The 72,089-nt window shown below is 34.1% G+C and overlaps 2 protein-coding genes, 1 long non-coding RNA gene and 1 pseudogene across 5 annotated transcripts in view; all 4 read left to right on the forward strand.

Annotated features, from left to right (window-relative positions):
• Positions 1 to 19,782: 19,782 nt before the first annotated feature.
• On the forward strand, positions 19,783 to 23,014 carry LOC107991294 (uncharacterized). The gene is made up of 5 exons (XR_007820061.1): positions 19,783 to 20,790; positions 21,630 to 21,705; positions 21,839 to 21,857; positions 22,003 to 22,492; positions 22,739 to 23,014. It is a non-coding gene; the product is annotated as an uncharacterized LOC107991294 (long non-coding RNA).
• Positions 23,015 to 25,586: 2,572 nt separating this feature from the next.
• LOC103495005 (uncharacterized) lies at positions 25,587 to 27,122 on the forward strand. Its single transcript, XM_008456431.3, has one exon. The coding sequence runs from the start codon at positions 25,792 to 25,794 to the stop codon at positions 26,881 to 26,883; it is 1,092 nt and encodes a 363-aa protein (XP_008454653.1). The 5' UTR covers positions 25,587 to 25,791; the 3' UTR covers positions 26,884 to 27,122.
• An 8,201-nt stretch (positions 27,123 to 35,323) lies between these two features.
• On the forward strand, positions 35,324 to 35,444 carry LOC127149151 (U6atac minor spliceosomal RNA; annotated as a pseudogene).
• Positions 35,445 to 68,906: 33,462 nt separating this feature from the next.
• LOC103495004 (lysine-specific histone demethylase 1 homolog 2) overlaps positions 68,907 to 72,089 on the forward strand; it is a 3,827-nt gene continuing 644 nt past the window's right edge. Inside the window, exons 1-3 of one of the 3 annotated variants that reach the window (XM_008456428.3) lie at positions 68,907 to 69,431; positions 69,525 to 71,075; positions 71,167 to 72,089. The exon at positions 71,167 to 72,089 is cut by the window's right edge and continues 644 nt beyond it. In XM_008456428.3, the coding sequence (XP_008454650.2) occupies positions 69,539 to 71,075; positions 71,167 to 72,089 (2,460 nt within the window). In that variant the 5' untranslated portion in view covers positions 68,907 to 69,431; positions 69,525 to 69,538. Of the gene's footprint in view, positions 71,076 to 71,166 lie in introns of all 3 variants that reach the window. The other 2 variants (XM_008456430.3, XM_008456427.3) reach the window with 2 other exon arrangements.

A 72,089-nucleotide genomic window follows, 5' to 3' on the forward strand; every position in this document is an offset into this window, starting at 1 on the left:
TTCGTTTCAATACGCTTTTATTTCAACTACCGATGTCTTTTAGATTTAGTTTCACTAAATCAACATGAGTCAGCTAGCCGTACACTTCATGAAGCCACCTAAATTTATTTTATGTTTCTAAGGTCCTCGAATTTTAAAGGGCTTAGGATTAAACTAAGCCTTTCACCTACGAACCCTTGGACTTGAAATCTAGATACTTAACTCCATAAGCACCAACTTAGTTCAAATTCAAGGAGTCTTTGATGTAGATACACTTTTATACCCAATATCAAACTAACAAGAAATAACTTAGGAACTTACCCAAACTCATTTAAAACTACCTTAACCATGTTGATCAATGCTTCCAATTTCTCTAAATCTTCAATTCCTCTTACAAAACAATATTGGTAAAGTCAATTCAATAGTAAAAATTTGGGTTTTAACGACGCAAAATTTGCGTCATAGAGACTTTCAACGACAAAATTTTTGCGTCATTGAATCCACTGTTAAGAAAGGTTATTTAACGATACTTTGGAAAACGTGTCATTAAATATGCTTAGATGATATCAAATTGTGTCATTAATACCTATACCTTGACGTAATAAATATGTCACAATTATCTATAACTCGACATTAATATATTGTCATCAATACCCTTATATTGACGCTTTACATGTGTCACTGTTACCTATACCTTGACACTAATATATTGTCATTGATACCCTTACATTGACAATTTAAATGTGTCACCGTTATCTATCACTTGACACAAATATATTATCATTAATACCCTTATATTGACGCTTTAAATGTGTCACCTTTATCTATAACTCGACATGTATCAATATATTGTCATGTTTAAATGTTTCGTTACGCATAATTCTTTCAAGAAATGTGATTTGACGACACTATTTTTGTTTAATAAAGACTTATATGTTGACACTTATTTGGCATCGTTATTTTTCAATTTAAAACACATACTTTTCTGTCATATACTTCTCCTCCAAATTTCAACATTACCTACATAAGTTTAGAAAGAATTTTATATTGATAATAAAAAATGTAAATTACATTGTCGGTAATGGTTTTTACAATAATCCAAAAGATAAATTAACTATAATATTACATGTATGTGTGATCTTATCTAATCAAACTGACGTATAAATGGACTTGATAAGCATAGGCATAAGCATAAGCATTAAGTACATGCTAAATAGATTTCACCTTCTTAATAAGCAGACAAACGGACCAAGGTTCTTAATAAAAGGCCTATAAGTGACGCAAAAATAAATAAAAACACCTACTAAATAAGCATAATATGTAAATGTTGCAAAATAGCTTTTCAATGACTACCATAACTGCGGGATAGTCAAAGCAACATGTCAACATGATTCTTGACCCATATTTTTAATAGTGATTTTCACTTGTTTTAAACCAATCCTATGAAATGCTTTTAAACTAGGAAGACATAATATGTCCAGTGTGCCAAGAAAGCTTGTACTCATGATTCAATGATTTCACTCAATAATAAAAATAGACAAGAGGATTTAAATGAGAACAATAATGACCAACAAATCTCCAAATTATATTTCCATAACAGTATGATATTGTCTACTTCGAACATAAACCTGCATAGCATTATTTTCAGTTTCACCCAAAAACTTTGTATCATTGGAAATTGTTGTTCTCTGAACTCTTATAAACTCATGATCAATTATTTAGTTAACTAATTTTTACTTCGATTGCATTTCCAATAACCACTCTAAAAAAAAAGATCACGTTTCCTAATCAGAAGATACTTATTCCACCTGTTAGAGATGAAAATGTACCTTTTACCTCTAAATCAAGGCTATAAGTTTGTAGGGGCCATAAGCTTTAGGCATTTTCCCAACCTAACAACCGAAAATAGACACAAGTACAACAAGTCAAGGCTTAGGCCTTCAAAGTTGGCAGAATTCAAAAGCAAGTCCAATTTCAACTCCGAAACGGCGTAGAGACAACTTAATATAATTACCAAAATAGAAGTGGAAATATCCAATTACTTGGTTGTTTGAGAGAATAGGATCCAAATGATAGAAGGGTATAGTAGTTACCTGCATAAAAGAAGCCAAGAAGATTTTTTTCTATTATTTCAATTGCCTTCACAACTGAATCATAGTTACGCCCATATAAGAGAAATGTTTTACTCTAATAGAAATGGCTGTCATTATACATATAATGAACCAGAAGAAAGTGTGAACACACATGAAAGTTTGTGACATTTATTTCTAATGAAAACCATTAGAAGTGATAAGATGAAAATTGATTGATAAATGAAAGTTCATGTACTTGACAAAAATGGGCTATCCTTCAACTCCCAACAGTTGTCTCAGATCCGTTGTAACAATTTGCTTCAACTCATCTCTGAAAAAACAAGTGAAGGAAAGGTTAGTTGTGATTTGTAAGAATATATAAAACAGTAATAATAAGAAGAAAAAAAAAACAAAAAAAATTCAATTTGTTGAATTAAATCATGGTAGCAAGAAATTTTTTGTTTGTATGTTTGTTTTTTGGATAATAGTGAAAACCAAAAAGAGCTCTCCTAACGTTGATGACTTTGCAAGCTCCTTGTTTCGAAACAAAAACAAACTTATTATTAATTAAACTTAAGTCTCAACAAATTAGATGCTCCCTCCAAAGAAACAATTAGAGACTTTTTATTATTTTTTTGTTACAAGAAATTTCTTACGCTAAAACTAAATGGATATTTAAGAACTATGAGAGAACCCACTAAATTTATCTAAAATCTCATTGAAACCTTGTTGAAATCGCCTTGACAACACATTAACAGCTTCCTAAGTTCTAATCTAGTACCTAAAATCATTGTGTGTTTCAAAACTTATATAAGTAACACCCAAGCAAACTCTAAAGTCAATGGAAAGTCCATTTTTAAACTTTAACATTCAACTCAATGACCAAAGTATCATAGGTAATTCACTTTTAACGCTTAAACTTAATGGGCATTCAAGAACTCTAGGACAAATAAATGAAAATACTCCAAAACTTCCTAAGAACCTAACCAAGTAATCTAAACTTCAATAGACAGCACCATAAGTACCTTCTAAATTCGAAATCAAGCATCCAACATCATGGGTTATTCAATATCATCATTAAAATTAGATGGGTACTCAAGACCCGCTCCATAAAGTGTAAAATCTTACCTAAGTTGTGTGAAAATGCCCAATTTCGAGCTTCCTAAAGGCTGGACAACAGCTAAAAATCTCCCAAAATTTAAAATCTGACAACGAAACATGATGGGTATTAGCGAATTTGGGTCAAAATCTTATGGGTGTTCAATATTTCTTTGAATTCCATAATTTCTCACAGAAAAACTTACCCACATAACTCCAAGGGTAAAGATCGAGCTTCACAGACAACAAATTTCAACACGAGAGATATCCGACCATAGGGTCTAACTTTCGGCAGTAAGGAACGCTGACCAATGGCGAAGGAACGAGTTTCGTGGCTCAACTACTGACAGACGTTAGGCGTGGCGTGTTGTCGTCGTCCATCGTCGGAGGAGTGGCTTGCGACTGGTTGGACACAAATGGCAGGGGCGACACGAGCTGGCCAATGACGACGCAAAGGCTACCAGCTTCAGATTTGTAAGGATATATAGCGAAGGCGAGGCTTGCTGGATGTCGTCGGGTGAATCGAGCGATGCCTCAATTATTGATGAATAGAGGTGCATTGCAAATGCCAGTCAACATAGAGGAGACGAGCAGCTTGGACGTGTTGTCGTTGGCAAGCCGCGTCATTTTCGACATTGAAGGGAAATTATAGATGGAGAGATGGTGAACGGAGAAGAAATAGAGAGAGAGATGGTCGACGGGAAATAGACGGGTAGTTGATATCTCTAAAAGCCTATGAGAGGAGAAGCAGAGAGAAAAAAATATCCCCCTAATCTTTTTATTTAAACTTAAATAATAAAAATATTTTAAGAAAAGACCATTATGCCCCTCTCTCCATATTAACTTATCTTTTGCCCTTAGTTTTCTTTTTTCAACATTCTAATTTCCAAGTCTTATCCCAAACTAAATTTGTTCCAATTTCCTTATTAAAACAAATTAACCTTAAATAATTAGCAATTAGATTTAAACTTGTTTTTCACAACTTAGGAAATATTAATATAAATAAAAGGAGAAAGTGATGGGAACTTACACCAATATCTTAAAGTATTTGAAGGCAACATTTTCTTTAGGAGAGCATGAGTCCTTGTTGGGACCGTGATAACTTTAAGCCCAAAAAATATTTTGCTTGTCCCAAATCTTTGAGTTTAAAACGTCCTTTGAGGTTGTCTTTAACTAGGTTGATGATTTGGGGAGATGGTCCAATTAGTAGTATGTCATCTACTTATACTAACAAAGCTACAAAGTTGCTTCCATTGCCTTCGGTAAATAGTTAATAGTCAGACTTTGATTGTTGAAAACCATGCAAGGATAATGTTGCTGCAAACTTTAGAAACCATTGTTTTGTGGCTTGCTTACAGCCATATATGAATTTGTTAAGTTTGCAAGCTAGCTTTTCTCCTTTTCTTGACACTTGTGAGGTTTGATAGCCCAATGGTAAGGACATGTCCACTTCTTCAAACAAATCTCTATTTGAGAAGGCATTGTTTATGTCCATTTGAGTAAGGGACAAATTGTAAGATGTAACAAGGGCTAGAAAAATCTTGATAGTGACGATTTTGGTAACTAGAGAGAAAATATCTGAGAAGTTTATCCTCTCTTGTTGGTTGTAGCCTTTTGCTACAAGTCTTGCCTAGTATCTGTCAATTGTGCTATCTGGGTTGCATTTCACTTTGTACACCCATTTGCTGCTAACAGTGTGATGATCTTTTGGGAGGGATACAATGGTTCATGTGTTGGTTCTTTCCATGGTTTCTATTTCTTATGCCATAGCTTGTCTCCAATTCTAGTGTTTTATAGCTTGGTGATAGTAGGATGTTTCATATATGGAGGCAACATTTAGTAAGGAGTTTTTATGTTTTTGGGTAGACATTATATGAGAGGTATTTGGCAAAGGGAAAGGGTGATTTGCTTTGGGAAATGAGGTTGCAATGGAAGTCTTTGAGGTAGAAAGGGTGGACAATGTTGCTGAGATGACCTTCTTGATGCTATAGGGATGGTTTCTTGAGTAGGGTTAATGGTTTCTTCTGAGGTTTCAGTGTGGGTATTTAGATCATCATCACCGTGGCTATTTTTGAAGCATTTTCTGATATGTGATTTCCAACAGTATAATTTGTGATGGTGGCTTTGCTTTCAAGGTAGTCAAATAAGTGACATGGTATGACAAATTGCTCAAGGAAGTTATGTGAGGTAGAATTGTCATCTTCTTTAATAGAATGAAATGGAAACAATTCTTCAAAGAATAGAACATCCTTGGAAACAAAGAATAGGACATCCTTCACTTTAAAAACAAGTTTGTGTTCTTGGATCAAACTTGGATCCGTTTGTTAGAGGTGTCAAGGCATAACCAAGGCAGCCAAATATTTTTATAATGTTGTAGTCTGCATCTTTGGTAAACAAAGTAGCAAAATGGGTGCTATTTGAAAGCAGGACCATGAGTGTCCTATTGATTAAGTAGGCAACAGTTAAAATATATTCTCTCTAGAAGGTAAGGGGAACTTTGGATTGGAACATCAAGGCTCTTGCTACATTGAGAAGGTGCTGATGTTTTCTTTCAACAACTGAATTTTGTTGCGAAGTATAAGCACATGAGAACTGGTGGGTGGTTCTAGTTTTGACAAAAAAATCTTTAAAGTTCAACTCAAGGGCATTGTCAGAACGAAATGCTTTGATCATCTTTGAGATTTGGGTTTCAATAAGTTTGAAAAATCGAGGAATGACTTGTAGAATGTCATTTTTATTTTTCAAAAGATAGATCCAGATGTATCTTGACTTATCATCAACAATAGTAGCATGAGGTTTCAATGTATCTTTAGTGGAATGACTCGTTAGTTAGCGAATATTGATTGGCTTGGTCTAAAAGGGTTTAGCCAGTTAATCTCGGATCGTTGGAGCCCATGATCTATAGGTCCATTAGGTTCCCCTGCTAGCTCATATAGTATAAACTTAGAACAACTTATTTGAATAATTCGCATTATTAGAATTAAGTAGAGAGAGAAAAATCGATGAATATATATAATATAGTCATCGGTTATAGAGCTTTATAGTTTAAATGTGATTTAAATATTAAAAATATAAATATGAATTCATATTTGGAAGCTTAGAATTGATGGAAAAAAGTCAAAGTTGTAAAAAATCAAAGTGTTAACTTTTGACTTTGAAAGTCAAACTTTGACCGGCTTTATATTCAAATCAAAAAAATAAATGCAGATTCATGCTCAGGAGGTTGAATGACCATTTTGCCCATTGACCAAAGTTTGTTGGATAATTCCACTAACTCTTAGTGGGCTATGTGGAAGCATATGGTGATGACACCAAGCCCACTAAGAGATAATGGAATGGTGATTAATTTCACTAATTATTAGTGGAATGCTAGTTGTTGAGTTTTAATAAACTAATTACATGCAATTTTGCATGTAATTAGTCTATTTAAGGGGCAGTTTTCAACTTGAAAAAAGATTTTTGCAATTTTTGTAATTTTGAATTACAAATAAACTTATGCTCTCAAATCTCAAATTTGCTTTATCCTTCACCTCCTATTTCCATCTCTTCTCTAATTCCTTCAATTAATGGGTCCCACAATCCGATTCTTAGTTCGAAGTATAACGGGTCAACTCTAGTGGTGGTTTCGGGTTCGGGAGGGTGAAAAATTTGGAGCATTAGGAGCTTTGAAGGTAAAGAATTTCTTTTAACCTTAATTAGTGTAATTAGGGTTGTCTTAAGCATATTAATCACTAAAGTGTTTAGTTGCATATAGAGTAATTTTTTTATCCTATTTCCGCTGCGATTGTATGTTGTCCTTCATTTAGCATATTAGTTAAAAAACAAAAGTATAATTTATTCGCATGTAACGATCCAACGTTAAAAAAGGTTGATAATGAATGTTGTCTTTTGAAGAAATTACTGAAAATTAGTTAACATAAACTAGGACGATTAGGTAAATTAAATATATATATAATTTGTGTATTGAGTTAGAATACGAATTTAAAAAAATTAATAATTTATTGGTACGAAAAGCTTGAGTAAAAAAAGTTAAAAATGAATATCGTATTTAAGAAAACTATTGGAACTTGTTTTACGAAAATGACAATTTGATAAATTAAATATATGAATATTTGTTTATTGAATTTAGAATACGAATTTTAAAAAACAATAATAATAAATAATTTTCATGATCCTTCCCACGTAATCCTTCTCCCAAACACATGTTATTATAACCCCTCGCACTACAAGAAAAGTGACTTTCCATGACATTTCTAAAGAAAAAAAATTGAGAGGTGAGGAGAAACAATTGTCATAATATATGAAAATGTGCTTTTTTGGCGGGAAAAGACGTTGTTTTCGGAAATTGTTTTCCGTTACAGTTATTTGGTGTCATAAAAAGATATAGACTTTTTTAATATAATTTATTGAAATAAAAAAAACCCAATTTTATTAAAAAAACACATCAAATCCCTAATTTTTCTTTTCATCTTCAATCCCATTGGCAACTCCTTCGATTCTTCTGCCCACGCGACCCTAGTCTTCCCATTCTTTCGCCAACGGCCGACCACTACTACTTTTTCGATTCTTCTGCAGACGCAAAGTCGGCGACGTGGAGACTGCACTTCCGATTCTTTCGCAGACGCAAAGTCGCCGATGCCGACCAGTAGAAATCCAATTCTTCCGCGGACGCCAAGCCGTCGACGGTCGATTCTTCCGCTGACGCGAAGCCGCCGACGCTCGATTCTTCCACGAACGTCAAGCCGCTGACGCCCGAGTGTTTCGATTGTTCCGCCGACACCAAGCCCAGTCTTCCGCCGATGGCCGACCAGCCTAGTGTTTCGCCGACGCCCAACCAACCCAACCTTCACTGCATACCCAGGTTCTAATCCTTTTCTTTTTATACTTATACATATTTCTCTCTATAATAGACATTTTTATTGTGTTACAACTCTATTTCATTGTTACAATGTTTTTCTATTGTATTTTCTTTTGGAAAATTTTTGCTTTGGCTAAACAAATAAATTTTATTAAAAGAATAACATATAAAATTTAAATTTTAAAAAGAAAAAAACAATAATTATCAGACAATACCTAAATAATTTGAATGAAAATGAAGATCGTATTCTTATACTAAATTGCTAAAACCATTCTAACTCTTCCTATAGAACATAGTATAATAATGTAAAATGTCAAACTAAATTGTTTCTATGTCTCTATAGTTTTTTCTTTTCTTTTCTTTCTTTCACAATCATTAGAAACTATATATATATATATATAAAGGACTATAAAATATAAGATCAATAGGAAAATAAGAATCAAATGTTTTTTTTTAATGTTTATAATTTGTTTAATTCGTAACAATGAAATATTAGTAGAATATCATAGCATATATTATAGAGATAGTTATAAATATAACAATTATAGTCAAAACATTGACATATAACAACAATTTAAGAAAAATATCAATATTTACAATCTTTACAATTTTTTTAAAAATGTTTTCATATACTTCGTCATTACTAAAATAATATTTGGAAAGATGACAAATAAGAGGAAGATGGGAATTATGCAAACTTTTTAAAAGCTACTACTCCATTTAATAACCATTAAATTTTTCATTTTACGCAAACTTCTATCTATAAATATTATTTTGTATAGTTATATACTTCTAACAAAATTTTCTAAATTTTACCAAGTTTTGAAAACTGAGAATTTGAAAATTTGTATAGTTATTTTTAAAAAGCTTGTTAGAATATGATTAGACAGACATTGTGATGTGAAATTTGTGAATCCTATGTATCACTAATATTGATTACGAATTAGTTAAGAGGCATAGGGCGAAAACAGAGAAGACACCGGAGAACATAAGTCCTAATGTTAGTTTCATGAGTGTGGAGTTTATCGATGTTTATAGTTTATGGTGTTGGGTTATTTGAATTTGGAGTCGATAGCGGGAAACGTTATTAGTGCCCTAAATTGACGATCTAGTAGTTTACTCAAAGAATGGATACATTAGTTTAAAGTTTGTTTTGACGATCACATGCTTTCTTGAATTGCAATTATAAAAGGAGTCGTATGTTTTCTTGATAAAAAGGAAGATTCCACCAAAGATATATTGGATCTTTATAGATATCAAATATTATAGTTAAGTGGCTTATTGGTTGACATGATCATCACCAGTTTTATTTGAGGTGTGCATTGTGTTTGGTGCATTATTGTTAAGAAATGTTGTTTAGGTTTATTATTTCATTATTTGTTTTAATATTTATGTATATTTACCTTTGTCATACATTAATGAATCTTTCACTTGGACATTCTTCTACAATTGTCATCCATCTCTTTTGTAACCCAGGTTTGTGTAAAGGGCAATTATAGAAGATTTGATGTTTGTAACATCTACAGAATGGACAAATCATGGATGATGAAAAATAGAATCTCTATAGAATATGATGTAGGAGTTGAAAGTTTTATTAAATTTGGGTTGTCTCATGCCAAAGGTTCTAATTCGATAAGATGTCCATGTCTAAAATTGGGAACCGTTTACTTAAGGATGTCTCAATAGTTCGGTATCATTTGTATGCCAATGGAATTGATAAAAGTTACAAGATATGGTTCTGACATGGTGAAGATTTGAACTCAAAGACCGTTAGCAGTAAAATGGAAAATACAGTCGATGAAAAATATGAACACGATGATTTATTTAATACAGTAAACATATTTCAATCTGCTCATGACGAATCTTGTAATACATCCAATACATTCGATACTATGTTTGATGATGCAAAGAAATCCTTATATCCAGGATGTAAGAAATTCGCGCAGTTGTCAGCTCTCGTGAGATTGTACAACTTAAAGGTTAGATATGGTTGGAGTAACACTAGCTTCTCTGAATTGTTGTCCATAATAAGTGATCTCCTACCTGACAACAACGAAATACCAACTTCTTTATACGAAGCGAAGAAAACACTAGGTGCCTTAGGACTGAGTTACCAAAAAATTGATGCATGTCCTAATGATTGTTGTTTGTATAGAAAAGTGTATGCAAACTCGAAAAAGTGTCCTAAGTGTGGTTTGTCAAGGTGGAAGATCAATAAAAACTCAACGAAGGAAAATAGTGGAGTGGCTACCAAGCAGATGTGGTATTTTCCAATAGTTCCAAGATTTATAAGAATGTTTAAGAACTTAGAGAATGTTAAGAACTTGCGTTAGCATACGATGGATAGAAAACTCTATGGTATTATGAGACATCCGGCTGACACTCCATCATAGAGATTAATAGATCACATGTGACCAACATTTGGGTCAGAACCAAGAAATCTTCGTTTACATTTGTCGACTGGTGGAACTAACCCATTTGGAGATTTATCGTTGAACTATAGTTGTTGGCCAGTTATTACTACAATATACAATCTTCCACCATGGTTGTGTATGAGAAGGAAACATTTGATGTTGACAATGTTAATATCAGATCCGAAGTAACCGGGATATAATATCAACACCTATTTAGCACCCTTAATTAATGATCTCAAAATTTTATGGGAAGAAGGGGTTTGGTGTTTTGATGCGTATAAAGAAGAATATTTCACTTTGCGAGTCGTCATATTGTGGACTATTAATGATTTCCCTACATACGGTAATTTATGTGGGTGTAATGTCAAAGGTTTTAAGGCTTGTCCAATATGTGGAGAAGAGACTACTTCAATCAAACTACAACATGGAAAAAAAATGTGTACATGGGACACAAGAAATATTTGCCAAGACATCATCCTTATAGATTATAGAAAAAGAATTTTGATGGTAAGCAAGAGCATAGAAATCCTCCACAGCCTTTATCAAGAGAGGCCATCTACTTTAAACTCAAAGAAATGATATTTTCTTGTAGGAAAAAGTGTGGCAAGAATAATAACAAAGGTGACAATGACTATTGGAAAAGAAGATCAGACTTCTTCGAACTACCATATTGGAAGAACTTGCATGTACGACATTGTCTGGACGTAATGCATATTGAGAAAAATGTATGCATGAATATAGTAGGAACATTGCTTGATATACCGGGCAAAAGTAAAGATGGGATGAATAGTAGACTTGATCTAGTGGAGATGAATATAAGACCAAAATTGGCACCAAATGGTTATAGGTAATAGAACTTACATACCTGTAGCATGTTATACATTGTCAAGAGAAGAGAAGTATCGGTTTTGTAAGACTTTGTCTGAAATTAAAGTTCCACAAGGATATTCATCAAATATTAGAAGTCGTCTTTTTGGATAACTTAAAACTTAATGGCCTTAAATCGCATCACTGTCACGTTTTAATGCAATAATTACTTCCAATTGCAATACGTTCAATCCTACCGAAGAATGTGAGATACACTATAAGTAGACTGTGTTTTTTCTTCAATGCGATTTGTGCTAAAAGTTTCTCCATATCAGAGCTTGATGTATTGCAAGAAGATATAGTTATGACTTTATGTAATCTTGAGAAGTATTTTCCACCCTCTTTTTTCACAATTATGGTTCATCTCGTTGTTCATCTTGTGAGAGAAGTCAAACTTTGTGGTCCTGTATATTTGCGGTGGATGTACCCATTTGAAAGATAAATGAAAGTGTTGAAAAGTTCTGTTCGTAATAGAAATCGACCTGAAGGATGCATTATAGAAGCACAAGTATGTGAAGAGGTTGTTCAATTCTGTTCGGATTTCCTTTCTGGATTAGATCCAATTGATCTTGGATCACTAAATTCAAGGGAAGACAAACAAACCGATAGGCTACTGTCAGCAGGAACCTATGTCCGCCCTGATATGTAACAATTGAAGCAAGCACATCTTCACATTTTACAAAACACTGAAGAAGTACATCAATATATAGAGTATGATTTCTTATCATCATATACTAACACCATTAAATTACCCTTCACAACATATAATTTATATTTGTTACCTATTTTGTAGAGAACATATGAACCATCTTAAAATTGAAAACCCAAGAAGAGGAAAAAATGAACAGTGGCTACAAGTTGAACATAATCGATCATTCGGTGCATGGATATGAGATAAGGTGAATGAATACTTCAAATCATCCATGTTGTTTTATTATTATTGCTTACCAGTCCCAATATGTAACTCTTTTGAATAGGTGATGTGTGAATTACATGAAGGAAAGATAGTCTCGAACACAATACGATGGCTTGCACATGGCCCCAATTGTGGTGTAATGACGTATGAAGGGTATATGGTTAACGGATGTTCTTGCCACACTAAGTCCCATGATGACCATCGAACTGTTCAAAATAGTGGGATTATGTTAGTGGCAACGACAACGCAGGTGTCTAGTGTGAAGGACAAAAATCCAGTGATTGGTGACATGTCTTTCTGTGGGATCATTGAAGATATTTAGGAAGTTAGTTACAATACGTTCAATATTGTTCTTTTCAAATGCAAATGGGTTGAAAATAAGACTAGTGTTCGAACAGACTATCTTCATTTCACGTTGGTTGACCTTAGCCGAATTGGACATTCTTCAGATTCCTTCATTATTGCCACACACGGAAAACAAGTCTCTTATGTCTCAGATCCTGTTGATCCAAGATGGTCGATTGTTGTAATGCCACCACAAAAAGACTTTCCGTACAAATGTGCTAATAATGACCTTGGATATAACAACCCAACTCCTTATATTGAGTCGAAGCCATTACTAAACACAAATAAGGTTATAAAGTTTGGCTAAAATGAACAAAACCTCAAATTTTTATTTATTTAAAAAAACCAAATCAAAGGTAATGTGCAAAACGTAACAAATATTAAAATCCTACTCGAGCCCTGTCTACTTTTGAAGAAACGAAATAATAAATAAAGAATAATAAAAATTTAAATACTGAAAGTTTAAACTGGGGTGTAAAGCGGAAGCAGAGATTTCTATGGCTCGCCACGGTCACTTCTGGTTGCCCGCCAACTTGCCCTTGCCATTACCCCTACCTCTACCTGAAAAATGTGACATGGAAAGAGTGAGTATAAAATACTCAGTAAGGGACCCACTACTAGTCCCACTAGGTGCCTGTTAACTTCCTATTAGAGTCCTGAAAATAGTACCCAATAACTGGCACGTTCCCGAACACGTGCAACATGCGCTCCCATAGGAACAAAATCTGGTCTTCGGTATCTCGAGGGAGCACCTAGGGCATACTGGTCTGTAGCGAACCCGGAGGAAACACTAAGACAATCGGGCTGCGAGGATCCCATCGAATCACTTGAATCATATATATATACATGCCAGACTGGCGGTCCCGTCGGACTATGCAGTCCTAAATAGGTGGTGATCCCGAAGGACACCCATGCAGGTACGACTCTAATAGGTTAAGCTAACAGGTACCCTAACCATAGCATACATATAATATAGCATCATCTCGTAATCATATTAGTCTAATCATCAAGTCACATCTCATCATAATATCCAAACATAAAGTCATAACAAGCCACGTCATCACATTATACCATACCATCATATCAAATCACATCATCAGTCACATCATGCCTTCATTAATTGACATATCGTTATACAGTCTAGTCCTCAACGTGCATAACCAGGAATGCATGCGGTCTCATGATTCTAGTTGTAGAGCTACTAGTAGAAATCTCTTACCTGGAGATTTGCTCGAGTCCTAACAGCAAGAAAATGCGCTTTCCAAGCAGCGAGGCCCTAAATGATTAATAACGCCAATTCTCATAATTAATTCACCAACGACCCAAGACCCAAAAATGTAGTTGAGATGACTTACCCTAGGTCGAGGTTGCAACGCTTGAGCCCTTACTGAAGAAATCCAACGCTTCAAAATCAACTGGCCCAAGATGCTCCTTAAGAGAAATAATTTAATTTAATCCAAATTAAATTACTTAGGTTAAAAAATTCAAGTCTTGGCTGGGTATGCTAAAAACCTATTTGACTTACCAAAATAGGTGCAAAGGACCGGAAAAAGATAGGTAGCTCAAAAGGGTTTGGCGGCTCATCTGGAAGGAAGGAGAGGCGGCGCGGCTCGGCTCCAACAGACGTGTAGCACGGCTCGACTTGGGTGCAGGCGTTGCGCGCGTACGGCTCGACGCAGATGGATGCGGCTCGGCTAGCAGTGCAGACGTGACGCGCGTGTGGGTCGCTCGGGTCGAAGCGAAGACGCGGTCGGGTCGAATTCACGCATGAACGAGGCATGGCGCACGGGTTTTCGGATTCGGGCGGCTGGCGGCGCTTTAGAGCTAGGTTTTTTTTTCTTTCCTTCTTGGTGAAGATGATGGTGGTGCATTAATTGCACTTCCCAATGCCCAATTTAAATAAAATAAATCATTTTATTTTATTTTATTACTTTATTCTCTTTCCCCAAAATCCTCACACTCTCTCTCTTTAATTAAAACACCAAAACTCCCTTATCTTCCAAGCAACAACTTTACCAAATTCATTTTCCAAATAAGGTAATTATTATCCTCAACTTAATTAGTTATGCAGACCAAAGATATCACTAGTGAAGTTTCCTCAAATAAATTCAAAATTCGATAACTACACTAAGATAAAAATTTAAATTCCAAAATTTTGAGGTGTTACATTGGAGATATGTTGTCACACTACCCCCTAGTCTCAAAATGGAATTCAACAAGTGACATTGATGAAAATGGGGATACATACACTAGAGTTGACTGTGAAAGCACATGGGTTACCACTTGACTTTTTATAGGTATGTAAAGTAATTAAAGTCTCTTTGGATGTCCTTTTTTGGTTATGTTTGCTGATAATGATCATCGTTGTTTATTTGCAGGACAAAACTAGTTGGACATACAAACCCTACTGTTATGAAGCGAACTTATTTCATGTTCAAGACTTTTTTTTACAACTTTAAACATTATTAAGTATTTTATTTGCCATATTTAAAGTACTATGTGTTCTATTATTGTTAGTATGAGTTAATCATGGTGTCAACATTTGAAAGAACAATTTTCTAAAGTACTATGTGTTCTATTTCGAATCTAATTATTTTTTGTACTATTCCATTAGTACTATAATTATGGTTATTACTAACTCTTTCTTCTTTTACTATTACATCAATATCGTAGATATGGTTGATTCACAGGATGTTGCTACACCGAAGGAAAAAGGAGAAAGTAGTACACAAAAAAGAAAACTTGGTCCAACTGAAATGAAGGAAATAACTCGTGCTAGAAGTGAGGGTCAAAAACTAGTGATTCAGTACAACGAGTTGGGTCAAGCAATTGATCAAAATGCAACGAAACTGAAGAGTTTCATAAGAACGACTGTGCAGTTCCATGTTCCCATTACATATACTCTGATTGGCCTACGGTGCCAAAGGAAATAAAGGACAAAATATTTGAATTAATAGAGGTAACAATTGCCATGAGTTTTTGAAGTTTGGTACACTATCCATTTATTTTGCTATGTAACATGTTATGTGAATATTATGTAGGTCGGATTTGTGGTAGACCATCGATCAAAGAAGACTATCATCCGAAACGCTGGCGTATGCTTTCGTTAATTCAAGTATAGATTGACGACAACATATGTGTTGCCATTTTTGGATGATGTTGAAAAACTAAAATTCTCGTCGAATGAGTACTCCTTCATAGATCAACAACATTGGACTGAGTTTGTTGCATCTCGGTTGAAGGAAGACTTCAAAGTAAGTATAACGCTTCCGATCCTTCTTTAAATTTGAATTGTAATTTTATAAGCTTCATATGCTAATTGATTAAATTTCTATAATGAAATGTAAAGAAAGAGTGAAAATGGGAAGGAGAAGCAGAAGAAACATAAGTAAAACCACAGAACCTCTAGGAAGGGGTATGCAAATCTTATGGAGGAGTTGGTAAGCTGATTTTCTTTAAGCTGTTGTAGGATTATATGTAATTCTAAATATCTTATGGTGTTATAGTTACTCTTTTGCCACATTCTTTAACATTCGCTTCGTGTTTTAACTATAAATAGAAAGCATCGTCATCGAATCAAATTGATCGATCCATAGTTTGTAAACAAGCTAGAATGGATCGTAAGGGACAAATTCTGGATGAAGAGACGAAGGAAGTGGTGAATCTTATAGCAAGTCCTTGCATTTTTTCTACTTTTTTTGTATAAGCAAGTACTAATTTCCATTCTTCGCACTTTTGTAGGATGAGCTTGTAGCCACCCAAAATACGACTAATGCTTTCAGTGAAGAGGATATTCTAACAAGGGCTTTGGGTGGTAAGGATCGTCCTGGAATACTCCGCGGTGTGGGAAGTATGTCACAAAGAAAAAGTACTTCCATACCGCAACACAACAAAAAACAAATGAAAAAGAGGATGAGAAGGCTACTTCTAAAGAACACGATCGAATGGCAAAAAAAATAAAAGAGTTGGAGGAGGAATTGTTGAAAATGAAAGAGAAGGATGATTGCATAGTCGACTTAAAAGAAGAGCCAGATATGGGTTCTAAAGAAAAATCATCCATGGAATGGGCTGAAAATGTGAACGATTTGGAAGATCTATCAAATGATTTAGAATTAAAAAAAGACGTAGAGGATGTTGTTGAATTGAATGAAGACATAAAGGTATGTTTTTCTAAAGACCTTTAATCCATAAGGTTACATGTTCTATGTGTATACTGTCCCAACAATTGACTTGGATTCATAAAGGTCAACATAGTAAAGGACGATGAGGAGGTGGAAGGTGTGAAATTAGATAAAATGAAGGTTAGTAAATCCAAAGTAATTGATTTAGTAATTAAACTTTTGTGAGGTATACATATTTGACAAAGTCTTCTAAATAGGTTGGAACCCTGTGCAAGTTGGCGTTTGAAACGAAAGATCATGTCGTTGTATAGGGGACCATAATTGATTCAGATGTAGAAGGTGACAATGTTAAAGTGGCAGTAGATGTCGTGGTGGATGGGGATTGTGCAATTCCCATTCCATCAGAGCAAGGGATGTACAAATATCCCAGGAAGTTGGTTCACACATATTGTGGCCACGTGATCTTGTCATTACTAACAATATAAAGGTAATGAAATTTTCATTGAAGGATATACATGTTGCATTTTGTATTAACCCTAATTGCAATATCCTTTGTAGATGGACTATGAGGAATTTACTAAGGACATAAGCACATCCGCAACGACACCAATTCAAAATGCTCCAGTTGCACTACGGTTCTTACTACGAATGGTTGAACATATGGGGTCAGCAATTCAAATCACCACACCATATGACATATTTGGGGTCCGAAGAAAATGTTGCATAATGATAGAGTCGTTGAAGGATTTCACATCTATGCGACCAATAGCTACCGCTTGCCTTGATGTGTACATAATGTAAGATATGTTATTACAGCGTTACTCTTTATAAGTTTGTTTGATATTTATCTTCTTTCAATATCTTTGTAATGAACTTGTAGGTATTTATACAAACGTATGGAATCATCAAGAACTTTGAATCTATACAAGTTCGTTGATGCTGGGTCGATTAGTTGTAGGAATTCTAAAGAAGAACGAGCCCAATTGTTGATTGCACGATTACTTGGAACAGATTACGATCAACTCTTACTGATTCCTTACAATTCCGGGTATGTCCATAACCTAAAGTTATTAATACGAATTGTGCTTACGGTAGTCTAAGATGTAGTATTATTGTTTGACACATATATTTAGGAATCATTGGACATTGGTTGTAATAAACCTTACAAAGGGTGTTGCCTTTTAGATAGACCCTTTGAAAAACTGTATTGACCCAGATGTAACCGAAGTAGTTGAAAGGTATGTCATACTTACTTTTACCTTTACTTCCTTTTTTCTTAATGAGACAATAGTTTAAGTAGTTCAAACCCCAATATTGTTCTGTAGGTCGTTCAACATAATGAACAAGAAAAAAAACCAAATTAGAGGGTCGTGAAGGTATGTGAATATCTATGTTGCTATGGGTTGTAAATTAATTCATATTTCTAACATAGGTCAAGTCATTTGTATGTGTATCTCCAGTGTCCTAAACAATCGGGAGTAGTAGAATGTGGTTATTACGTGATGCGGTTCATGCGTGACATCATAATGTCAACGAGTACTTCTATCATACAGATAGTAAGCATAACAGTTATAAAACTAGCGTGCATATATACATTTTTGTGAATGAAACTCATTTGGAACCACTTTATTGTCTACAGATGAAAGATTCACCCCGTGCTTACACACAGGATGACATTGATTGTATAAGGTCTAAGTGGGCTGAGTTTGTAGAGAAGCACGTACATTGTGCTTAGGATAAGATATTTTGTCACACATTTTGTCACATATTTTGTCATATACTTTGTCACATATTTTGTCACATATTTTTGTGTTCGAGCTTCCATGGAAAATACAGTACTGGAGGAATATACAGCTGCCATGTTCAGCCTTCTACTTCAAATCCCAACACTTCATAATCCATTTTCATTCAATAGGTTGGTTTTCTCTCCTTTTGTACTTTGTGCTAGTGCATCGTTCGATCAATTTTCTTACTTTTAGCCATTGATGTGTGTTATTGATGTTGAAGTGTGTATGTAATTTACTTATAGTATGTGCTCTATGTTGTTGAAGTGTGTTGTTGATGTGTGTTATTGATCATGAAGTGTTGTTGAAGTGTGTTGTTGAGAAAAAAGTGTTGTTGATGTTGAAGTGTGTATGTAATTTAGCTAAGTATGTAAATAATGACAGTTATAATATGTCATAAAATATATCATTCGTGACATTTATTATATGTCACGAAAATTGTATTTTGTGACAGTTTTTTACAACTGTCATAAAATACTTTCCATGACTCCCACATCAATGACTGTAAAAAATTGTCACGAAAACCTTTAATGACATCATTTAACTGTCATTGTAGGCCCTTTTTCTACTAATGTCGTAATTCTTCCTACATAATCATTCCCTAAAACACATGTTATCATAACCCAACCTTTTTCATAACCCAAGGATTATCAATCTTTTCCCTCATAATCCTTTCCTTCTCCCAAACGACCCCTTAGGACATGTTTGGAGGAAAAATTATAAAGGGGAGGGTTGAGTTATGTATCACAACCTTCGTTTGGGGGAAGGGTTATCATAACCCTATGTTTACCCCCTAACATCCCCCTCAATCCTTCCTCAACCCTTCTTCAACTCTTTCTTGATCCATTTTTTTTTTCCCATGTATAATTTCTATACTTATGAGTTTTGTTAATTTTAATATTTTTATTTTAAAAACACAGCTTGCTTTTAAGTTATGAATTTGGTACAATTATATTATTGAAATTTTAATTTCTTCCTTTACTATTGAATTAGGTAATTTATTGTGATTACATAATTGAATTTTCAATTTAATTAACTCCAATCAACTCTATGTTCGAATACATATCAATATACTTGTGAAATTAAAACTTTGATATCAATCTCAACCTCCATTACAACAAATATGACTTTCAATGACGTTTGTAGGGTTAAAAAAATGTCATAAATGCTAAAAAAGTGCATTTTTTTTTGCAGGAAAAGACGAAATTTTTCGGATTTGACGAATTTATGACAGTTTTTAAGCGTCATAAATCTATGACAATTTTTAAATATCATTAAATATAAATAATAAAATAAATTATTAATTATTTTTTTTATCACCCTTTTTTCTCTACATCAATCCTCTCCATCTCCACCTTCACCGACCGGCCACACTTCTCATCAACAACCAACCACGGAGCCCTGAAAGAAAACACATCCCGACCACACTACTCGGTTTCTCATTGACACCAACCCACGACATTTCGATCGGCCCCTACTTGGTTTCTCAATCTGACGGTGACCCATAGAGCTGACGGCCACACTACTCGATTTCTCATCGACGATGACCCACCTCCCCAGTTCTCAATATGAAATTCCTTACGATCCACCTAGTGACCCACCTACTAGAAGCCTCATCCGCTGGAAAGGAAATCCCTTACGCTGAAACTCCATCATTTTTGTTCAAGAAAATTGATTTTCATGCTATGTTCTCTTTCTTTTTTATTTCTATGTTTTTCTTTGGTTCTTTTTGGCATCTCTTAATGTGCACGTTTGATTTAGAAGAACTTTCTTTGTGTTTCTCCTTGTCAATGTTTTTAAAATCGTGAATGAATGCACTTGTATGATTTTTTATAGGCATTTCGATTTTCAATTTATTGCTTGAATAGAAGTTGAGAAAATGAGTTTTGGAGTCATCGGGCAACGAATTGCGTTTGGAAGATCTAATCTAGTAAGGTTTAGAAGACTCTATTCATTTGCTTTTGGCGAATATGATGTATATATGATGAAGACTCTAATCTAGTAAGGTTTATAGAATTAAAGTTGAATTCTCATAGTTTTAATTGTTTATATTTTAGGGAAATAAGGCTTGAAACTATTATAGTGGATTTTTCTTTATAAAAAAACTGAACTTCTTCAAAGGCATTGCATGTCGGTGTGCGTCTAGGCTAAATTAACTTCAAGAAATTGTTTCTCTTAGGCATCTGATAACATTCATTCTTATGTAGCTTATATATCTTATGTTATTGAATTTTTTTTGTTGATTATTACATTTGTTAGTTGATAAATCTTTTTCGCAGACAAGAGAAAAAGAATTGAAAAGGAAAAAGGCTCTAGAGAAAGCTTTGAAGCTGCAGGTAATGTTTATTTATGGTTAAATGCTTATCAAACATATTAAGATTTTCAGATACCATTCTTTGGTTTTTCACCCGTTGTGCAATTGGTACCGAAACATGTATACATTGCAGATACAATGAATATGTCATTTAGAACATGCACCTTGAAATTTGATGTCGTTTATGTGGGAAGTAGTTGCTCTCTTTTGGTTATAGACAGTGGAAACAAGGCAATTTGAGAGATTGAAACTCAACTACGACTACTGCAATACCAATATGCCGATAGTCTCAACTTGGGTAGAATGAAAAGCCTATCATCTCTGCCATTTTCATTTATCACTCTCAGTAAATAAACCATTCATTTATACTATTCATTCTTATTGGTGACATGAAATGTTTGGTCTCTCTCTGCAAGGGTAGTATTGTTGGTCTTTACGGTTACCTTCTTGCTTTGCTCCAACATAGGTTGCAAGTTATGTTTTCTTCACAGAAGGTCGCTCTTTCCCAAAATGTTCTTTTTCCAAAAAAATGATAATGTTGTCTCAAATATACCTACATTGTTATGAACATCTCGGTTCCACCAAGGAGATATGTGTAGGTTTTGATTGGACTCTGATTCCCATTATATTACAATTGCTGCCTTTTCATCTGCCTTTGCCATCTCTTGTATCCTAGGAGAATTGTGCATTTATATTTTTTGTATTAAAGAAAAGTCATTTGTGATGAAAATGAACTATCACATTGTGTTAACAAAATGAAGATCTTATTTGGGGATCTTCAGTTGGCTGAAAAAGAAATGGACCCTTAAAGCCTCATGTCATATTGAAAACTTAGTTTTCTTTTTCTTTTTTATGTGGTAGGATCAGGATGTAAGAAGTCAGCAAATGATGAAAGCTACACCAGGTGCCCTATACCAAAGACCTCTAAAGTCTGTTGGTAAGAAATTAATGTACTACTGTTGTAACTAGTGGCTTTTGTCCTTTCCCCTTAGAAAAGTAATGTTTAAAATCCTTTAATCTATTTTTTTTATATGACACCAAGAACTTAACATTTATGAATTTTTTTCCAGGCATCGGTTAAATCCAAAAGTATGTATCTTGCTTACCCTTCTCAAAATTTATTATGCTTTCAGGAACATTAATCTGTCTTTTAAATTGAGACTAGTATTTAGTTTTGCATTTTGGTGGCTACAAAGTTTCTTTTCAATCATGCTAGGTTTTGTTTTCTTACTAGGTTTTGCAAGAATCAATTGGAGCAATGAAGCCATATTGGAGCAACTGATCGATGATTGTACTATTTCTCGATCTTTTTGTCATTATTGTGCAAGGGTCATGCTAATCTTTCCGTTCCAATTTTATTGAATGTTTTGCGGATCATAGTAAATTGGGATAGAATCTTTGAAGTGTGAAAGGAAATTCTAAAAATGATTATACCTTTTCGTAATTTTGTTATCTGTGGCTGTTGTTTCTCTCCCAATTTTGGTCTTTTTGTTTTTGATAACTCTCTTGCATTGTTCCACGTGCATCCATAAACCATCATTCATTCAGTAATTGCATCTGAAAAATGTATCATTCATTCAGTAACTCCCTTCCACTAGTTTTGATTGAATTAACCAATTATCTTATGAAAAAAGTCTTGAGGTTGACATTGAGCCAACTGACACAATTGATAATATTAAGGAGCGGGTTAAGGATTAAGAGGGGATTCCCCCTGTACAGCAAAGGTTTGTGTTTGACTCCTTTAATTACTTAATCTACAATAGCTATATTTTCTATGGTCTTTTGTATTATTAGGCTTTTTAGAACTCTGAACTGGTCATGTATCCACCTAGAGCTGCATCTTTTCTCCATTAAGAGTTGGTTTATGTAACTAAAATGAACGTTTAATTCTCATTTGTAATTGATAGATGGAAAATTTTGTAATTTCGTAACATATTTGGTTTTGTGCAATAATCCTTTGTTTTACCCAGTTGTGCAGTTGCTTTTTTCGGTAGTCCATCTCGCCCCCAACTAGTTGCTTTTGTGGCCCAAGTAGATGAAACTATATTGGAGCAACAGATTGATTTATAGGCCTTTTTTTAGGGTTGGCAGCAAAATTTTGGTTGAAATGTACTTATTTAAATAACTTGTTGGTACCAAAACACATATGTTTATTCTATTATTGTAAACTCTTTACCAAGAATTGTATAAATATTACAAAGTGTATGTTAACGTATATATATTATAGCATTGACTGTTTGTTTCTATATGGGTGTGTTGTATAGTACTTTATAACTGTCGTAAATAAGTAAATAGTGATATAATGTGTCAAATGGTGACAGTTCATTATGTCATAAAACATAATAATGACATTTATACTTTGTCATAGAATATAAATAACGACATTTCTTTACTGTCGTAAAATATAAATAATGACATTTAAAAATTGTCATAAAATATAGATAATGACATTTATTTTATGTCATGAAATATAAATAATGACATTTGTTATCTGTCATGAAAACCCTTACTGTCAAACTGTCATAATACACTTTTAATGACTCCCGCATCTATGACTGAAAATAACTGTCAATAATTCTAAAGATGAAAGATTTTAATTGTCGTCGTATGTCATTTTTGTAGTAGTGCTCATTGTATTTTGTTAATTAGCTTAAATATCTAAGGAATGTCAATTCAATAAAATAAAATAAAAAAAGGTAAAATTTTAACAAACTGCCCTAAATTGATTACAACAATTAACAAACTATAACGACTATTTGATTAAATTTAAAACTAGTGGTGCTGTCATTTCAACAAACCTATTATTTAGAGGTGGTTTGTCTATATTTTTTCACTTTCATAATGTTATTTTGGTTATTAAATTAAGCTTGGTTGAATTAACATAACAAATATTTTGTTATAGAGATGGTAGGTTCATGAATTTTTTATCCAATAATTGTTATAGAATGACTGAAATAAATATTTTGAAAATATATAAGTCAACGTTAAAAAGAATAAAAATTAAAGTTAATATTTTAAAGGTAGACTAAAATAAACAAAAAAGAAACCTAAAACTAGATTTATTGTAATTTTCCACTAGAAAACAAAACTTGAGTTGGTAAAAGCCTTGATGGTTATTTTCTGTTTTCGGTATTTCATATTTTCAATTGTTATTTGCACTTATTTACATGTTTACAAGTTCCGTGTCACATTCATAAAAACCAATTTATTGAAACACAATGTATACTTGAAAATTGTTCAAAATGAAGGTCGTAGTTAAATAAATTAAGACAAAATTGTTTTTGAAAACTAAGACGGTTTGGTAAATTAAATATACAAAATTCGTGTATTTGATTTAGAATATGAATTTTCTTAAAAAAAATTATTCACACATGACGATTACTTAAAAATGGTTTAACGTAATATTTAAAGAAATTAAGGTAAATTACTTTATGAAAACAAGAACCATTTAGTAAATTAAATATATGAAATTTGTGTATTAAATTTATAATATAAATAAAAAAATATGTATAAAAAATAAATTCTATGACACTACATGACCCTTTCATTCCTTATCTTTAACACTTCAACTAATCCAACCATCCCTTCCTTCAAACTTGAGTTTTAAAGGTTGTTTGGCCCAAGGGTTATAAATGTGGGGTTGGGTTATTATAATCCCTCCTCCCTATCTCTCCTTCTTAATCCAATCTCTTCAATTCCTCTATAAAACTATTTTTTTTAAATCCTTCCCCAAACACATCTTATCATAAAACTACCTTTTAAAATCCTTCTCCCAAATACAAGTTATAATAAAATTAACATTAGTTTTATGATAACACTAACCCTCCACCCATGACTCAACCCTTTTCCCAAACTACCCTTAGGTTATGTTTGGAAGAAGGAAAGGAAAAGGAAGAGATTAGTCCTTTCCATGTTTAGGGCAAGGAATAAGGGGAGAAAAAAGAATACATTTAACCCCCCTTATTCCTTCTTAATCATTCTCCTTCTTCCTCTCAATTCTCTTATATTCCTTCTTATTCCTTCTCTTTCTTCTTTAAGAAGGTGTGATATTCTTATTCTTATTATTTTAAATTAAGAAATTCATTATTATTATTATTATTATTTTAATACTATATTTCAAAATAAAGTTGTATGATATAATTTATGTTCATCGTTTAACTGCATTCGAAAAAAGAAAACATTTGTTTTCCATATTTCATTTCCTTTCAATGCTATTATGTTGGTCGTCGTTCTTTTAAATTGATTGTTAACGATACGCAATTTTTCGATATTACACATTAATATAAAAAAAAAAATACATGTAATTTCTTTCGCAAGTAATGCATCAATTAATTTTTTGGCACGAAAAGCTTACATGCAAAACGTTCAAAATTAACATCTTATTTACAAAAGCTAATGAAACATGTTTTCCAATAAAAATTTCAAATTCCAATAAATGAAATATGAATATTTGTATATTTAATTTACGATACGAATTAAAAAAATAATAATAAATTTTTTTAAATTGATTGTTAAGCAATTGTTCGGTATTACACTTATAACATTAATTTAAAGAAAATACATGTAGTTTCTTTCACGTGTAATGCATTAATTAATTTTTTTTGCACGAAAAACTTGATTCAAAATTAACATCGTATTTGCAAAAACTAATGGGACATGTTTTCCGATAAAAATTTCAAATTTAGTAAATAAAATACAAATATTTGTGTATTAGATTTACCATATGAATCTTTAAAAAAAATACATAAATTTCAAATTTAGTAAATAAAATACAAATATTTAGGAAAATTCATAATTGTCCGACTTATTCCTCTTCTAAAAAAGAATAATCATTCCGCTTTATCCCTTCCCAATTATTACAATCCTTTCCATTTCATAATTCTAGTTTTCCCTATTCCTTTTTCACCTATTCCTATCCTTCCCCAAACACACCGTTGAGTTTGAGGGTGTTATGTGACTATTGCAATTGGACGAGGACATCAGAGTATGATTCCCCGTCGACGACGAAGCGCCACTGAGTTGGATGATTCATTTTCCATTTCGAATACGATTCGGGAACCCTAAAAGCCTGCTAAATCCCCTTCCAAATCGTCTTCAATCCAAGCTTTTTAATAACCTAGCAATGGCGGATGTTCTTCCCAGTTCCAGAAGACCCGTTTGTCCATCCTGCTCGAAACCGGCCCGTATCTGTCTCTGTTCGCGGTTCCGTAGCCCCAGTCTCGAGAACTCAGTCGGGATAATCATTCTTCAGCACAGTTCAGAGAAAAACCATCCGCTTAATTCTGCTAGAATCGCAAAATTAGGTCTCAAGAATGTCGATATCGCCACCGTTTCCGACGTTAATTTCGAGGCTCACTTTACTATTCGGTTGCCTGAACCTAATTCCGCTGCACAAAATCTTGATCCTGATGCAGAATGTAGTTTCAGAAATGGTCATAATGCGACTCAAAAGTCTCAAATTCAGGATGAGTCTATTGTGGATAAACTTAACAGCACAAAAGCTAACAAAGGAGCTGCAATTTCTGCTACGATTGGGAAATATGGCGTCGTTAACTCATTCGATCACATCTGGATGCAACAACCGGGTTTTCAGGAGCTTAAAATCAATGAGGTTTTGGCATCTCCAGAAATTAGGGCATCATTAGCAAAAGGGTTCATCGTGAAGAAACTGCAGAAGCGGAAGCTAGTTGAAAGCAAGGGGCTAGAAGAATATGCTGAGTTCGAGATTCAGGTTCCTCCCAAGTCAGTTCTACTTTTTCCCTCTGAAAATGCATTTACTGTAAGTGGTGGTGTTGATGGTAGTGATTTTTATATTAATCATTTGATAGTTTTAGACGGAACATGGGCAAAAGCAAAGAGAATGTACAATGAAAATCCTTGGTTGAGGCTTTTGCCACATATGAAGTTGGATTTAGAGATGATGAGCTTGTATAGTGAAGTGAGACATCAGCCTAAGATTGGGTTTTTGTCCACCATTGAAAGCATTGTCTATGCCTTGAAGCTAATAGGAGATCACCCTGAGGGGCTGGATGATTTGTTGGATGTTTTTGAGTCTATGATAGGAGATCAAAGGAAATGCAAAGATGAGAGGCTGAAAATTACTTGTCAACGTTAAGCTTTTCCACCCTAATGAAAATGTGAAATCATTAATTTTAGTTCTCCATGTATATCGACTGACTAGATGCAAGAAGGCAGAAAAATGAGCTTACTCACCAAATGTTTCTAATCTTGATGCAGTTATTTAAGGGTATTAGTTATTGATTAGTTAACTACAAAATGACCCATGTTAATACGCTACTTGTTATGGTTTATTGTTATTCAAGTGAAATGTATATAAATGCAAAGTTCTACTGATCTATTTCTCTTAATTGCTGTGGAGCAATCAGCAGGTAGCCATCAGCCTCCAGAAGGTTGGCCTGATGGCTGCTTTTGATTTGTTCCATTCAACAACTAGGAAGGAGGTGACTTTTGCTTCCATTTTCTTGTGATTCTGTTTGCTTCATTTTTGCTATGTCTTTATGCAAAGGACCAAGGAATGTTTCAGAGTTGAATCAAAAAGTCTCTACTCAAGCACTGGTTATAAATAGTTTTTAACATTTTAACTTCCCAAGTCCTAAATAGTTTTTTTTCCTTCTAAGTATGATATGGACGAAGAAATCTCAGTGTGAAGGCAGGATCGAATCCTGTAAGGATGCCCATTTGATGGTTAAGGTTACTCTCTTGGTGTTGCTTTTGAAACACCTTAAATCAAATATTACTTATGTATCTAACGAACTAACTACTTAAAGACAGGGAAGCACGGATGATTAGTTCCTTGATGCTTCTTTTAAGAGGCAAATGGGGGTGGGAGGGTTGGTATGCATTATAGGGTGGACATGCTAAGAAATAAAGTACAAGGAATTAAAAGATAGAAATGCACATAATATGAATGTTCTACCTTAATGGATTGGAAGTTGATTAGTGTTAGGATAGTGCCTAATTTGCACCATCTAGTTAGGCAATCGGTATGGTTTTACACTAGGTTGATAGAAACAACAAATATCATCGACTACGAAATCCCTATCCTAACTAACCTACCACTTCTTTAGGATTTTTGATTGGTTTTATGTCACATATTAATAGATCACCCTAAGCCTTCGACTACATTAACTTAAGGATGCGTTTGGGGGAATGGTTGGGTTATGGAAGGGTTAGTGTTAACCTAGTTTTGTCATAACCGAGGGAAGGGTTTAGAAATGTAATTTTATGATAAGAGGTGTTGAGGGAGGTTATGATAATGTTATGAATAAGATGTATTTGGAGGAAGAGTTATATGGGTAGGTTTATGTGGATTTTATGATAAAATGTGTTTGGGGGAAGGGTTAGGTGGGTAGATTTATCGGGATTTTATGATAAAATGTGTTTGGAGAAAGTGTTATGTGGGTTGGGTTATGAATATTTTTTTTTATGTAGTAATTTTTTTTAAATGACATTGTAAATATAAGAAAAAAATTATTATTGCATATTTTTTTACGAAAACATCGAACCTCTCTTATTGCAAATAATTTTTTCAATGTGTAATATTATTAAATTAGTAAAGACAATTGTCCAATTTCAAAATAATTTGTTAGCAAATTTTACTAATTTCATTCTAAGTCATTTTTTAGAAATACAAATTAATTTTTGACTATTTGTAATTAGCGATAGCGGCGTACATTTGTTTTTAACATATATAATTACGTGGTCTATGCATTGGTCCATATTTATAATTATTCATTAAATTTCTTATTATGTAGCGGTTGAACGTCATATTGCTTAAGTTGTTACTATTTTTCTTAATTTTAAAAAACATTTTCAATGAAATTGAAGGGATGTAAAATGGAGAAAAAGATAACATATGCATAAAAAGGTCAAGTACATATAAAAAGAAAAAAAAGTTGTGTACAATAGAAAAAAGAAATAACGGTCAATAACATAATGGAAGTGAATTAAAAAGAAAAAAGGTAAGCCAACGAAGTACAAGCATAAACTATCTGGAGATGTCTTGTAGGATGACTCTACAAAAGCCTTCCCTCTCATCCTCAAGCATCAGTATGAAACCCCATATGTCGTCCATACAAGACAAAAGTTGCCTTTGCAACAACGCCCTGTCCAAACTCGTTAGTTTCGTCATCTCATGCAATATGCGAAAGAATTCCTGTTGCATATGGTTATCATTGGCAAGGACGTGTGCAGGCCACTCCACAATCGTCCTAAGTTGGTCGTTCGTACACTCCAGCTCCATATGTATGACTTCAAGCTCGGCCTCTCGCTGGCTTCCCCACTTCCTCTTCAATCAACTCGATCCGGCCCTACCCTTAGCGCGCGAGAAGGTCGTGATGCGCGTACATCCTCTTAGGACATGTCAATCCCCTAGTTGTACACTGATGGAAACTTCTTATTCCCATCAGGTATGTCGAACCTCTCATACCTGGCAGGCTCGTTAGATCCCACGTCCGCGAACATCTCAGCGAAGCGACCCATCACCCTATCGCTACCGAACACATATGTAAGTTTGTCGTAATAGGGAAATGGTTTGTTAAGTAGCCCCTTCGTTGCAAGATGCGACTGTATAAAAAAGAGGACCACTTACAAGTACTCATACGACACAAGAGAAGTAAATGTACACTGGGCAAGTAGCGGGACATTTAATTTATGTTTCTTACCTTAACCCAGTTATCGAAGAGTTCATTCTCCGCAATTATGCATTTTACCTCATCGTTCTAGCCGAACCCACTGCACGTTGGCCCTCGCATTTCTGCGATGGCCTGGAATGTCTACTTTAAGGTCTTTATTCTGTAGTCAATTACAGTGGTAGTGCAGACCCGACATCCATGTAATTTTTTGGCCATCATGCGTACCGGTTGGGCTAGGTAACCTAGCTGGAACGTACCATTGTCCAATTTCCACCCCCCATGGACACCAATTCCACTAAACACTCTACAAAAGTGCCCCCCTCCTCCTTCGGCCATACAAGCTTCGGGGCACACGACGACGTTGCCATACTAAGAATGACAAACGACAAACAATTCGTGGAACCCGTTAGTAATTTTATGTTTCGACATTTACGAAACACAAATGAAGAGGAAACAATATTATGACATATAATATATGTAAATAATGCATTGTTACTGTACATATAAAATAACAACAAATTGGCATACAACCGATGGGTTCTAGTTTTAAATGCAATTTAGCTAAGCGTTACGCAAATGTCATTATGTGAACATTGCTTCAGCTAAATCGTTGCGCCAATTAGACACTCAGTTGTTGTGTCAATGAACTGAATGTCTTCTATAGCAGCGGTCGTGGTGTATGCGGAGTCCCCCTCGTCAACTTCGTCAATGTCGTCGCAACTTGTCATTTCTTTGTTTATCAAATTATGTAGCAAGCAACATGCAAGGATGGTGCAACACTGCACTTGGAGGGGATAGTACGACTTCCCACGAAGTATTGTCCAACGACCCTTAAGAATATCGAAAGCGTGCTCAATCATATTCCGTGTCGAAGAGTGCTTCATGTTGAAGTATTCCTTTGCAGTCGTTGGGGCATTTTCATCACCACGCCACTCTTGCAAGTGGTATCGTGGGGCGAGAAATCCTTCAGTATTTGGATAACCCGCATTGCATAGATAATAATATCCTGTACCAAAAAGCAATCCTCTATGGGCATTCCATATGTAACTTTAAAAAGGGCAACAGAAATGATAATTCTAAATACCTTTTGGCATTTGCAGTCCGTTTTGTCGGGCAAGGGCATCCCGGAGAATTTGCGAGTCTAGTGCGTATCCTTCCCAACCGGCTAGGACATATACGAAATTCCCTTTGGTGTCATAGACGTCGAGTACATTAGTTGCAACTTTTTCCTTCCGCGTTGCGGGCACGTTCACTTTTATGTTGCGAGCACGTTCACTTTTATGTACGTCCCGTCCAATGCCCCAAGGAAATTTGTGACGTACTGATACATGAAAAACTTACCACATATACTACGACCACCTCGAAACACTTCCAACGTTGATCAGTTCAGTTGTTTTTTATTGGGATAGGTTTCTTTATCAACTCGTCGTATAGTCGTATCACATCCAACAGGACGAGGTTAAAATATCGTGAGACTGTCTCTCCGGATCGTACAAATTCTCGTTGGATTACGCAATTCTTCACGTCATGCGCAAGAACCGCAAGAACGTTCAAGAACATCGCAACCATTTCTTCAACATCGACAATCTCTGTCGACGAAAGATCAGCTACAGTCCTAAGTAAATAGCATAGAATTGCAAATGTTCGTCTTTCCATGCGAGTGCTTTTGCGATACACAAGATCAAACTTGTGTATCATCCGAAAGTACGCAAGCTACCTAATTCTATGTCTTGTATCGTATGGTGTCTGTGAGAGACGCTTATTGTCGTTCATTAGTGCCTCTAACGTTAGGAGCGTCTGGCGTTGGGCCATTGTGAACGCAATTAGGAGTCCAAGAAGGATTTGTTGATCCATTTGAAAGTACGTAAAAAAATTTAAATTTTTTTTACTAAATCTATTAGTACATTATCGATATACATTGTGACAACATCCCGAACGACATTTCAATCCCTATTGCACATAAACATAAATTTTCGATTAATGCACTTAGTAATTTATTGAAAGCTTATAATGCACTTAGTAAAATAAAGCAGTTAGTATTTTTTAAAAAAACCCTATTTACTATGGGTTACATGTCATGTATCAAGTAATAAACAGAATTTGATTCAAATCTTATCTAATAAATTTCTAACTTTTATTGAAAGCTTATCGAAAACCAAAAATATAAAAACATGGGAAATTTGTTCCCTTTTACTTACTAATTTAGTGTAGCATAAGAAAAATAACCCCTCTGCAACTCTTTTTAAAACGCGTGTTACGGTTAAATTGTATAAAATTTTAACTACAATTCTATGTGTCATAGGAATTTTAACAATAATATGTGCGTTAAATTACTATTTCGTGAAAATAGTATTTTAAAAATAGTATGACGTACAATATGTCATAGTCAATGAGGTATTTTAATTAATGTTATGAAATATGTAGTAAATGAGCTCTTACATATACTTATCCACATATTTAAAATTCGTCCATTTATAACTTTATTAAGAAAATGGTGAAGTTCTCTTTGTATTACTTAGAAGGATGGAAATGGTAGTAGGAATTTTTCTTTTTTTTTTTTTTTTAAAAAATAGTTGTTCTAAAATTATTGATTACTTATACTAATGAAACCCTAGACATTGGGATGGTAATTTTCTAAAAAAAATATATTGCACATGAATGTAAAAAATTAACAGAAATGTGAAACATACAATGAAACAAAAAAAAATTACAAAACCCATTGTTTGATGTCTACTAGTAGGCTTAAAATACGTAAATTAAATTGTAATGAAATAAACAAATACAATAACATTGAATCTACACATGCCTAATCTGTAATACCTTTTACAAAGGGGTGATGACCGCGGATGTTTTGAAAAAAAAGAAAGTTAGGACACAAGAAACGCCGAAAACATGATTGACGAAAAATAAAGGATAAAAGGAATGGTTGCATACCTTGTACGTAGAAGCAATAACCCAGAAAAAAATTGCAACGTGTACGTTAAAAAAAGCAACATTGAAACGTAAAAATCATTTTTTAAAACGAATGTTAAGAAGCCTCAAAGTTTAGAAATCGGTTCATTAAGTTCAACCAAATTTCATAAGTGTAGAAACATCAATTAAGAAGGATGAAAAACAAAGAACAAAGCAGCAAAATGAAAGGGTACATAATGCAAAAGAAATACAATGACAATGGAAAAAACACAAAGGAGGACAGAAGCATACAACAAGAAGATGAATACATTAGACGAAAACATGCGAAGTACATACAAAAGACAGCAGATTAAAAGGAGAATGAGAAAAAAAATTACTACCTAAAGAAGAACAATATATGAACAGAGAGAAGAATGCAGCTGAACACAAGTGGAAGTGATAATGAAAAGAGGAAAGGTGGTGTATATATAGGGGGAATAAGGGGGAAGTCATGATGCCTTTAATGAACACAAACCAATCAAATGAGAGGGAAGTAATACACTGCAACATACATCAATAGAAGGAAGGAAACATGGAAAATACATTGAAAATATAGCAGAGAGAAAGGAGAGTGAAAAAAAAATTACCTACAGAATGAGATAATAAAAACAGTGAGAACAATGCAGCCAAGCACAAATGGAAGTGATAGATCAAAAGAGGGAAGTTCTATTTATAGGAAAAGATGGTGGAGTTATGATGCCTTCAATGACCACACAGGAAAAGAAAGACAGGGAATCTCTGTAATAACAGGCTAAAAGCAGAAAAAAGTCCAAGCAATCAATGTCTATGTACTGGAAGCTACACCAAAAATAAACAATCTAAACAGATGGAAGAGACAAAACAATGTGGAACTGACAGATTGTATGCAAAAGATCAGTGATGCAAGAAAAGTTGTAAATAATTTCAAAGAACATAATATGGAAACAATAAATCAGGCAATAGAATTGATACAAAATGAAATTGGAGGTCAATACAAGGAAACATACAATCGATTGGCGCCATAATTTATAAACAACAGTGTGTAAAGCATTAAAGAAGACAGAATCAATGGCAAAAAATAATGAACATAATTAAACAGGATAGAATCAAAGGCCAAAAGGGAGAAGAATAACATTAATCAGGACAGAATCAAAGGCTAAAACAATTGAACAGGAAACAAATTCAGAAGTTCTCAAATTCTACTCATCATCGGCTTTCATTTAAAAAAAAAGAGTTTACAAAACAGAAAATATACCTCCCTACCATGTCCCAAGCTTACCGAATGCCACGAAAAATGGGTGTGACGTGTAACATCCATCCAAAATTAGTGAAGGTGAAGAGATATCTACAATAGGAACACCCACCGGCAATTCGGCAAATGGAGTGGCAAGCCGAGTTCAAATTTTGTAAACCAACATGTGATTGACAATTTTGGAGGCAAAGAATACTCTCCATCGATCAACCAAAGCCAACAAACGAAAACCCAAACGAATTTAGAGGCGACACTTTTCGGCCAAGCCTTCAACAAATTCGTGAAGGGTTTCAGAGAGTGAGAGAGAAGGTGAACAGAGATGTAGATACGACAATCCCACGGGCAAATCGGCAAGCCCGGTTCAAGTTTTGTAAACCCAACATGCATGTGGACGAAGTATACCAAGCGAACATGTGGGTTGACAATTTCGGAGGTAAGGAATACTCTCTACCGATCAACGAAACTTTAAGCCGAAAACCAAAATGAATTTGGAAAGAGAGAAGGTGAACAGGGATGTAGATATGGTAAACGCGTCGTATAAAGGGAAAACCACAAATATGGAGAAGAAGAACAAGAATAACATCGAAAATCAAAGGCAATTTAAGTTTCCTGACACAATACACATCGATTTCAACTCGGAATCGAAGAGAAACATGGAGAAGAAGAAGATGAAAGAAGAAGCACGCAAGTAGGGTTCGACGATTGAAGAGAAATCGAAAAGGCAACATGGGTTGAAGGGATGGGTAAAGATGCGTTGAATGGGGAAGTAGAGAGGCAGACGTTTCGATAGACTGAAAAGAGAGACGGTGAAGATGCATTGAATGGGGAAATGGAGGAGCACTAAACCCGATTTATGGAAACCCTAAAACTAAGGTTTCCATAACCCTAGTACCAAACGCGGGTTAAGGTTAATAAAACCTAACCCCACAGTGTTAATCCGCTGCCCAAACGCCCCATAAGAGTTTGTCAAACAAAGCTAATGAAATTCCATAAACATTCATGGATGAAGATAAAATACGTAAACATTACATTGATCATAATGAAATAAATCTCACATTCTAAAATGTTCAAAAAGTCCATCAAACTAGAACCTAAGGTTCATTTTCTCATTACCACATACAAAATGGAACAATGATTGATCCTATCCTTTACATGGTAAAGGAATAATGATAAAAGAAATAACAAAGTGATAGAAAAGAGGTGAGGCAGACGGGGAGATGTCATGCCGAATCCGTCATAAACCTTTAAAGCTTAAGGACGTCGATGCTCTTTTTTTCTCACCATGGGTGCTATGACTCAAGTTGAAGAAACTATTATTTCAGCCACCAGGTGTCATAACATAATATCCCTCAAAACAAAGCTTCTTATTTATAAAAAATGTTGAGCACTGCAACGCCTCAGTCTATTGCCGCGATGCTTGGTCCATGTTGTCGAAGCATAGAGCGGCAGTTAGTTGAGCGTCATGGTGCAAAGATGCGTTGTGCATGTTTTGAAGATGATGGAGCGTCACAACGCTACATCTCTTATGATTCTACTAGATTCTACACATGACAAGTGTCAGGCATGCACCCCAACACCATTCCTCTTTTTCTTTGAGCGACTCCATTTAAGTTCACATGTTTGCTAACTTCTCTGTTTTAGCCCTAAATGCATTCAAGCTTGTTCGACGGTGTCAAAAGCTCGTTTACCTATCTAAACGCTACAATAAACTTTAAACACACTTCAATTAAAGGAGAGATGTTGGCATCTCCCCTGATAGGGTTGGGAACAGCCTTTGGGCTTCCCTGTTAACACATACAGCTAAGGCTACCTAGCTCTCGAAGGTGTATCTAACTTTAAACACACAAAAAAAAATGGAATGATTTAAGTTAAGGAAGATAACTATCTTGAGGAGCTATCATAATACTAGTATAAGTAGTTAGTTTGTGAGACATATAAATAATATTTAATTTAAGGTCTCTTTGGAGCGACACCAAGAACTTTAACCTTCAACAATCAAATATAAATTGTTATAATTGATAATCATTACCATATAAAAATTAGATAACAGTCAAATAGCAAATTATTATAACCTATCAATTAGATAACAACCAATATCAAATAGCTATAAAAATAAGTAATATTTAGTATAATTGACAATGAGTATATCATACATTAGCCAAACAACAATCATATAATAATCAATATCAAATGAAAATTAGGAAGCAATCACATAACAATCAAATAACAATCATCTTTCTAAAGGAAGTGAATGAATCATGAGGACATTTTTTTACTTTTCAGTTTCATTGCTTCATTTAAATTGGGTTAGATCGACTGATTTTGCTATTTTTGTAAAAGTTTATATTGTTGGGGTATAAGCCTATGTTTTATAATACTTTTAGAAAGTAATTTATTATACAAACAAGGACCCCACAACTCGGGACCAAGACACAAGAGCTTACAAGACTCAAAACAAACCGATAAGCTAAGGAAGCCAAACATAACAAATGCAAGCCGATCAAGACCTATGTTTTATAAATTATTGTGACATTTTTGCTAGTGCCAAACAAAAAAGAGTGATTTTCTTTCCAAAATAACACAAAGTTCAAAGTGTAAAAAATAACTAAAAGCTAACATTAAGTTATCAAATTTAAGTTGAATAAGCTAAATGCCAAAAAGTCAATAGAACGTGAACTTGTCGTGAGAAAATATCTTTAAGGTCAAAATGATCAAGATACTTACAATTATACCAAAGTGTCACTATCTATTAGTGATAGACCTCTACTAATATCATTTGTTATTGATATACACTAATAATTGCCTATTAATGTGTATCATACTGTCTATCGCTAGTAGACAGTGAAATTTTGTAAATATGTTTTACAAGTTTGTCATTTAAAATAAGGGAAATTGTATTGGGTAGCACTATGAGAATAGGTTAGCAATTATGGCACATACACTTTAAATTTTGCAAATATGGCAAATTTTAATCTCTAAAATATTTTGGAGATATTTTCTAATTTAAAATTTTTATTATTCTCAAACTGCCCTCATACATTCTTCCCTCTTTATTGATCATCTCTCTTTGATGCTTCGTCTTCCACTTTCTCTTCTTCTTTTTTGTAAACCTCTATATCATATTTGTATTCATAATAAAAAATTAATCTAATAATAAAAAATGTTTGTTTTTCTCAAACACTATTTTTCGGTTGGTTTCTGTAGGTTCTTTCAAAAATTAAAAAAAAAACAATATAAAAAATTGTCGTTTGTTCAATCTCCATTTTTCGCATCTTTATCTCCTTCTTTTATTTTTCACCATTTTTTATCCTGATTTTCAATAATAATTTTTTGTTAAATCTAAGTTCTTTCTTCAAACTTCTTTCAAATGATTTCTTTTAAACACGACAACATTCTCACTTTTTAAAATACATTCTATTTTATTATTCCCAAACTACCATTCAATAACTTATTTCTTCTCCCGTTTTTAATGTCCTAATCATCTTATATTTCTTCTCCCACATTTTAAGGCCCCAATCATTATTTTTCTCCCACTTTGTATCAGTTTTGTATATTAGTGTTGTGATGTACTTATATTATATGTATTAGTTGGTTGATATACTTACTACATGATTTCCATTTTTTTCAAATTTTATGCAATTCAATGTAGTATTATTAAATATATGAATGATGTAACTTAGTGTAGCAAACATATAATATGTATCAAAATGTACTAGTGAAGTATATTAAGTGTATCATCAGAATCTTAAGTGTGTCAAGTGTATTTTAATCAATCGAGCGTATCGGTAGATATAGAAAATGTATCAACAATATATCAAGAGTATCAAACATATGAACTGCATCAAGTGTATTAAATTTGTCGAGTGTATCAGTGAAAGTATAAAATGTTTATCGATAGTGTATTAAGTGTATCAAACTTATTAAGTGTATTAAACCTAATCAAGTGTATCGATAATGTAATGTATCATGCTTAGTGCATCAAGTGTCCTTAATTGATTAAGTATATTTCCAAAGTTTAACAAATGCATCAACAACATATCACGTGTATCAAACCAATGATGTGTATCAAGTATTATTTAATTCATCGAGTGTATCAACAAAGCATAACAAGTGTATCAACAAAGCATAACAAGTGTATCAACAAAGCATAACAAGTATATCAACACATCAAGTGTATCAACCACACATCGAGTGTATCAACAACACATCAAGTGATGCGTGAAAATGTTGATAATTCTAGTGGGTAGATTTGTAATTTTTCATTTTTCAAATGTGGGTTGGGCTTGAATTTTGCCATTTTTGCAAATTTAAAAATAGTATGCTATGGACCTAATTTATCAAACTAATTTTGCTAAATTTGCAAGAGCACCTTAAAACAATTGCTATTCTTTATTTAGTTTAGTTTATGTGAGAAGTTTTGTTTTGTGTGAAAAAAAAAAAAGAAAAATCGTGAAAATAGCAAATTTGAAGATAGAAAAAAGAAAAATAGCAAATTGTTATATTATTTTGATTTATGGCAAAACTAACTACCATAAATATTTTTTCATTTTTTTTTTTGCCCGAAATTACCCCTCCACGGATGACAATTGTCCATATACAAATACAATGTATTTGTTGAGATCAAAAAATCAAACAAAATATCAAAATATCACATATCACGAATACATTGTATTTGTAAACACACTCACTTATGATAATTATTAATTAAATAAAAAAATTCTTATATTGTTCCAAAAATCCCTAAATATATGTCATTAGTTTCAACATCCTCTAATTATGAGGATAAAAATCAAGAAATCAACGAAAAATAACTTCAAAGATGTAACGCCCCAAAAATTAAGATAATTTATTGGGCGTTATTTTGAATCCATTTAATGAGAATTATTTGATTTAGGTGGGAATTGAAATTAATTAAATATTTCTTGGATGAATATTTAATTAATTAGAGATTTTGGCATGTGTTGTTTGTTGAGATTTTGTTTAAATGATAAGTTAAGGGGATTAAGTAAAGTTGTGGATTTTTAGTGTTGTTGAAGTTGAATTTAATTAAATAATTATGGATGTTATTTAATTAAATTATCGGGTGAAAAGTTTGTTGGAGATTTAATAATTATATGTATATGTGGAAATATATATACAATTATTATGTTAATGGAAAAGATAATTATATTTGTTGAAATATAATTATTTAAGGATAAGATAATTATTTTGGAGAAAGAATATTTGGTAAGGGAGAAAAAGTAAAATAATTATATTTTGGGAAAATATAATTATTTGTAAAAGGATAATTAATTACTTTGGAGAAAGATAAACAATAATTAATTATTTGTAAAAGGATAATTACCTTGGAGAAAGATAAACAATAATTAATTATTGTGGAAGATAATTAATTATTTTGGAGGAAGATAAATAATAATTAATTATTGTGGAAGATAATTAATTATTTTGGAGAAAGATAAATAATAATTAATTATTGTAGAAAATAATTAATTATTTTGGAGAAAGATAAATAATAATTAATTATTTTGAGAAATAATTAATTATTCTGCATAAAGATAAATCTTGATTCTGGAGTGAAGTTGTTATGGTTGGGTTAAGATATTTCATGTTGGAAGTTATAAGTGATTTATTGGAAAAGATTTGATTGATTAAATTAATTGAGGACTTAAGTTAATTTGAGATTTTGGAGGGAAAAGTTAGTTTTTGTGGAAGTGTAATTAATTGAGTATATATATATGGATATATATATTTAATTAATAATGTGGAAAAGTAAAGTTAATTATATGATAGAATATAATTATATTTGTTTGGAAAAGAAGATAATCCATAAGGAGAGAGATGGTTGATTTGATTGCACAAAAAAGATATATATTTATTTATAAGAGAGAATAATGATTTAAATAAATATATATTTATTGTAGATTTTGGTGAGAGAAAAATAATAATAATAAAGAAGTATTATTATTATTACTAATAGTTATAAATGCCTACGATTAAGGCATTGATTTAGGAAAGATAATGGGAATAAAGATGTATGTATATTTTTTTGGTATTATATATATATATATCCTAAAAGGAAAAGGAAAAGGAAATAATAATAATAATTATTATTATTGTTATTATTTGGGTCTATAAATAGCATTAGAATTCTTAAGATGGAAATAAAGGAAAAAGAAAAAGGTTCTTTATCTTCTTCTCTAAGATAACCCTCCGTTGTCGCAGCCGCCTCATTAGTTGAAGTTAAGATTGGTCTCTTTGGAAGCTTGAAGATTTAAAGTGATGAATTTTTCATCAAGGATAAGAGGATTTTTCAACCTTCATCTGAGTAACCTTGGTAAGCCAATAAAATTAAATTAATATTTTATTAATTTAATTTTGGATCTATTTAGAGTTTTTGTAAAGGTTCAATAGGCTAAACTTTTTAAGATTTAAATCTTGGATTTTTCCGAATCAAGGTTGAATTGGTTTCAACCCCTTTTTTTAGAAAGTTAATTAATTTGGGAGAATTTTTGGATGTTAGCCAATTGCTAATTTCATTAATTGAGATACTAAGTGTTCCTTTTATGATTAGGATCAAGTTAATTGGAGAATTTTACTGTCAACTAGGGAGTACCTTTGTTTGGCTAAAATCTCCAGGTAAGAGATTCTCCTACTAGACCTTCGAACTGAATTCAAGAGACCGCATGTAATTATGATTATGCATTGATGGTAGCTAAAATGCATAATTTGATGATAATGATTATACCGAGATTATGATGATAGTTGATGTTGATGATGATGACTGAGATTATTATGTTGATGATTGATGATGGCTGATGTTATGTTAATGACCGGTAGTATGTTGTTGATGACTGTTGATGATTGTTAATGCATGATATATTAATCACATGATTAAGGACGTTAAGATTAATACTCATGCCATGTTATGATGTTATGTTATGCTACATGCTATGGATAGGGTGTTCTGTTAACTTTGTCTATTAGAGTCGTACCTGCATGGGTGTCCTTCGGGATCACCACCTATTTAGGACTGTGTGGTCCGACGGGACGCCAGTCTAGCATGGATATAGATATGATTCGAGTGATTCGACGGGGTCCTCGCATCCCGATTGTCTTAGTGTTACCCCCGGGTTCACTACAGACCAGCATGTCCTAGGTGCTCCCCCGGGACACCGAAGACCAGATTTTCGTTCCTACGGGAGCGCATGTTGCACGTGTTCGGGAACGTGCCAGAGATTGGGTACCATTTTCAGGACTCTAATGGGAAGTTAACAGACACCTAGTGGGACTAGTAGTAGGTCCCTTACTGAGTATATGTTTATACTCACTCTTTCTATGTTTAACATTTCAGGCGAAGGTAAAGGTAGAGGAAAGCTGGCGAGCGACAGAGAAGGATCCGTGGCATGCCATATGGGGACTCAGTTTTGCTTCCGCGTTTATGTTTCAGTGTTTTAATATTCCTTTTTTAATGAAAATTTAGTCTTCCCTCGTTTCAAAAAGTGTCTCTTGTCATCGTTCCGTTTTAGTAACGACCTCAGCTTAGTATAAAGAGTTGGGTCGTTACAAAAGATTCAATTTTTTATTTTTTGAATTATAAATTCAAAATTGAATCCCTCCCTAAAATCATGTCAAAGATAATGCAATATCCATTAATTTCATCATTTTTATTTTTTAAATTATTTACAAAAACAATATACACAAATTAAGTAATTTTAGATTCAAAATTGACCTTTTGTATTTTTTAAATTATTTACGGAAAAATATAAATAAATTAATTAATTTTAGATTCAAAATTGAATCCCTTCCTAAAATCATGTCAAATATAATGCATTATCCATTACTTTCATCATTTTTTATTTTTAAAATTATTTACGAAAAAAATATACATAAATTAAGTAAATTTAGATTCAAAATTGATCTTTTGTATTTTTTAAATTATTTACGAAAAAATATACATAAATTAATTAATTTTAGATTCAAATTTGAATCCCTTCCTAAAATCATGCCAAAGATAATGCAATATCCATTAATTTCACCTTTTTTTATTTTTAAAATTATTTACGAAAAAATATACATAAATTAATTAATTTTAGATTCAAATTTGAATCTCTTCCTAAAATCATCTCAAAGATAATGCAATATCCATTAATTTCACCATTTTCTATTTTTTAAACTATTACTAAAATAATGGATATCTTCTTAGTCCCCGACTACTACATCAAACTAAAACTCGAGAGCTACAGAAAACGCATAGCAGAGTAAAAGAAAAACAGATAACCATTATTGAATCTATGGAGTATACAACAACCATAAGTCACGGAAGATATGGTTCCCATCATAATTTTAGTCCATAAAAATTGTATGGAGTAATATAGAAATATAACATTTGAATTTGTAAAATACAAATCGTACACCTTAATTTAATTAAGATTATTGCTTTGAATCCCTAAAATTATGCCAACAATAGTATTTGTTATATATCACACCATAAAATTATAAATTGGTTTTAACTTAGTTTGAATCTCTAAAATTATGCCAAATATAATGTTTGAGTCCCTATATTTAGTTTGTATCCTATATGAAACAATAATTTAATATACATCTCTCATATGCCACAGATGACAATTGTCCATATACAAATATAGTGTATTTGTTGAGATAAAAATATCGAACAAAATATCACATATCACGAATACAGTGTATTTGTAAACAATAATTCTTAACTAAATTAAAAAAATATTATATTGTTCCAACAATTCCTAAACATATACCATTAGTTTCAACATCCCCTAATTATTAAGATACAAAATACATTGTATTAATTTTAAATTCTTAAATTTAATTCCTAAAATTATGCAAAAGATAATGGAAAATCCATTAATTTCACCATTTTTTATTTTTCAAATTATTTACGAAAAAATATACATAAATTAATTAATTTTATATTCAAAATTGAATTCCTAAAATCATACCAAAGATAATGGATAATCTATTAATTTCACCATTTTTATTTTTAAAATTATTTATGAAAAAAAACACATATAACACATCAAGTTTAGATTTTTAATTTGAATTCCTAATGTCAAAATTTGGAGGTGAAAATTTTCAACATTATTATCATAAGTTATTAAGATTTTATTTTGTTAGGTGTTAAAGTTATTTAAATTTGGAAAGGAAAAGATAAAAAAAGATATAAATTTTATAATAATATAATATAATATAATATAATATAATATGAATTATATTATTATTAGGTAAACTTACATAAACGTAACAAAACATCAAACTATTTACGGCCCGTATAACAAAGCCCATAAAGTTAGCCATTTTTTAAATATTTTCAGGTTTGCCCTTCCATCTTTCTATTGCGATTCGTCCTCATTCGGCTATTTCATTCATCATCTTCCTTCTGCGATTTCATCTTTCCTCTTTCCTATTTTTTTTCTGTAATTTTTTTCATCATCTTTTTTATTTTTCAATACTTTATTTACGTCGTCTAATCTTTCAATTATTTTTCTACTTTTCCTCTTCCTTTTTGTTTCACTTTTCTATCGTCTTTCTACTTTTCCTCTTCTTTTTTTCGCTACGAATTCTTTCCATCGTCTTCCTTCTTTTCCTTTTTTTTTACGTCGTGAGTATAAAAAATAACAAAATCTAAAGATCGTATATAAAGAATCTTGAAAAAAAGTCATTTAGATTGGAGTAACCAAATGTAAACTATCACGTAAAAAAGTAAACAATCGTGTAAAAAAAAAAAGATCGTGTATAAAGAATCTTGAAAAAAAAACATTTAGATTCAAGTAGCCAAATGTAAACGATCGTGTAAAAAAAAAGTAAACGATTGTGTAAAAAAATAAAAGATTGTGTATAAAGAATCTTGAAAAGAAATCATTTAGATTGGAGTAGTCAAATGTAAACGATCGTTTAAAAAAATTAAACAATCGTGTAAAAAAAATAAAAGATCGAGTATAAATAATCTTGAAAAAATCATTTGGATTAGAGTAGCCAAATGTAAACGATCGTGTAAAAAAATCTAAATGATTGTGTACCAAACGAATTAAAAAATCGTGTACTAAATTTTGAAAAAAAAATCATTTAGATTTGGATCCCCTAATCTAAACGATCGTGTAACCAAATTTAAACGTAACCAAATTAAACGATCGTGTAATAAAATTAAACAATTGAATTGAAAAGATAAATTGTAGGCATATCTAAACGATCGCATATCAAACAATAACAAAATCTAAACGATCGCAAATATATTACGCGCGTTATTAACGGCGTAGTTGACGGGACATTTTTTGTATTTTACACGGTGGGCCTCTAGGCTTTTTCCGTTTTAGGAATTATTTTATAGAGTGTAAATATTTTGCCGATTTTTTATATTTTTTAAAATACCCCTTATTATTATTTTATTATATTATATCTTTTTTTAAACTCTAAATTCATCATCATCTTCTTCATCTCAGCTCCACCCCCCTCCCTCTCATCTTTTTCTTCTTCAAAATCACATGGCCGCCGCCGCCCCTGCCTTTCTTCGAAATCACATCTTCTTCATCCTAGTCGCGATGTACAGATCTGAAGCGAACAAACTGTGTCTGCTCCAAGTGTGTTTGTCCGCGAAGCTCCAACTGTCGTCATCGCATCTCCACCATCCTTCTCCATAGCACATTATTGCACTAGGGCGTGCCCTCCTCGCCGTTGAAGAAGCCTTTATCCTCGAGTAGTCATGTCCCAAGCCGCGCGCTGTCCAAGCCGATCTCCTAGTTACCCGAGTCACTCACTACTGAGCCGTCCGAGTTGCTTTCTTTATTACTCGAGCCATGTAGGCTATTCTTGTAACGCTCCGAAAATTTAAGGTAAAATTTTTCTCGTTTTATGTAAAGTGCAAGTTGATATAATAATAATATAATATTAATTATATTATTATTATTAATATTTATTTTATTTGTTATAATATTAATATTGTAATTATTGTTATTAATCAATATTATAGAAATATTATTATTTTAAAACAATAAACATTATTATTACATAATATTAATTTATTATTTGTTTAATATTAATATTATTAATATATTATTAATATTACTTTATTATTATTATAATTTTTATTAATATATATATATATATAATAAAAATTATTATTATTTTTTTTTAAAAACCCTAATTCGCGCCGCCCCCCCCCCATCCAAATTTTCTTCTCCTCTTCCGTTTCCTCCTTCCTCACGCCGCGCCACCGCCCCGAGCCCCATCTATCTCCTCTTCTTCCTCCATCCCTTCCTTCCTCGTCTCTGCACCGCCACCATCACCATCATCTCCGTCTCCGTCCTCTGCCCTATCCCCATCTCCGTAGGTGTGCGTAGCCTCGCCGGACGTTCGCCGCGGCCTCCAACCATTTCCGTTTCGCTTCCATCAGCCGACGCTTCTCCACCTCTCTCTCTTCGTTTCTACCACCGCCGGCTTCCTCTCCGTCATCAGCTCGTGTTTCCGACGCCGACAGAGCACAGAGGGAAGCGCCGTCGTCGCCGGAAGGGAAAAAGGATACACGAGCCGTGAGGTGAAGCCGACCCGACCCGGTTCCAAGCTGACCCGACCCATAATCCGTTTCTAGTCCGAGCCGAGCGAGCCGCGTGAGCCGAGCCGAGCGAGCCGAGTGAGCCGAGCCGAGCGAGCCGAGCCGCGAGCCGAGCGAGCCGAGCCGCGAGCCGAGTGAGCCGAGCCGCGAGCCGAACCAAGCCGAGCCGAGCCGAGAACCAAGCCGAGTTAAGCCGAGCCGAGCCGAGCCGAGCCGAGCCGAGTCCAAGTCGAGCCGAGCCGAGCCACCTAAGCCTTCCTTCCTCCACTTCGGTTCACGGTGAGTTTTCGGTAAGGATTGTTTTGATGAATTCCCTAATGTTACCTCGTCCGATTCGAGTTTGAATGTTGGATTAAGATATGGCCCTACTTTTCTCCCTTGAAGGTAGTACAGAGTGGACGCTTAAGTTCTCGGGTTCCGCGGCAGGCCTGATTGGAGATAGCTTCCTTTCCTTGGGTAAGTCAACGGATGTCGCTTCCGACCTTCTTTAAACGACTTCTACTAAAGTCATCAACTAAAACTTTCGTGTTTCGTTAGGTGGATCTGTCGAGCGTGGATTTCGATCGAGGGGCATAACCGAGTATCAGGTAAGGGTTTTCCTACTACTGGACCCCGAGTCCAGGCTGAAAACGTAGTAATCCACAGGGGATTACACGTTAGTAACTGTACTGAATAGCTGTATGCGTGTTGACTGTTAAGTACTGATATTATATTTTGTCTGATGTAAATATACTGTGACTGCTAATTGTGGATTGAGATTTTATGTTGAGGGACCTTGAAGTTACGGTTCAGTATGTAGTAAAACACTGGTCTGGATGTGGTTCATGGAGTTTGGACGGGGAAGGACAGTGAGTCCGGTTTTTGGTTGGTTAGTCGAATGGATCTAGGGTTTTCCCTAATGGTGTGCGAATCGGTAATGCATATAGCAACTGAGGGTGTAGATGTTTAAACCTATACTATCTGACTGACGAAGCCTATGGCGGGACTGTGATATGAATGCCGTTGGGATGTGACTGATGTAGACAGTTTAGTTTGGACTGAGGGGTAACGGTTAGCTTCATCTATGGGGTAGTGTGCCTTACGGATATGTGCGCCCTTCGGGAGCACTAGACTGATATGTGCGTCCTTCGGGAGCACTAGACTGATATGTGCGTCCTTCGGGAGCACTAGACTGATATGTGCGTCCTTCGGGAGCACTAGACTGATATGTGCGTCCTTCGGGAGCACTAGACTGATATGTGCATCCTTCGGGAGCACTAGACTGATACGTGCATCCTTCGGGAGCACTAGACTGTTATGTAGGGTACCCCCGAATAGGAAGTTAACTGTTGTCCCCTAACGGGCCCAGTAGTGGGTCCCTTACTGGGTATGTTTATACTCACCCTTTCTCTTCTTTAACTTTTCAGGTAGGGGTACAGCGAGGGGCAGACCGACGAGAGGTAGGAAGGATGCGTGAAGGCCATATGGACGCGTCTGGTTTTCTTATCGCTTCCGCTATGTATTTTGTCAGAATATTTTGACTTGTGATTTTGAACTGGTGACTTGGTATTTTATTTTGTGACTTTTTGATTATTTAAAATAGGGCCCGAAACTGTCTTTTGTAAGATTTTTAATGTTTTAATGAATCGTAACTGGTCCGTTTTAAATTTTATGTTGAATGGTCGAGTTTTGGTGTTTGGTAGTGACCTCAGCTTAGTCCGGAAAGTTGGGTCGTTACAATTCTCTTCCAAAGTGAAGAAAGAGATGCTAGGGATTTCAATTGCTTCCAAACTCCAAATCCCAATGAATGGGATGTGAAATGGTGGGTGCATAGTTTGTATTAATTATAGGGTATTTGTGGATTCTGTTACAAATATATTTAGAAATCACATTTGTCAATTAGGTTTGGGCATTCAAGGCATTGTTCTTCCATTTATTATTTAAAAAGTTTCTGTTTATTATCCAAAGTAAACCTCTAATTTTGCTATTCTTCTTACCCCACTTTTCATTCTTTTTGCCCAATAACTATAAAATGTTTTTTTTTACTCTGTCCATTGGCTTAATTTTTTTCCCAACACTTTTCCATCATTAGTAAAAGAGAAAAAAAAATCATGTTGGTCTCTAAGTTTTGAGTTTAGTTTCTCTTTGATCCATATGTCTCAAAATCTAACACTTTTTGTTGTTGATATTACTCAGTTTAGTCCTTGAGATAACAAAATGGTTAGTTATGGAATATCGACTAGGATATGACTAAACTATTTTTAAACTAAAATATACTGATGATGTGAATTTTATTCATAGGAAAATTGTTCTCTTTAGAAAACCAAAAATAATAAAAGAAACAAAAACTAAATAGACAACTTTTTTGAATCCAATGTTGAAAAAATATATTTTTTAATATTTTCCACCTTTCTCTCTTCTTTCACTCCTATTTCTTTGTCTTCTATTGGTCCCCTCTCCTCTCTTAGAAAGAGAAGAGAAAGAAGAGAGAGGTGAGAAACATTAAAAAATTTATGATATATATATTCTCCTTAGATTTCCATTGTGTATATGAAATATGCTTCAAAAAAGAGTACATATGTCATATAATTTTTACAAAAATACAATCTACTCCCCCTCATGAAAACATCATTTGAGATATTTGAGTTGCCACATTTCAATGTTGTGCACCAACTTTTGAAAGGTTGTAGTAGGTAATGATTTTGTAAACAAGTCTACAAAGTTATTTTTCTAACAAATTTGTTATAGTAATGTCACCTTTTTTCTCCAAGATCATGAGTGTACAAAAGTTTTTGTGAAATATGTTTTGTTTTATCTTCTTTCGTACATCCTTCTTTAATTTGAGTTATACATGTCATGTTATATTCATAGAGTATCGTTGAAAATTTTTTACTAGAAGACAAGCCACATGATCCACAAACGTGCTGAATCATTGATATTAACTATACACATTCTTGACTTGCCTCATAAATGTGATCACAAGAATTTCAACATGATTTGAGGAAGTAGCAATTATGGTTTGTTTTAATTGATCGTCATGATATAACAGTTCCTTCACTTATGTAAACAAATAATATGTTTGAGACCTAGCTTTGTATGGATAAAAAAATATTCAAAATGTATAAAATTAACTAAATCAAAATTTGATTTATTATAAAAACAAGTTCATATCGATCATTCCTTAGAGATAATGAAGTATATGCTTAATTTCATTTCAATGTCTTTTTGTTAGAGAGAGACTATATCTAACTAATAAATTTTATTGAAAATGCAATATCTTGTCTAGTATCATTAGCAAGATACATAAATAAACCAATTGCACTAAGAGATGGTACTTCAGGACCAAGAAGTTCTTAATTATCATCTTGAGGTCGAAATGTATCTTTCTTCAGATCTAGTGGACGAACTTGCATTGGAATGTTTAATGGATGTGTTTTATCCATATAAAACCTTTTTAAAAAAATTCTTGTATAAGTTGACTAATGAATAAATATTTCATCTACTAAATGCTCAATTTGCAAGACAAAATTTTGTTTTTTCGAGATCTTTCTTCTCAAATTCTTTCTTAAGATGTTTTATTGCATTTGAAAGCTCTTAAAAAAGTTTCAATTTATATTTAAATCATCAACATATATAGTTATAATAGAAAATATTGACTGTGATTTATTGGATTTGTAACGCCTCAAAGTTAAGATAATTTTGAAGCTGATTATCTTAGTTTTGTTTAGTTAAATTTAATTTATTGGACATTATTTTTAATTCATTTAATCAAAATTATTCAGAATTAATTAAATATTTGTTGGATGAATATTTAATTAACTAGAGGTTTTGGCTTGTGGTGTTTGTTGAGATTTTGATTAAATTGTATGTTATGAGATTTGAGTAAAGTTGCAGATTTTTTGTGCTGTTGAAATTGAATTAAATTAAATAATTATGGATGTTATTTAATTAAATTATAGAGTCAAATTTTTTTTTGGAGATTTTGATAATTATATGTATATGTATAATTATTATAGGAAAGGAAAAGATAATTATATTTGTTAAATTACAATTATTTAAGGAAAAGATAATTGTATTTTGGAGAAAAGATATTTATTAAGTGAGAAAAAGAAAAATATTATATTTTGAAAAAATATAATTATTTGTAAAAAGATAATTATTTTGGAAAAAGAATAAAGATTAATTATTGTGGAAGATAATTAATTATTTTTTAAAAAAAGATAAATATTGATTCTCGAGAGAAATTATTATGATTGGGTAAATAAGGAAAGATAAGGAATTAAATTTATTTAAAAGAAAATTTGATAATTGTATATTGAAATATAATTATTGGGAAAGAGAATGTAACATCCTAAATCTTTAAGGAGTTTTTATTGATTATATTAAATTATTGGGGTGTTATATCAAGGATTGGAACTAAAATTTAATTGTTGAGTTAAGATAATTCATGTTGGAATTTATGAGTGATTTATTGGAAAATATTTGGTTGATTAAAATAATTGAGGATTTAATTTGCGACTTTGGAGGAAAAAGTTAGTTTTTTGTGGAATTGGATTTAATTGAGTATATATATATATATATTTAATTAATAATTTGGATTTTTAGTGGAATATGATATTAATTATTTGGTTTTGTACAAATAATTAATATAGAAAAGAAGTTAATTATATGATGAAATATAATTATAATTGCTTAGAAAAGAAGATAATTCATAAGTAGAAAAATGGTTCATTTGATTGGACGAGAAAATATGGTATATTTATTTAGAATAGAGAATAATGGTTTAAATTAATATATATGTTTATTATATAATTTGGTGAGAGAATAATAATAATAATAAATAAGTATTATTATTATTAATAATGGTTATAAATGCCTAAGATTTTATGTATTTAAGGAATTTATTGAGTAGAAATATAGGGAATAAAAAAATATGTATATATTGGTATGATATGTATGTCCTAAAAGAAAAAGAAAATAATAATAATAATAAATATTATTGTTATTATTTGGGTTTATAAATAGCATTGGAAAGGTAGGAAAAAAAAAATTCCGTCGTCTCATCAATTTTAGTTATGATTGGTTCCTTTGGCAAAGCTTGAAGATTTAAGTGATGAATTTTTCCATCAAGATTAAGAGAATTTTTTCAACCTCCATTTGGACAACTTTTGTAAGCTAAGGTAATTAAATTAATAATTTGTTAATTTAATTTTAGATCTAATTGAGGTTTCTTTAAAAGTTTAATTGGCTAATTTTTGAAGATTTAATCTTAGATTTTTCTCCAATCAAGGTTGAATTGGTTTCGACCCCAATTTTTTAGGAAGTTAATTAATTTGGGAATTTTATTAATTAAGATACTGAAAATTTCTTTTATGATTAGAATCAAATTAATTGGAGAATTTTTACTGTTAGTAGGGAGTACTTTGTTTGGCTAAAATATCTAGGTAAGTGATTCTCCTACTAGAGCTTCGAACTGAAGTTAAGAGCTTGCATGTAATTTTTTTTATTATGCATTGATGTAGCTAAGATGCATGATTTGTTAATGTTGATGACTGATATTATGTTGATGATGATGACTGATTTACGTTGATGATGATGTTATGATTAATATTCATGTCATGTTATGATGTTTATTGTAAACCTTCGTTCCATTCTCTTTTATTTTATCTATATATTTTATATCTCTTAAATGGTGAAACACAAGTTGAAATACTTTTATACTCCTTAAGATTAACTCGTGTGATAAGGAAATTTAAGAACTACATTAATGGAGTTTTAAAGCATAATTTGTTTTGTATGGGTCTTGAAAAGAATGTTCGTTCCATTCTCTTTTATTTTATCTATATATTTTATATCTCTTAAATGGTGAGTGAAACACAAGTTTCTTCTTCTTCTTCTTCAGACCCAACGCCCCTCGCGGTTCAGCTGCTCGTCGCTGTCTCCCGAAGTTGTCGCCTCTCCTTCCTTGTGCGCCGCCCAACCAAGCCAGCTGCTACACTACATTTCTCCTTCAGCTGCTATGTGTGGTAACCCACTGGAGATCGTTTAGCCGCCGGCATCTGTTTTTTTTTTCAGATCAATCTGTTTAGAGTAAGAAATTTTGTGGTTTGATTTGTCTTTTTGGGTAAATTTGGATACCCAATAAGTTTCGACTTGGTTTTCATCATACCCACTACATTTTGATGCTAGATTTGGATTTTTAAAGGAGTTCAAACCACTGTCCAGCAGTTCGAAAGCTCAAAATCGGACGCTTTGGCACATTTTGGGTAAGATCCTAAACTTTATTGAATGGGTCTTTAAAACCCATTGATTATTAGTGCCAATATTAAGTAAACCATGATTTATGGATGCTAGGACTCGAAAATTGAGTGCCGTTAGAGCATTTTTCATTGAAGTTATATTACTTTGCTAAGTTCTTGATTAGCACTTGATGTAGGATGCCCATTTTGAAATTTGAAGTTATGGATGTTTTGTTAAGTCTTTGAAAAGTTTTGGAATAATTTCATTGAATTTTCCTAGAGTTGAAAGATCGAAATGGACTACCTTGAACTTGAGAATTCAATTAGGTGTTACGTCTTTAACCTCGGAAAGTTAAATGGTTTTAAGTACTTGTTTTGAATATAGGAAGTCCTTGATATGCAGTAAAGGAGTTTTCGCAAGGTGTCAAAAAGGATTTTAAGTAAATCTAATGAGTTCCCTTAGAGTCCTTACATACTCACTTAGCTTTAGCACGACGCTAATATTACCGAGAATGTTTTAAATGGGAATTTGAGGCTTTAAAGAGCTATGAAGTATTTTCACCACATTTAGGATTATTTAGGACAAGTGTGGGTAATCTCTTAAGTTTTGACTTGCTAGTTTGTCTTTGAGATTGTTAAAGGAATTAAACCTTTAAAGCATGGATATTGATTATAAGAGTAGATGGTTTTAGACTACCACTTAAGTTTGGGTGCTTGTGGCGTTAAAAATTCAAGATGAAGTTAAGGGTCCAGAGTGAAAGTTTAGCTTAAATTAAAGTATGTGATGAATGATACAAGTTAATAAGAAAGTGAAATTCAACCCATTGAACCATAAATAATTTGATGTTGGCATTGGTGAAGTAGTTTAGAAATAGTTGTGATATTTCGATATGCAAAGATAACTGAGGGTCATTGGTCGTTGTTTCAGGCCAAGTTAAAGTGGAAAAAGCGTATAACCCGGGGGATCGAGTTACTGACTGTGAGTGGTTCAATTTTAAGCTTTCTTTTTACATATATATGTTAACTCTTGATATTGCTTGGAAAACTACCAAGACTTAAACTTTATGGCCACGTTTTCGTTATTGTTTGAACAATGTGTTTATACATTGAAATTTAAAAAATGTTCATAATTCGAAGTTGATAAAAACGGGTTTCAAGTCCTTGTTTCCATTAATACTTAAACGATATGTTTACTCATTATGATTTTGAGAATGTGTATGCCTTGATTCTTATAAAATCGTGTTTCAAGTTTTTAGTTTATACTTGGTTTTGAATTATACTAAACTGATGCTTATGGTAAATGTTGGTGATTACCCTAAAGGCTACGTGAATGTGTTTCCGTAGCGTCACCTATGGTTGTCAGAGGATTCCGGGGCTGAGAGAGACTGTGATCGAAGATCCGAGAACCTGAGCCTAGGTGAGGACATGGATAGAGGATTGTGATATGGCTTCGGGCCTAGCTTAACCCATGGTTGGGTGGCTCTATGTGCACATAGGAGCGGTAAAAGTAGTTATTATGGTAGGTGCTAAGTGTGCGTGAGCTCCTTTTGACCGTGTGTTTCCTTATGGCTATGGAGCATGTGTGAGCTATTCCCGAGCCGTATACTTAGTATGTTATCATGGTTGGTTGGATTAGTTGACGATTGATATCATGGTGGGTACTAAGGATGCGTGAGCTAGTTTTGGCCGCATGATGCTTTATCATGTGCGAGCTATCTTTGGCCACATCTTTAAATGCCTTGCCATGGTTGTACGGGTTACAGGTTTTTTGATGGACTAATGGTATGAGTTAATGATATTTTTCACTATTATTATATTTCTAATGCATGTTTATAATTCTTTTCTTTAAGTATATTTTATGAGCTTTACGTTTAAGAAACTTGCCACTCACTGAGTATTCGACTTACATTTAAATGTTTTTCCCCCCTTCAGGTAGTGAGCAAAGGCCAAGTGTTGACTGATCTCTCATCATCGGTCGTAGATCTTCATTATTCTTTTGTATGTTTGTAGTTATTCTTTTTTGTAATGCATCATGGAGTGGTTAGATGTAGCGAGAGTGAGGTCAAGAACTTGTATTGGAAATCCCTCTTTAGAACGAAATCTTTTTGTGTGTAACTTTTAATCTGATTGTGAACTCTACTGAAACTGTCTGGATAAGTGTGTGGTGAGACACACTTGTTTGTGTTGTGGAGTTTTGAAGTTATATATACTTATATGGAAGTGCAAAATTTTTCTTCCCTTTACAAGTTTGGCTAACCCATATTTTAGGGGAGGTTCTCCGAATTTTTTATAGAATTTCTTGAACAATGTTTTTGTAAATTTTATTTTTGGGAAGGAATGTTATTCTAAAAAATAAAAGGAGTATTTCATACCACGATCTAGGTAAAGAAGGAAAAACTTAGACCGGGGTGTGACAATTTGGTATAAGAGCATGGTTTTGAGAAACCTATGGGTTATGAGTGCGAATTTTAAGGGTGCTAAGAGTTGTGCATTTGAGAAGTCACATGTTTTGTAGTTTTGTAGTAAGTTTCATGGGTTATGTTTACTAAATAAGTATGCTTTATCATTGTGTTATAGGAACCATGCCTCGAGGTAAACCTCGAAAGCACCCTGATGCAGAAGCTAGTAACGCTGCTAAAGAAGCAGCGATGGGAAGTGGGGAGTCTGATGCAGAATCTAGTCGCCCTCGTGTTGAGGAAAACGTGGAAGAAAAATTGCTTGATATATTGGCTCAAAGATTAGTTTCAGGGATTAGATCGGCACAATCAGACCCTGAAAAGAAGTATGGGTTTGAGCGATTGAAAGCTTTAGGTGCTACTACTTTTGCGGGGACAACAAATCCCACCGATGTTGAAGCATGGCTTACTTTAATTGAAAAGTGCTTCAGAGTAACAAGATATCTGGAGGATAGGAAGGTGGAACTTGCTGCCTTTTTACTCCAAAATGACGCTGAAGATTGGTGACGCATGGAAGAAAGTAGACGAAGAACTACAGGTGATATGAGTTGGGACGAGTTTAAAAAGGCATTCTTTGATAAATTTTATCCACGCACCTTTCGCGATGCAAAACATAATGAGTTTGTAAGGCTCACTCAAGGGACAATGACTGTTGCGGAATATGAGAAGAAGTATACAGAATTGTCTAAGTATGCCACTAGGGTGATTGTGGATGAAGGGGAAAGATGTAAGAGATTCGAAGAGGGGTTACGAGAGGAAATTCGTACTCCTGTAGCAGCTTGTGCAGACTGGAATGATTTCTCTAAGTTAGTAGAGGTAGCATTAAGGGTAGAAAAAAGTTTAAATGAAAGGAAGCGAGAAAGAGAGACTTCCAAGAATGTACGTACATTCAGCTCGTCGATGCATCGAAATCGACCAGGTAAAGAAAGAAGTGGAAGATTTGTTCCCGGGGTGTCTAGCAGAGGAAGTTTTAAGTCTCAGTACAATGGTTCTTCTTTCTCTAAATCGAGATCAGGCGGAGGAGCCCAGAGATCAAGTGACTCTAGTCATACCATATCTTCTACAGGAGGTTCTCATGTTGCTCGATCAAATAGGGTTGTGTCAGAATCTGGCAAGAGTAGTGTATGTTATAACTGCTGTCAGCTAGGACATTATCGTAGAGACTGTCCACATCTGATACCAGGGAGTAATACTATCTTGAAGACCACTTCTCAGACAGTAATCCAGCAGCTAAGAACCACAGGAACTAGTGGTGAAGGCTCTAGTGGGGGAAAACAGAAAGGACTAGTGGGTCGCTCCCGTCAGGAAGGGAAGGTTTTTGCAATGACACAACAAGAGGCAGCAGATGCACCAAACATTGTGTCTGGTACGTCATCTATTTTCAATGAATCTGCGCATGTCCTAATGGATCCTAGTATAACACATTCTTTTGTCTCTATTATGTTTGTAGTTGGGGTTGTTAAAGAGTTAGAAAGTCTAACTGAGGAATTATTGATAAGTACACCTGTAGGAGATAGTTTTATAGTCAATAGTGTGTACCAGAAATGTAGTATTCTTATTGATGGTGAAACTTTAGAAGTGGATTTGATTCCGTTAAACATTCAGAAGTTTGATGTTATCTTGGGAATGGATTTTCTATCTAATCACTATGCCTCCCTAAATTGTCATCAGAAAGAGATTGTTTTTAAACGTCCAAGGAAGAGTGAAATCATTTTCCGCGGTGAAAGAAAGATACTTCCCACCTATGTGATCTCTGCTTTGAAGGCCAGTAAATTGTTAAGGAAGGGTTGTACGGCTTACCTAGCACATGTGATGGATACACAGATTAGTAAGCTAAAGCTTGAAGATATACCAGTGGTAAGAGAATTCCTAGATGTATTTCCTGAAGAGTTATCAGGACTACCGCCTAATAGAGAGATTGAATTCTCAATTGATTTAGTGCCTGGAACGACACCCATTTCACAAGCTCCCTATAGAATGGCATTAATGGAACTGAGAGAGTTAAAGTCGCAGCTGCAGGAATTGGTGGATAAGGGCTTTATCCGACCTAGTGCATCTCCGTGGGGTGCACCGGTGTTGTTTGTTAAAAAGAAGGATGGTACATTAAGGTTATGTATTGACTACCGACAGTTAAATAAGGTAACAATACGTAACAAATATCCTTTGCCCCGAATAGATGATTTGTTTGATCAACTTCGTGGTGCCTCTATATTCTTTAAGACTGACTTGAGATCAGGTTATCATCAGTTTAAAGTTAAAGAGTCAGATATCCCGAAAACAGCTTTTCGCACGAGATATAGGCATTATGAATTCTTAGTAATGCCCTTTGGGTTAACTAATGCCCCTGCAGCCTTCATGGACTTGATGAATCGGTTGTTTCATTCATACTTAGATCAGTTTGTTATTGTGTTCATAGACGATATATTGGTTTATTTAGGGAGTAAAGAAAAGCATGCTGAACACCTCAGAATAGTGTTGCAGACACTATGGGACCGAGAGTTGTATGCTAAATTCAGTAAGTGCAATTTCTGGTTGGATTGGGTAGTATTTTTGGGTCATGTGGCTTCAGTGGAAGGCATTTGTGTTGATCCTTAGAAAAATGAAGCAGTAGACAAGTGGGAAAGACCCACCTTCGTCACGGAGATCTGAAGTTTTCTTGGTTTAGTAGGGTATTATCGCAAATTTGTGGAAGGTTTTCCTAAATTGGCACTTCCTTTAACCAACCTAACCAGGAAAAATGTAAAGTTTGAATGGACAGATGCTTGTAAACGGAGTTTCCAAGAGTTGAAGAAAAGACTTGTAACAGCTCCAGTTTTAACACTTCCAACTCCTGGTGTGGAATTTGAAATTTACTGTGATGCTTCTCATCAAGGTTTAGGTTGTGTCTTGATGCAAAAAGGAAAAGTAGTGGCATATGCTTCTAGGCAGTTAAAGAAGCATGAACGTAATTACCCTACTCATGACTTAGAACTGGCAGTAGTAGTCCTTGCATTAAAGCTTTGGCGGCATTACCTTTATGGTGAGAGATGTCATATATTCACTGATCATAAAAGCTTGAAATACATATTTGATCAGAAGGAACTAAATCTAAAACAGAGAAGATGGTTAGAATTAATCAAGGATTATGATTGCACCATTGATTATCATCCTGGTAAGGCTAATGTGGTGAAGATGCTTTAAGTAGGAAGTCAAGTCATTCTAACATCACTCTAAATTCGATTGGTTCGTCGCTATTGAGAGAATTGAAGATGGGTGAAGCTGCTGTGTCAGTAGGCAAGTTGGGAAGTTTAATTGCACATTTCCAAGTGCAGCCTATTTTGATAGACCGTATTATTAAAGTCCAGCTAGATGATGCAATGTTGAGGAAGTTAGCAGAAAAGGTAAGACAAAACCAAAGGTTTAATTATAGCTTGAGGGGTCATGGTGCCTTGATGAAATATGATAGGTTATGTGTACCCAGTGACCAAGGGATAAAAGATCAAATTTTAGAGGAAGCACATAGTTTTGCATATGCGACGCATCCTGGTAGTACGAAAATGTATAGAACTTTGAAGAAACACTATTGGTGGCCAGGTATGAAGCATGAGATTGCAGATTATGTGGCTAAGTGTTTGATATGTCAGCAAGTTAAACCTGAACGTCAGAGACCAGCGGGACTCCTAAATCCTCTTCCAGTGCCGGAATGGAAAAGGGAGCATGTTACCATGGACTTTCTTTTTGGACTACCCCACACAACGAATGGGCATGATGGCATTTGGGTGATAGTTGACAGACTTACGAAGACAGCAAGATTTCTACTAGTCAAGGTCACTTTCACTTTGGATAAGCTAGCCAAGTTGTACGTTGATAAAATTGTGAGTGCGTATGGAGCCCCAATATCTATTGTGTCTGATCGAGACTCCAGGTTTACCTCAAAGTTTTGGCCAAGTTTACAACAAGCCTTAGGCACCAAGTTACATTTTAGTACCGCATTTCATCCTCAGACAGATGGCCAGTCAAAACGAACAATTTAGACTTTGGAAGATATGCTTAGTGCCTGTGTTTTATAGTTTAAGGGTTATTGGGATGCTCATCTATCCTTGATGGAATTTTCATATAATAATAGTTTCCATTCAAGTATTGGAATGGCACCATATGAGGCTTTGTATGGTAGACGTTGTAGAACTCCCGTATGCTGGGATGAAGTTGGAGAAAGGAAGTTAGTGGGGCCAGAATTAGTACAAACCACTTTAGAGAATGTGAAGATTATTAGGGAAAGGTTGAAAATAGCCTAGGATCGTCAAAAGAGTTATGCAGATAAGCGCCGGCGAGATTTAAAATTTGAAGTTGGTGACAAAGTCTTTCTAAAATTATCTCCTTGGAAAGGCGTGCTTCGATTTGGCAGAAAAGGAAAGCTGAGTCCAAGTTTTATTGGACCTTATGAGATACTAGAACGTATTGGGCCTGCAGCATATCGTTTGGCTTTGCCTATGGAACTTTTCAGGATTCATGATGTATTTCATGTGTCAATGTTGCGTAAGTACGTCCCAGATCCATCTCATATTCTTGAAGCACAACCAGTTCATTTGAAAGAGAACTTGTCCTACGAAGAGGAGCCAATACAATACCATTGTCCTACGCATACATGGACGCATTTAATCAATGTGTTTATATCAAATACTAAGTGAGACGTATCCATAGTGTTAACAAGATAAGGTACCCAACCTTAACCCTATACTATAGACCTTTTAAGCTGATCTTGAACATTAGTCGCCGTATGTCTCTACATACTGTTCAAGACTCATCAAACAGCTTAGGATGTTAGTTTATTTGATTTAGGTTATTAAGACAAAACTAATAATATAATCAATAACACTTATTGAAATTATAATAATAAAACAAGATATGAATTGCAGTCTCTACTGCATACCCCTAAAACGAGCTAGGCAATTGAGCGTAACTCATCATTGAACGAACCATGTTTAACAAGGTTCTATTTCTCCTTTCTGATACACCATTTTGTTGAGGTGTACTAGGTGTTGAGAGTTGGGATTGGATTCCATGTTCTATCATATAATTCTGGAATCTCAAATCAATCAGTTCGAAGTATTTTAATCTTTTTACTTAATAGATTCTCAACTTCAGCCTTAGACTCCTTGAACTTTTCAAGAGCTTCAGACTTATGCTCTATTAAGTATAAATAACCATACCTTGAATAATCATCTACAAAAGAGATGAAGTATTCAAAACCCCCTCTAGCTTTTACATTCATCGGACCACAGAGGTCTGAATGTATAAGTTTTAAATGCCCTTTGGCTCTATAACCTTTTCCAGTAAAAGGTCTCTTTGTCATTTTTCCTTCAAGACAAGATTCACATGGAGGTAATGAATCATCTTCTAACTTGTTTAGAAGTCTATTCTTTACCAATCTCCCGATCCGATCTAGAATTATGTGACCTAATCTTAAATGCCAAAGATAGGTATTGTTATTTGGAGAAAATCTTTGCCTTTTATTTTTTAGTATTAGCAGTTCTAAACATCTCATGATTTAAAACTGTTTTTGCTTCATTAGGTCTTAATACATACAAGTTGTTTTCAAGCTCAGCCGAATAAATATGTACACCATTCTTAGAAATGAACACTTCATTCATAGAAAAATTAATTGAGTACATATGTTCAATAAGACAAGAAACGGAAACTAAGTTCCTTTTAATTTTAGGAACTATGTACAAGTTTTCCAAAAACATGAATTTATTTCTGAAAAACAACTTAGCATCTCCCACTGCACGAGCTGAAATGACATCTCCCGTTCCAACCTTGAGTGTCATCTCACTCTCCTCAAGCTGCTTGAAGGAACTAGTTTCTTATAAAGAAGAACAAACATGGTTAGTGGCCCCTAAATCAAGTATCCAGGCATTTTGGTCATTTTCCATAAACATGTTTACAAGACAAGTAAATCATATTTACCTTCTTTTTCTTTCTTCTTAACAAGGTACTTAGGGCAATTTGTTTTTCAATGTTTATCAACATTGCAGTGGAAACATTTTCCCTTGATGGCTACCTTAGCCTTCCCTTTGCCCTCAGTCGCAATAGTAGGACCTTTCCCCTTCCCTTCTTTCCTCTTCTGAATTTTCTCAAATCCAAAAGATGAAAGTGCAAACCTCCTAGAATGGACAACATTTTCCTCGTGTTTGATCTAAATGGACGGTTGTCCAAACATCTCTCTAAGAGAGTCCACGATCTAACGTGCAGTGACCATGATCTCATGTTTCTTGCTCAGTATGTCAGACATACTAGCCAAGATGTGGAGGCGAGCCTTGTCATTGGCTTTTGTCCAACGGTCATATGCATCCCTAACACTTTGGGATGCATATTTAGTGGGGAAAGGAGGACATTCATCCATTAAGACGAAGCGTAAATCAACGATAACTAGAATCATATTCAGTTTCAATTTCCACGTCGTATAATTTTCACCGGATAATTGATCTTTTTTAAGCAATGCAATAATTGAGGAAGACATGCTGAAATAGCAAACAATTGACCGTATTAGTTATCTTTGTCTTAACCCATTACATAAAACAATCCAATCAACTCAGCAAAAACAAACAATCAAAGAACCCTAATAAAACTAATGATTTAGTTTTTGTAATGATACTTTAGAAGTTTAGAGCAACAGTCACTGAAGGGTGATCAATTACTCCTCTTCTGAATTGAGACAATCTCAACTAATTACTAATACCAAAATAACTCTTATTCCTATAGTTCTTAGCTGTCGTTGTTCGGTCAAGGATTCATTAACTAACTTAATTCATCCTGTAAGTGTGATCCTACCATTTTCAGATCCCAGAGGTACGCTTCAACAGGCTACCGTTAGGAAAGACAACTGTTGAAGATTAACCTAAGAAATCCTATCCATTTCTAGAGTTTGCGATGTTCCGACTTATATGATCAAGCCCTCCAAAGGGATGGTCGCTCTAGGACGACACGCAAGCGGATCATAGAAATCTCACGGTGCAACCTATTGGAAGAGACCGTAGGATACGTTGACACGCATCCTTCTCCCACTTACTATGAACATTTCCCCTATTCACCTTGTTATTGACCCATACAAACACTTTTTGAAGGGAGGCCGCGCCCAGGGCGACACGAAGCTGAGTATGGATCTTACATGTGAACTCTTAGGGACGTGAGAGCAAAAATTGATATATCATATATACCATTTTTCTCCCACGAAAATATTCTATTAATTTAGGGTTTAGTTGCACTTAGCTAAATTCTGGCTAAATGAATCTAACTAAGTCTATTCTTATTATAACATTTATAATAAAACTTTACACTAAAGTTTCTAGGTGTATTAAACCATTTAATTTACCTAGTGACATCTTATGCTAATAGGACTAAGGTTAATTCAACGCCGGTTCCGGGTCAGTTCCCAGGTAGGAGGTGTTCCCTAAACTGTCAACTTAAGTACCCCAACCTAAGACAGAACTTTATCGGTGGAGTTCCCTTGTAACTTTAAATCCTATTTGTCCTATTTAGTTTCATTAAACTAAAATTAAGACTTAATTCTAATCCTATTAGAATTAATGTGATCTTAGGTCTATTTAGTTTTAAACAATTTAAAATTAAACCATATTAATCCTAAGATCCTATGTTTGCATGCAACTTTTTATTATAGGTTGATGGTTTCTAATAACCAAATTTTATAACTATTATAAAATTAGTTAATTAGCCCTATACTCATGCATACTATGGTTTAAATAATTAAAATCAAATTATAATTAAATAAAACCATATTACATGCATACATTATATTAATATAACAATTATATTAAACTATGGATGTAATATGCACAATACAAATTAATTTTCATCTTTATTAATATAACAATTATATTAAATAAAATATGAAAATCAATCAAGCATACACAAGACATTAATTTAAATATAACAAATTATATTTGACTAAGTAATGTCATGCATCATGCTTATTCAATTCCATATATTTAAAATATCAACATATTTTAAATTACTCATGAAATTCATAGTTATGCATTAAAACCATACATTATAACATTTATAATATATAAAAATGCATGAGCATACTTAACCTAAGGTGGGATTTATCTACATGACATCCATAAAGCATTTAAATAACAATTGAACCTGTAAAATTGGCCCCTAGGATAAAATAAAGCAAAAATTACAATAATAAAACCATAAATTTATCCTAAAAGTGCTTCCAAAGCTCCAAAACCGGTCTCAAAACCTTCAAAAAGCTACAAATCGGGTCCAAACACCTTGAACTAGTCAAAAACCTCTCCAAACCGGCTAAAAAATGCTTGAACCGGCCCAAAATACGAAGAACCGGCCCAAAACGAGCATGAACCGGCGTCAGATGAAGAACCAGAGCCGAACCGAAGCCGACCACCAGCAACCGAGCCGAGCCATCCGTACAAGCCGAAGGTGAGCCGTCCGTACAGACCGAGTCAAGTCGTCCGTACACACCAAGTTGAGCCGTCTATACGGACCGAGCCGAGCCGTCCGTACAGATCCGAGCCGAGTCGTCTGTACAGAGCCGATGACATCATGATGATGTCATCCCTTCTTCAACCACCAGTTGCGGAATTTTTTTTCGCTTCGGTTTCCGTACAGAATCGAAAAACTCTCCATTGATGGTCTTTTGGTTGTCTGTTTTGGGCAAATTTGGTGTCAAAAAACTCAGAAAAACACCCTGAATCCAAAAATTAGACTCTTAAGTATAAATTTACAAATTAAAATGTCCAAAAATGCAGGGGTCTTTACATTTTTATCTTATCAAAACAATAAATCTATGGCCAAAATTACATAAACATTCAATTGCAAAACCAACATTCATAATGCAGAGATCCCAACTAACCAATGCAAATTTTTAAAAATTCTCAATTAAAATTAAGATAGATCTGGTACCAATTGAAGGGATGAAAATCCTTTCCAACGGAAGAATTACAGACACTCAATTTTAATTGGAACCTTAAAATTACCGATACATTGGCAAAAAATACAAAATGGTTAAACATGCTTTGAAGAAAAATATAGAGAAGAAAACTTACACTCATTGACGACTCTGAATCTACCAATCACCAATTTGGGCACCACCACTTGGAAACCTTCCTATTTTTCTGATTGAGATGGTTTGTGAGAATCAAAATTGGAATAAGGGAATTTTTCTTTAAAGAGAAAATTTGTTTAGAGAACGGGAGAGCAATTCAAAAAATCGCAGAACTCACCCCTCTCATATTCGTTACGCAAAAAATTCTCTCTTCTTCAGTCGAAAGAAAAGGGAAGTTAGAGAGAACAAATGGGAACGTGGGAAAACCACCCATGTTCCTTATTAATTTAATAAATAAATATTAAATTAATATACATTAAATTAATAAATTAATTATATTAATTAATTAATTAATTAAATCATATTTAATTAATATCTCATTTAAATCATATTTAAATGAATATCTATCACATAACTTATAGTTTTAATTTAATTAATTTAATTAAATCAAATTTAATTAAATGAAATTAAACTAAACTATTAATTAATTCTCAAATTCATTAATTTCTAAATTAAATATCTTATATTTAATTTAATCCAAAATTTGAATCATATTCAAATATAAATTTCTCTTATAACCTATAGTTTTAATATGTATCACATACACATTAAATTTTAACCTATAGTTTTAATATGAATCTAATTCACATTAAACTAATATTTGAACTCATTCAAATATTTTATTCTCTCGTAATTTAATTTTGAATCATATCCAAAATTAAATTTATATAATAAAGTCTAATTAAAATATAAACTTTACATTATATTAATTCTCAAAGTAAATTTGAACATTTCAAATTACAACCAATATAAATAAATCTCATTACTCTTTATGAGCTAGGAAGGGGACCTAATAGACCTACAGATCAGAAGCTACAACAATATGAGATTAATTAGCTAAACTCATTAACCACATTAATCGATATTCGTTAACTGTGTGTACACTCCACTAAAGACTCACAGCTGAACTCTTCTCACTGTAGATATATTTATGTGTCCATGGATATAGACCAATACCAGTAAGTTAGTCCTTCACAAGTGTTTGTAACACCAGCTGGGTCACATTTTCGTTTTACCCATGGGTTACTTCTAGTCCTTAAATACCAGTGCTTCTCTAATGAACAACCTGTTTATGGCCAACCACTAAACAGAAACCCCTCTCGTGCCACAGAGAGGGTAGGGCCCTTTGTTCAAATCCCGGAGACACCATCTAAGGGAACACTTATCTACTTACCCTAAAGGTGGGAATGAGTGAATTCCATCTTTTGTGATTATGTTCCCAGCTCCCCTCTCATTCTTGTCCCCAAAATGATAAGCATATTGAGTCGGCAATTTGGCCACTCTCACCCGTACAAATCAAAGGATAATCCCTTGCAAACAGGAGTTCATAATACACTTAGGATTAAGACTAAGTCACCTAGGTCATCCTAATGAAATAGAAATCCATCTAGTTAACGGAGTTACATCTAGTGATTACTATTTCGTGGTCCAGTCTTATGCAAACTCATTGCATAAGATACCCTCACTCGCATGTCGCATACATGGACGCATTGGATCAATGTGTTTGTATCAAATACCACTAGTACAAATTTGAGTTTTAATGACACTACAAATCAAAATATTGTGTTGTTAAAAATAAAAAAGGGGTAGGGTGACAGTAAAATGTGTTGTTGAAAATAGAAGTGAGACACTATTTTATTGTCACAATTTAATTTTTCTTGACACATTTAAAGTGTCGTTAATTAACGACAAATTCTTTGTGTCATTAAATAAATTTTGAAATAAAAAAACCAAAAATTCAAAATTTTCCAATTCCCTTTTCGTGCAACATTAAAAAAGAGTTTTACAATTTGCTCAACATTTTCTCTCTCTCCCTACCAAAAAAATGGGAGACAACGTAACTCATCTCCAAATCTAAGAGACTGCCGTCAAATCCATTAATCTCACATCGTCGAACAAGCAAACCCCGTCAAAGAAGCTCATACCGTCGAACAAGTAAACCCCATCAAACAAGTAAACATCGTCTAAGGGACTGCTGTCAAAACTAACAATCTAAGAGATTGCCGTCGAAGAATCTTGACTGCTCTGATTTCTCTTCTCCCCCGGCTACTAGAAAAATTAGTTTTAATGACACTACTAATCAAGATATTGTGTCGTTGAAAATAAAAAAGATGGGGTGAGGTACAATTGTGTCGTTGAAAATACAAAGTGAGCTGTATCCATAGTGTTAACAGGATAAGGTACCCAACCTTAACTCTATACTATAGACCCTTTAAGCTGATCTTGAACATTAATCATCGTAAGACTCATCAAACAGCTTAGGATGTTAGTTTATTGGATTTAGGTTATTAAGACAAAACTAATAATATAATCAATAACAATTGTTGAAATTATAATAATAAAACACTTTATTAATAACGGTCAATTGATTATATTTACTATCTACGAGTTTTAGGACATAAAACCCGACATTTATAACATCCCAACGTCAGTTACTACTTATAACATTGGGGATATTAATGAATGACAACAAAAGGAAAACCTATGTACCTTTTGACACTAGGCATAGAATTCGGCAATTAGCATACTTCCACATGATATATGCATCCGACCTAGTATGTTGTCAAAGTACGAGAATGGACTTTAGATGTTTTGTCATTTTATGCCACCAACTTAGAACCATTGTTGGATTACCGCCAACAGAAATCGTCGATGTAGAGGAGATGGTGGCAATGTTCCTCCATGTATTGACACATAATATAGAGAATCGAGTGATTCAAAGGGAGTTTTTGAGGTTTGGTGAGACTATTTCACTCACTTTAACATAGTTTTATTAGCAATGAAGCCTGCATGATGAGTTGTTGAAGAAACCATAACTAGTGACAAACAGTTGCATAGATCCATGATGGAGGTGGTTTGAGGTTCAATTTTTTAAAATCAAGTTCGTACTTCAACAACTTCTAATTGGGAGCCGCTGATTCATCGTTGTTCGTACAATGCAAAATTGCTTTGGTACATTAGATGGCACATACATCAAGGTGATCATGATGGCAAGTGATCGATCAAGATATAAAACACGAAAGGGCGAAGTTGCCATAAATGTCCTTGGAATATGTGATATGAAAGGAAATTTTGTTTTTGTATTAGTTGGTTGGGAAGGATCCGTTGTAAACTCACGCATACTTCGAGATGTCATTTCAAGCCGAACGACCTGAAGGTGTCGAAAGGTAACTACGTACACATTTTCCTTTGAAGTATAATTTTTCTATTCTGAGTTATGACATTTAAAGCGTGCGATGTTCTCACAGGATATTACTACCTATGCGACCCGAGTACCCTAACACTAAGGGTTTTCTGCCTCCATACAAAGGGAAAAGATACCACATGAAGGAGTGGCATGGAGCAGGAAATGCACTTTCAACGGCGAAAAAGTTCTTTAACATAAAACATTCTTCTGCACAGAATGTTATTAAAAGTGCTTTCAGTTTGTTGAAGGGTCGATAGGCAATCCTTCAAGGAAATTCCTACTACCCCGTTGAAGTCTTGCATGATACTGGAATATTGTCTATTGCAAAACCTCATTAATTGAGAGATAACGAACGCTGGTATATCAGAGGATGTAGATAAGGGTGATTCGACCTACGCGACAACTGTAGGTGACGATATTCATTACATAGAGACCTTGAACGGATGAAGTCAATGGAGGGACGAGCTAGTATAAGAAATTATCAACGATTGGAAGTTGCGTAATCAGTACGTAGCTCCGCTAATGTAGCAGTAATACAATGTTTACGTATAATTGTTAATGATGCTTGATTTATTTATTTTTCCATATACTTTAAATTTCTTTTATGAATGTATTTGTCTACCAACGATATCAATGACACACTGCCATTTTACTTGAAGCACAATGTATTATGTTTTTCTGTGATTTTTCCAAGCGCAACTACTTGACTAATATGTCCACGTTTACTTTATAGTATGACAAGTTCTTCAAGGGCCCCTAAGCACTTGTGGACAAAAGAGGAGGAGGCCACCCTCATTGATTGCTTGGTGAAGTTGGTCTCTGCTAGTGGCTAGAAGTCTAACGACTGAATGTTAGACCCAGGTACTATAGTCAGCTCCAAAGAATGATGGCTGAGAGGATGCCAGGACGTAACATATAGGCTTCGACCATTGATTTTCGGATAAAGACGTTGAAGAGAACGTTCCAAACTATAGCAGAAATGTACTGCCCATCGTGCAATTAGTGGATTCGATTGGAACAACGAACTAAAGTGCATCATTGTGAAGAAGGAATTGTTCGACAATTGGGTGAAGGTACGTTATTTGTTCTGTCAACTATTATTTGTTTCTAACAGAAAATAAACTAACAATTTACTACAATACTTGAACAGAATCATCCTACCGTCAAGGATCTCTAAACAGATCCTTTTACCATTACGATTATCTGTATGACGTATTTAGAAAGATCATGCAATGGAAGGGCGCGCTGAGACATTCCTGCTGACAATGCAACGATATAGAGATTCCTACGATGTATATAGTCAGGGACTAGACATGTCTCCTAACAACATCATGGGTACACAACCCGGTTGCTCAAGTGAGGGTAAGACTAGTTCAAATGGGTTGAAGAGGAAGCGAGGAGGCCAGGCAATAGAAATGGCAGAAATCATTCGAAATGCAAGGGAATATGCGAATGACCAGCTAAAGACCATTGCAGAATGGCCAAATGTACGCCACCAAGAAGCAAGCGCAACACATGTGGAGGACGTTAGACAATTGCAGGAAATCCCTTAACTAAGTAGATTCGACAAGGTTCGCTATATGCATATACTGATGCACAATGTGGACGACATGAAAGCATTCTTGGACGTCCTAAATAAGCTTAAATTGGACTACTGCATGGTTATTCTCCAAGATAATGCTTGATTGCTACTTCATTTCCTTTGTTTGTCTCGTATATTTACTACTTCATATGCTTCACTGTGTTTTTCTACTTTCGATATGTATTGTAATTCTACTGTTGTACGAACATTTTGTTAGTAATGAAATTCCTGTTCTGAAAAATTCATATTCCAAATTTTATTTGCATTGCTTTACAGGTTTTTGCGTTATGTGTGAACACCACAAAGAAAAAAAAAACAAGGTGAAACATAACAATTTGCAAACAATTTTATGGAATAAATATGGTATGCAAGAAAAATAAGACAATAGATAGTTACAGAAAAGTAATATATTATTAAAATCAATATATTAAATTTGTTTATTGAAAATACATTAATATATATCATAACATTTTCCCTAAACACATATTATCATAACATTTTCCCCAAATACATATTATCATAACACTATCTATCATAATCCTTCACCCGAATGCATATTGTCATAAGACTAGTTTTATTATAATATTAGGTTTATCATAACACTAATCTCATAAATTGTTAAATACTAAAGTTGAAGAATTAAGGGGTTTTTTTTTAAAAAAAATACAAACTATTTACCTTCTATGATAAAAAAAAACCCACTAAAAAACACAAATTTATTACATTTGATATTGTAATAAAGTATAAATAGTTTGTCTATTTTATTGACAATTTTTCAAGAATTAAATTGTTATAAAATTGACCTTGAATTAACTAAAATTGAATCATTACAATTAAATTGTTTAGAGATGAAAATGAAATTTTTGGTTTAGCATTTGAGATTTAACGCCGGAGGTTGTTCAAGTTTCGTATGTTAAATGTACTTTTCATGGATAAACAAATAAACTTATCATGAAATAAACAAACAAATGTGGTCACGAACGTAATGCAAATAACATCAAATTTATTCACAAAGCCAGAGGTTCAAACAAAAACAAAAAGAAATTGTAAAAATAAATAAATGAAAAATAAACAAAAGGTCGAAATTGAAGGGAAAAAAAAAAGATAAAAGAAAAGAAAAGAAAAGAGAGGAATTGTTGAGAGTAAAAAAAAAAAATGGTTGTGTTGCTCAAATTTCCAGCAATCAAAATTCAAAATAAATTTCCTTTTTAAAAATCGTTTGGCCTAAAAACCCTAATTTCTCCCTTCTTCTTCGTTAATCCCTTGCCTTAAACCCATGCAGGTGAGATGCCCTAATTGTATTCGTCGATTCCACTTCAGACTTATACCTTCAGACTCGCCAATTTCGACTCTCCAATTTCCTCCTCAACTTTACCAGATACGTTTTCTTCTTTCTATTTTCCTTTTTTTCTTTCTATTAATTCCATTCTTTACGCCAGGGGCTGTGATTTTCTTTCCTCCATCTCAAACCTTCTACTCGATTACGAACAGTATTTTTGAGAAATTCCATCAGCGCAAGTAAATTTTCCGTTTCTTTATTCAAATTCTTTTTGCCGAGGGGTTGCGTTCAATGCTTAATTACTCAACCAGAGCGTGCCAGTTTTATTTTTGAATTTCTGAAGCCTGTAATGGAGTTTCTGGATAGATATTTGCTGGTTGGTTGAAATTTAGTCAAGTATGTAAGGAGTATTTACTATTTAGCCAGATGGGTTTTCTTTTCTTGGTTTCATTTTTAAGGTTAAATGTTTAAACGGATTGAATTTTTTAGGAACGTGTTGTAGAATGATGGATAGGACCCCTGGTTTGGTTTTGAAGCGTTCCTCGCGGAAGAAAGCTACTTCGCGAAATTATGACGAGGATTTAATGGATGATTTTGTAGAGAAGCATATAGGGGGTGTTTCGAAGAAGAAGAAGAAGGGTAAAACGGCAAAGGATCTAGAGAAAGAGACCGAAATTGAGGCTATGATAGCATTGTCGGTTGGATTCCCAATTGACGCCTTGCTTGACGAGGAGATTAAAGCAGGGGTGGTGAAGAAATTGGGTGGGAAAGAGCAGAACGATTACATTGTTGTTAGAAATCATATCCTTGCAAGGTGGCGGGGTAATGTACGAATGTGGCTTTCGAAAGGACAGATTAAAGAAACTGTGAGCAATGAGTATGAACATTTGATTAGTGCAGCATATGATTTCCTTCTGTACAATGGATATATAAACTTTGGTGTTTCACCAACCTTTACATCTCAAGTGTCAGAGGAGGCATCTGAAGGAACTGTGATTGTTATTGGTGCAGGTCTTGCCGGGTTAGCTGCAGCGCGGCAGCTATTATCATTTGGTTTTAAGGTTATTGTTTTGGAAGGTAGGAATCGACCTGGTGGAAGAGTTTATACTCAAAAGATGGGGCAGGAGGGGAAATTTGCTGCCGTAGATCTTGGTGGTAGTGTCATTACTGGTATCCATGCAAATCCTCTTGGAGTTCTAGCTAGACAACTTTCCATTCCACTTCATAAGGTTAGAGATAATTGTCCATTGTATAAACCTGATGGAACACTGATTGGAAAGGATATTGATGCCAAGATTGAGTTCATTTTTAATAAATTACTAGACAAAGTAACTGAACTGAGAAAGATTATGGGAGGATTGGCAAATAACATTTCTCTTGGAACCGTTTTAGAAAAACTCAGGCAATTGTATGCTGTGGCTCGGAGTAAGGATGAACGACAACTTCTTGATTGGCATATAGCGAACTTGGAGTACGCAAATGCAGGATGTGTTTCAAATTTGTCTGCTGTGCATTGGGATCAAGATGACCCTTATGAAATGGGCGGTGACCACTGCTTCCTTGCAGGTGGTAATTGGAGATTGATAAAAGCATTATGTGAAGGAGTTCCAATATTTTATGGGCAGGTTGTTGACACTATTAAATATGGAAATGAAGGAGTAGAAGTAATAGCTGGAGATCAAGTGTTTCAAGCAGATATGGTCTTGTGCACGGTTCCACTTGGGGTTCTAAAGCGAAAGCATATCAGGTTTGAACCAGAGTTACCTAAAAGGAAGCTGGCGGCAATTGACCGACTTGGTTTTGGATTACTGAATAAGGTTGCAATGACATTTCCTCATGTTTTCTGGGGGGAAGACCTAGATACATTTGGATGTCTTAGAGAGCATTGCCATCAGCGAGGGGAGTTCTTTTTGTTTTATGGTAATCATACTGTTTCTGGAGGTGCAGTTCTTATAGCTCTAGTTGCTGGAGAAGCTGCTGAAGCGTTTGAATGCACAGATCCGACCGTGTTGCTCCACCGTGTACTTGGAATTCTCAGAGGTATGATCTCTCTCTAGTTTCTGTCTTGAATTGTCATATGAATATTTCAGCAAGACCTTCTCGTTTAACCTAGTTAGCTCTCTACTTAAAGGCATTTTCAGCCCCAAGGGGATTGATGTGCCGGATCCAATACAGACAATATGTACAAGATGGGGCAGCGATCCATTTTCTTACGGTTCATACTCTCATGTTCAAGTTGGGTCTACTGGCAACGATTACGACATTCTTGCAGAGAGTGTGTGGAACAGATTATTCTTTGCCGGTGAGGCCACAACTAAGCAATATCCAGCCACCATGCATGGTGCCTTCTTGAGTGGGCTAAGAGAAGCTTCATGTATTTACCAAGCAACTCGGGGACGATCAAACAATTCAAGGAAGTACATGACGAAAAGTCTCAGACAAGATATTCTGGCTGATCTTTTTAGGAAACCTGACATTGAAGTTGGAAATCTGTCCTTTATTTTCAATTCCTCACTAGATTATGAAAAATCAATGGGGGTCATGAAAATCACATTCAGAGGTAAGGGAGAAAGTTCCAACGACGAAGTATTGGCAGACGATTGTGAAGACCCCTTACAACAACAGCTGCTGCTTTACACAATTGTATCCCGTGAACAAGCACGTGAGCTTCAACTTGCAATTGGAGAAGATGAAGGCAGACTGTCATATCTAGTGAAAGATTTTGGCTTAAAGCTGATGGGACCCAGTGCCTTGACTAATGTCGGTCACTCGTTGATTTCTAGTATTGCCGGTGCTCGAAGGGGCCGGGGTAGGAATCGGTGGTCTGCTGGACAACCAATGCAATCCCAACCTCAACAACAAATGCAAGCCCAGCCCCAACTACAACTACCATCCCAGCGGCAGCCCCAGCCCCCACTCCAACTACAACCCCAGCCTCAGCCCCAGCCGCAACTGCAACTGCAACTGCAAGCCCAGCCCCAGCCCCAGCCCCAGGCACAACAACTGCAAGTCCAGCCGCAATGTCGATCTCAGCCACAACCCCAACTGCAACTC

Source organism: Cucumis melo, chromosome 4 (genome assembly GCF_025177605.1).
Source record: "Cucumis melo cultivar AY chromosome 4, USDA_Cmelo_AY_1.0, whole genome shotgun sequence".
NCBI lineage: Eukaryota > Viridiplantae > Streptophyta > Magnoliopsida > Cucurbitales > Cucurbitaceae > Cucumis > Cucumis melo.

Bases quoted from the DNA above. Each gene is read 5' to 3' on its own strand.
- LOC103495005 (XM_008456431.3), top strand. From the start codon at position 25,792: ATGATTCATTTTCCATTTCGAATACGATTCGGGAACCCTAAAAGCCTG.